The sequence below is a fragment of the Xenopus tropicalis genome, chromosome 2 (genome assembly GCF_000004195.4).
Source record: "Xenopus tropicalis strain Nigerian chromosome 2, UCB_Xtro_10.0, whole genome shotgun sequence".
Classification (NCBI taxonomy): domain Eukaryota; kingdom Metazoa; phylum Chordata; class Amphibia; order Anura; family Pipidae; genus Xenopus; species Xenopus tropicalis.
The window spans coordinates 89,407,319-89,463,166 of NC_030678.2; the positions used below are offsets into that span (position 1 = coordinate 89,407,319).

The following is a 55,848-nucleotide window of genomic DNA, read 5'->3' on the forward strand; positions in this document are numbered from 1 at the left end:
ACAGCATGGTATTTATATAAACTATATTAAGGTGGCCATGCACGGTAAGATCCACTCGCTTGGCAAGGTCACCAAGCGAGCGGATCTTCTCCCGATATCCCCCACCTACGGGTGGGGGATATCGGACGAATTCAGGCTAGTTCAGTCGAATTAGAACGGCAGTAGTAGGTGCAGTCGGTTCGGGGACCACATAAACGATTCGATGTGGTCCCCGATCCGACTAAATTTTTTCACCTGCCCGATCGATATCTGGCTGATTTCAGGCCAGATATCGGTCGGGCAGGCCCATCATTAGTGCCCATACACGGGCTGATTAGCTGCCGAATTGGTCTAAGGGACCGATATTGGCAGCTAGAATCAGCCTGTGTACAGTATGGCCACCTTTAGTGTTTCTGAAGCAAACACACCACTGTTACCAGTGCAGGGCAACACTATGTTATATTTTCATTACTTGAAAACACTTTCATTTAAACCGTAAAAGTCATCCCACTGCAAACCCTAGTTTTCTATAGAAAACTTAAAGGGATTTTGTTGTGGGAAAAAATATTGTCAGTTAATAGCATCCTACAAAAGAATCTTGCATTGAAATCCATTTTTCAAAGGAGTGAAGAATGTTTTTTTTTTTTAATATTTTTGACATGTTCTTACTTTCCCAGGTGCCATGTACACTGATAGACTTCAGTCTCTCTTTACTGCTGCACTGCCAGTGCTTTTCCTCCCCAGCAGCCTATTTACAGAAAAATGGGCCAGTAAGAAGATCACAGCTACCTGACAACAGCATTGCTAAAGCTGCTCCCATGGCCCAGCTAGTGGTTAATATGAGGGTAGTACTCAATAGTAAAAATCCAAGCCCAGATTATCCAAGTCATGAGTCCTCCAATTACATCAATCAGGAGAAACAATTATTTACTTTTTTATTGGATCAATAAACAAATTGTAAATGATAAAATGAATTATTTGCAATGTACGCTTGTAATTTAGTAATAAAAGCTATACCATAAAAACCATTACTTTAATTATACATGGGAAACAATTCAGCAATGAGAATTCTGCTGGCCAAAAAATGATTGTTTTTTGCTGGACTGCAGTATTCTTATTGGCGAATTCTCTTTAATCTAAGTAAAGTGTAGTTGAGCAGCACAGTACAGTAGTGTTCAGTGTCCCTGACATATTGGATAAATGGAAACAACCCTCATTTTGTAGGCAGTTATGAATAACATATGGTGCTGGTTTCACTTTGGGCTAAAAATGAATCCTATCTGTAAAAATGGCCCCTTTATTGGAGCTCCTTATAGATCTTATCAGTTCTCTGTGTTTCAAATGGTGGGTGTGTCTTCCCTGCCAGAAGCACAGTAGGAGGGGGATAGCCAATCACAGCCCTGCACTCGCACAAGCAACTACAGGCTTCAGTTCCCTATCAGGTCAGCCTAACTGCTGATTGGTTCCTATCCTACGGTGCAGTGTGTTGAGTGCCAGCAGCTCCCCTGCACATCCAGAGAATTCAGCCACCAGGAAGTGGAACTGATGGGTGGGACTAGTGGGATTTTGGGGGAATTTCTCAATAAATCAGTCTGAAACACAACTTTTTTAAGCACAATCCTTCTATATCTTAAGGAGTATAATTCACTGGTACATTCTTAATTTTTATATGATATGTCTCCTTTAAGAGAACAACCCTGATATTGCTGGAGCTTTAAACCTTGATAATACTGTATGTTAAAATATGCTGAGATTTGTAGTCTAGCAACAACTAAGTGTGGTTGAGAAACAATGTTTCAATCTCCTTTTCAAAGATATTTACATAGTTTAAAGGCAGATTTACAACCACTGTGAACAAATTGTCTACTGTTTCTATTCCCCCCCCCCCAATTTATTTTTTCTATTATATGTTACCCATGGACAAAACTGCAAAAAAACGTTTCTCCTTGTGAAAAAGTATGTTCTCAGCATAATTTCTAATAGATAACTATTACTGCAGAAATATGTTCAGCAACTTGGAACTGAAAATTTGATCTTAAAGGGTGCACATTGTGAACCCACAGATTGCCAGTCTGAGCCAAACGGGGACAAATTGAAATGACAGGAAACACTGGATGCACTATTATATGAAATCTGGATACAGTGTAAAAAGCTGCATAAAATAACAAGTTAAAAATGATGCTGTTTTTTTACATGGCGGAGCCTGGCAATGTGTGGTGAATTTTGACGCTGTTTTAAATACAGCATCACAGATAGGCCCCGGAGAGGGGCATTTACTAATGTTCACATTTTTTCATGATTCATGTTTTTTTATTTTATTTTGTTTATTGCCATTTATTATGCAACAATACTGTGACAAATCTTAAAAACGAAAATACGCCATCGAAAGAGCTCATGTAGAAGTTAATGACAGATGTCCTTTTTATAACTGGAAGGTGCTTTATGGTTTTAGGGGTTTTTTATGCTTTCATTTGTGTGTCAATACAAGTGAGTTGCAATTTTTACGGGTTTTTTTTCCCCTTGTCTTTTTTGATTTGTGCTTTTTCAAGTCAATCTTTTAATAAATAACTAGACATTTGTTTTTTTGGGGAAATAAGTTTAGCCGTGATTTAAAAAAAAAAAAAAAACCTCCACAAAAATCCAAATGTTGATAAATCTGCCCCTAAGGGTCATTTATGACCAAAAGTGCAGTTGCTGTACTTAAAATTTTCCTGAAAAACCCTTTCATTAAAGGTACTTGCGACACAATGTGCTCAAGCACAATTGCACCTATTGCCAAAGAGGAACCCTGGAGTTACTGCCACCTTCATGGTTCCCTCAGCACCGTAAATAGGTGCATCGCACTTACAACTAGAGAGTCAATCTTTCCAAGTCAACCGGAAGTCTTTCAGTGGATTTGCGAAGAAGCGCAACTGCAATATAAATGCACAGGCTGCAGTGCCCCCTTGCAACTGCGATAAGACTGGAATTTTATGTACATTTCTCCTTCATTCAACCTTATGTAAACAGACAGCTTAATTTACAGGAAATGCGTCAGTGCCAATAATGGCTGTCTTAGTCATGTCAATAAAAAGTTCACATCCATTTTAGTTTTCAAGTTGTTTATTCCAAACTATGTGGTCTTTATAGCATGTTGTTGTAACATTAGCATATTGTTGTTTTTTTTTTTTTTTTTACATGCAAGTAATTTAGCTCTTGCTTTAGGTTAGCTGCAGTTGTGAACATTTTTAAAAATCCCAATGCAATAAAATAGTTGTATGTAAGATATCTATCATAGTACAATGACTAAAAACTATTTTATTTACAAAGAACAATATATATAACATGCTTATGAGGTGCTGTGATAAAAGTCACAAAGTTTGTACCAGGTCTAGTAATTTATATTGTGTACTGGCCACCTGTTTAAGAGCAGGCATTTTATTGATTGCTATACTTTATTAGAAGTGATACAAATATTGTGATGTATTATTTTAGCCCATTTGTGTTCCCCTTTGAAACAGAAGGCAGTGTACAGTCAGGAAAGGAGATGATAGCAAAAGTAAAAACTGCAATGAAATGCAATATTTAGCTGTACTTATATAAACTACAGTTAGCAATTAGGGTTGGCCAAATGCTGCCCTCCTGTGGTAATAGACCCACACTGTCAGAAAAACAAGATGAAATACCTACATGAACCCGCCATAATACACTTGTTTGGGTAGTATACCATTAACATGCAATTTTGTGCGTTAATTTCCATCATAGTCAGGAGCCTTTTAACTCCCACTGCCACCCTGAGGTGGCCGAAGCTATGCTGACCCGATCTCTCGGTACTTAACTTTACAGCATCAGAGTGAGGAGAGGGAGAAACCTTAAATTCAGATTTATAAAAACTGAATTTTGCCTCTTTACGTTACCCCAAGGCTTTTTGCAACCCCTGGTAACCTGTGGGGCACTGCAGCCTGAGGCACATTTCAACTTGCCTTATGGCTGGAGCACCCCTGAGTGTAGTGGTAAGGTGATTTAAACCTGTTAAATAAATGTAAATCACCGTGGAACATGCTGGTGCTGTATAAATAAAAAGATGATGATGGCTAATTTCTGAATCAGTGCAGTCCTCCTTTTTCACTAACTGGGCTAAATATCTATTTAACCAAAAGTTTTGGAGCTTAGGAAAAAATATGCTATACAATCTATGAAGGTCTTGGACAGTTGTTGGACCCCTTAGTGGGTTCCATAAAGGCTCTTTAGACAGTGCTATCTATGGTGGTGGTTGTGGGGGGCTGGTTGCTGGATGTTCTCTTAAAGGGGTATTATATTATCGATACTATTACTTATCTTTTGCATTCAGCCCGTCTATTAATATTCCAAGTCTCTCATTCAAATTCCTGGTTGCTAGGGTAAACCGGACCCTAGCAATCAGATAGCTGTTGAAATGCCAAACCAGAGAGCTAGTGAAAAAAAGCTACATCATTCAGAAAGCATAAAAATTGTAAAGTTACACTTGTACATTGTCTCTACACTATTCTAAAAGTAAAAGGCGCTTTAGGCTGCCTCAAGTGATATTATCAGGCAAATCACCATGTCCATGAGTGGGAAAGGTGGGTTATTAGGAAGTGAAAGGAATATTACCTGCCCTCAAGCAAGGATTAAACCTGTGTAGCTTGGCCAGATATCCAACAATTTGTCTGGTTTTAGCCATACTACTGTTACTAAAACAACAAGTAATTGAACACTTGGTTAGATAACCCTTTACAAGAAAATGAATATGCTAGATATAACTTTAGGTTCTTTGTCAATATAGGCTTAGGATAAACTGAACTGGATTTCCCTAACCTTACAAAACTGATTCCTTGGGTTTTTAATCATGCACTAAACAATGAATCTGGCCAAAATCATACCCATTCAAAAATTAGTTGTACCAATGACTACATTTGCCCTGCCTTTTCCTGATGTGGACTTTCCACTCAAGCCATAAAGGGGTCACATATATTTATAGAAGGGAAAGGCTGGAAAAATAAATGTCTTTATACAAACATCTCTTACCTATGGGATATACAATACAACATTTGTTTACATTACAATTTACATGTTTACTGTTAGGTCACACAAATGGAACATTCCTCAACCTTGAGATTTACATCTTCCGGCAGCTGAAATATCTTGACGGAGAAATTAAAATTTGAGCTGAAATATTTTTCAGGCTCATAGCAAACAAAGCATTTGAAGATAAAGGCACAGAACTTCTAAAAACAAAAACTGCACTTCTAGAAAAAACTGCACCCAAATGCAGGCAGTATTCTTGTGGGTGCAGATCTGAAGGTATTCATCACAGCTTAGTCTTTTCCATCATGCTACAGTGTATACGAACATTGCAAGTGTGTGCAGCAATAATTATGCAAAACAGATAAAGAAATGTGCTTAGGGATGAAAACAAAGTAATATACTATATGCTGCCCATTTTACATTATTCATGTAACATACATACCGTCATACCATTACATTTAAAACAACATCCAGAAAACATTAAATACATGTGGCACTTCAATCTGAAATGAAGCCAGACAAATACTTCTGTGGTTTATAGAAGGATTCACATATGTAACAGCCAACCCATCTGATAACCACATCTAATTTATTGATGTGGATTAAAAACTACATATGGCTTAAGGGGTCTATTATATCTCAGTACAAAGATTGTCACACAAACAAAAAGCCATATTGTCTGAGGTTAGAATGACAAAACTGTATAGTACATTATAGTTAGCAATACTATGATAAAGATCTATAGATAAAAATCTGCAGATATAATTTTTTAAATACCTCAGACATGGGAAATGAATGCACATAGGAGTAATATTTTATTGTGAGTTTAGAACATACTATCTCTGCATAGTTACATTTGTCAGTTACTGCTCATTAGAGGCCTGCTTCACAGACTTTAGTGAAAAGCATCCCATTTGCACTGAACATTCTACAGTTCTAGTTCTACATTCTAGAGAGACATTTCAACTTATAGATAATACATAAAAGTATTTAGTGAAATGATATCCTGTTTCTAGTATAAGCTCTACTTTCTTATGTTATGCCTTGAGTAATGTCTGTTTGAGTTAAAATCACCACTATGTAAAAACAAGTATATCCTTAGAAATGGCGTACTTAGATTTCAGCCATTACTGAGCAATAAATTGACATTTTGTACAAAAGAATAACCACTCTGGCTCCAAGCAAATTACAATTCACGCTTTATAAAACAATATATATGAAAGTCTTCAGGTAGCTTTTTAGTAGATTTAGGAACTTTAAACTAAAGCCACCTTCAAGGCTCCTCAGTTAAAAAGTTGTTGCTTGGTAAATCAGGAAAGCAACCGATATTTGTAATATAATTTAGCCATGGGGAAACTGCTTCATTGAAGTCAATGGATATCTGAGCTTGCTTCAACTGGGCACACTGTATATGATAAATATACAATTAAAATAAAACACCCACTTAGAAACAGAGAATATGTCCTCTGTACTGGATTGTGGTTTTTATACTTTATTACCTTGTTGTTCACCCTCATAAAGCAAACATGCAAAAATACTAACACATCTTACATTAAACAGTGTAAAATAACTGTAGTTAAAAGTGTGCAATATACTAAGCCATCTGAGATTTCTGTTTCATGTCCATTCTATACATAACAGTGTCTTTCATATCACGCAGGTTAAAGTACAAGAAAAAAATGACTTAATTACCATTAATGTAACTGCACACTGTTTTATAAAATCATCCCCAGCACTGGGCCAAGCTGTATTGGTGCCCCAGGTCCCTCAGCTAACTGCATATAAAGAGATAAACCATTGAATAGCAAATCTGAAACATATCAAGTGATCTCAAGTGTTCAGTGCAAACTGGGCAACTTTTAAATGTCTAGTAAACACCAGTACAGATACACGTTACACTCGGGAATAGCACTCAATAGAAAAACACCCAAGACCAGCCATGACTCCTCCAGTTACATTTTAACAATATCCTAGCTGAAAACAGTAGAATTGTGTTGGCTCTTTACAAAAGCTCACAATCAGGCACTGAATGCACTGAGATGGCTGCCAACACAACAATATTATAGCTAAAAAAAATACCATTTTGTTGGTTCAAGAATAACATTTTAAATAGTAGAATGAATTATTTGCAATGTACACAGTGTATCGCACTAGTTCTCCATCACATTTAAAATTCAACTTTAGATTTGAAATTCCAAAGACAGAGGGGGTGGGAGCCATAACATAACTTTTAGGCTGCTGGCACACGGGGAGATTAGTTGACCGCAGGTGACTAATGTCCCCCGAATGCCTTCCCACTGGCAAGAATGTGAATCGCTGGTGGGATGGCATATGTGTTGCTTTGGTTTTCCAAAGTCATCCAAAGGTTCCTTGTGAGGCAATTTTGAAAAACCAAAGCGATGCGTATGCCATCCCAAAGGCATTTTGGGGAGGATTAGTCATCTGCAGTAGCAAAGATTTATTGCCGGTGACTAAACTCCCTGTGTGCCACCAGCCTTAATTGGCACAAGTAAACAAAATAGTACTTACAGACGAATGTCAGCACTAGGAATGCAGTGTGTACAGTAGTGCAAAACAGTTCTAAGCTAGAGGAAAAGTCAGCGTTCTCCTCTCTATATTTGTAACTCCCGTTGAATATCTATATTCAAACCCTTTGGTATAATATCTAGAAATGCCCCATTTAACAGGGAAATGTTTGGTGCTGCTGGGCACTCTACATTCTTAGGGCTCACAAAAACACAGTATTTTGTAAGTGCACTCTTATTTAGTTGTTTCAATTAAAACCTGTTTTACACTATGGGTTTCTGCCCCTCTTGTAATCTTTAATGGGATTATGAATGTGACAGAAACAGTACGATACAATGCAATTCTATACACTGCATAGTTTGTATGAAGCAAATTCAGCTATTATATGCCAACTGACTAAGGTGGACACATATAAACTGCATTGATTTGAGTGTATCCAGATTACCAATATTGGTGTAAAATAAGAGATGGGCCTTTATAAATTGCATGGATAGGACAATAGGATAGGTCATTTTAAAAAGTTAATACCTAGGGGCTGATTTACTAACCCACGAATCCGACCCGAATTGGAAAAGTTCCGACTTGAAAACGAATATTTTGCGACTTTTTCGTATGTTTTGTGATTTTTTCGGATTCTGTACGAATTTTTCGGATCCAATACGATTTTTGCGTAAAAACGCGAGTTTTTCGTATCCATTACGAAAGTTGCGTAAAAAGTTGCGTTTTAACGCTACGAAAAATACGCAACTTTTCGCGTAAGTTTTAACGCTACGCAAAATGCGCAACTTTTTACGCAACTTTCGTAATGGATAGGAAAACTCGCGTTTTTACGCAAAAATCGTATTGGATCCGAAAAATTCGTACAGAATCCGAAAAAATCGCAAAACATACGAAAAAATCGCAAAGTACCGATCATTACGAAAAAAACGCAATCGGACTCCATTCGACCCGTTCGTGGGTAAGTAAATCAGCCCCCTAATATACTAAACTACAAGGTTATTTTTTTCATTTTTGTGTTTTACAGCTTCATCCTTAGCTCAACAGTGCTGAGCCATACATTTATACGGATTTCTAAATCTTTGCGGTGTGAGTAACAAATCCTATAAGCTAGTCTGTCTGTTTTTATGAAAGTTGCCCAAATGACAAGTCTGGCAGGGAAACAGTATTTTACATTCAGATGATATGGTTATTTGTGCAGATTCTGATCATAAATCCCCTTGAAACAGTCAAGCAAAGGAGCAGGTCACAGTTTGGTTAAAACTGAAATTAACAGATTGTATGTGCCATCGAGTTATCTAGCTATAGCCTGTCATTAAATTGATGCATACTCAATACCAGCGTACCACTTACGTACTTAGGACTATGCCTTAAAAAATGTACCAGTGAAAATTACTGAATAAAATATACCTCTGTGGTACAACATGCTCTACTTCTATTCAAGCGCACAGGAGGCAATGGGAAGGAAGCAAACTTTTCATCAGGGCCACAAGTAGTTGCATTTTATAATGTTGTATGTGCCAAAGCTCATAAGCCTAGGCCATCAAGGAAAACCATAAAAAAGGCAGGTTAATACTTTTACAAACAGACATTATATGCATCTTTAGCTTATACAGACAAATAGTGTGTGCGCAATTGTGTGTTGACCCCAAAGTATACATAGCTTATCTTTTAACATAGGAACACATTTTTTAACGTTCAAAATGAAGGCTGTCATATGTGGACCAATGATTGGGCAGTTTGGCTCAGTAATCATTAACTACAAATATAAGCTTGTCTCTATGACAGTCTTGTGATCCCATCAGACTCAAGTCAGTCTTTCCAGAAATAAACTGCAGTCTGCCAGCATCTACCATCGGCATGAGGTGGGGGCACTTGCTAGTCTGGAGTTTACAAGGCCACACCTCCCTCCAACATCTGTTAAAGGAAAAGTAACACTAAAATTTTTAAAAGTAAAAAAGCTATTCTACCCTGCACCAATAACTGGCCTATCCTGCTAACCACTTAGTATTTTAAATGCTTTAATAGAAAATACCTGCTAAAACTTGGTTTCCTGTCAATTGAACTACAGCAATAAGGCGAAGGAAGGAGGTACATCCACTATGAGACGATCGATTGATCAAGCCTAGTCTTCACCGTAGTTCAATTGACAGGAAGCCAAGATTTAGCAGGTATTTTCTATTAAAGCATTTAAAATACTAAGTGGTTTGCAGGATAGGGCAGTTATTGGTGCAGGGTAGAATAGCTTTTTTACTTAAAAAAATTTAGTGTTACTTTTCCTTTAACAGATGTTGGAGGGAGGTGTGGCCTTGTAAACTCCAGACTAGCAAGTGCCCCCACCTCATGCCGATGGTATCTGCTAGCTAGAAAGAGGAACAGACTATTTGGCCATCCATATGTGAGTAAATCTTTTAACATGCGAGCTAACCAGTCAAATACCCTGAAAAATAGCTCATGTGTGAGCCACTGTTTCACATATTTTATCTAAATAAGCAAGTTAATTAAAATCTAAAGCTGACCTATGGAACATTTTACAGATAGTAACTGTTGCAACTATTACTGCTTCTACGGCATTCGGCCAGCAGTGGCAGACCATTCAAATCCTGTTTTGAGTGCTCTATCTTCCCAGTATCCAGATCTCCTGATATTACTGAAGATGTTTTTTCTCCTTTCAGTATATACAGTCTCAAGTAGTTAATGCAAGTAATCACCTTTTTAATGTTGGTAACAAACTGTTGCTAGGGAGAGGCATATACCGGCTACCATGCCAAGACTGCTGTAAATGTAACATATTATTCCACTCACTTTGAACACAAAACAATGGCATTTGTTTCCACTGAGAACACAAATCCATTCTAATCTAAAATATGAATTTAAGATTACATAAATGAAGAACTCATGAAAACAAACCCCTTTTTTAGGTTTTTGTGCCCTGTGGCTATTTTTTAACAAAATAGGTGACCTTTACAAGTTTTTACTAAATAACAATAAGTTAATGTACTTCTTGGTTGATCATTCATTTTTAACACTATCTGGATCACAAAGTGCAAACTTTTGCCTTAAAACTTCTGATATAAGATTGACTGGATCTTCTTCTTTGTGTAAACACTGATTTCTGTTTGACCTGGACAAAAAAATAAAAAAGGTTATAAAATGTATTTATAATTTAAAGCAGCTCTACAGATATGAAAATATACAATATACTGACCAACTTTATAGGCATATATAGAATATAATATATATGACAGAACTTTACCAATCTCTATTTAGTTTCATCTTGTGGATGTCCTTCAAAATTCCCATCATATCTGCAAAACTATTGGATTTTGATAGGCACAGCGAGTCTTCATCATCATCTGACATATTGCTTTCCACTTGCCGCTGCAGGCTTATGGTTGAATCAACTAGTGAAGCAGAGGAGTACTCGGACACATCCAATTCATCTTCTTCTGTGATGTCACTAATTACAAATGAAGTGGTGGATTGATAGGAAGGGCCATAGTCAGGAAGTGACGCTTCCAGATCCACATTTACAGGTATGGAATCTGATCCCAAGCAGGAGGAAGCTAGAAAGGCAAGAAATGAGAAAGACCCACTAGATAATAACTTCCATATATTTTCAGCAAAATCTGTTATTGAACAGGTGGGTATGAACAGTATACCCACTTTGGTCAACAAAAAGGCTGCCAGATAATCAAGTAATGTAAAATGCTACCTGTGAAAAGGAGAACAGGGAAAGGGGCTGTAGCATCTTTTTGTGCATCCCACTTGCCATGCTAAATTGTTTCTTCCACCTAAGATTAAGGCTAATAATTCTATTTTGGCCAGAAAATGCTCCCGTCCGCACTAGGAGGGCACACCAAGTGCAGATGGCCATGGCAACATTGGGAGTAAGCACATGAATAATGAGAAGTCCCAGCTCATTAATAAGGTGCATGCATGTGATGTCACACATGAACATAGTGAGTGGGCTAAGAAACGCATTTATTATACGCCAAACATGGCTGCCCACAGCATGTTCTAACTCAAATGGTACTGTTTACCCCAACCAAAGTGCAGGCCCTATTAGCCCACACTTCCAGTGGGATAAGCAATTTTACAATGACAAGTATTCTTTAACCATTGTCAGATAAGTTGCGAGCCAAGTTTTTTTCCATATGTAGGAAAACTATATAAATTCAGCAACCCTAACCTTTCTGAAATTACATTTCTGTAACAAGATAAAGGATGCCATATATCTCATAATAAAGAAAAAAAAATAGAAGCATTAAAGGAAAAGTAACACTAAAATTTTTTAAGTAAAAAATCTATTCTACCCTGCTCCAATAATTGCCCTATACTTCCGAGCAATTATTATTTTAAATGCTTTATTAGAAAATACCTTGTAAAACGTTGCATCCTGTCATGCAGAATCCACTATGCGACGATTGACATCTCCTCCTAGCCTGTCTCCTTCCTGTACAGAAAGAAGGCTAGGAGGAGATGTCAATCGTCGCATAGTGGATTCTGCATCTTCTGGATCACCGTATCGCAGTATTTGAAATGACTGGATGCAACGTTTTACATGGTATTTTTTAATAAAGCATTTAAAATAATTAATGCTGGGAAGGATAAGGCAATTATTGGAGCAGGGTAGAATAGATTTTTTACTTAAAAAAATTGTGTTACTTTTTTTGTGTTACTTTTCCTTTAAGTGAGGCAAAAAATTATTTGCACCTTTCTGTTATTGCATATTAGTCACAATGACTTATTTAAAATTTTCTAATATATTTTATTAGAAGATCTGAAATTAAATATGATTAAACACATTAACAAAGTTTTTACACAACTGTATTTAGGAACAAAGTTATCCAATACCCATATCACCTATGTGAAAAATTAACTGCCACTGAAACTTAAGTGGTTGCGCCACTTTAATTAGCAATAATTGCAACCAACATCTGCTGTTGTACTGGTGTATTCACACCCCACGGTCCTCTGGTCTGCTCATTGCCTAGAGGCGGGGGAACAAAAAGAAGCAATAGCAAGTGATCCACCTCTGTTCCAAGAAATGTTCCAGAATGTGGAATCTAAGACTTGCAGTCCCTTTATCCACAAACTGTAGATTCTATCTGTGCAACTTAATGTGTTAAACCACAGGGACAGCTAGAGAAGAATGATAACATAGAAATATGATATGGAAATACTACATGTGAGCAACAAATGCATGATCTGCTACAAAAGGAAAATTATGCAGGTTTGTTGTTTTAATTCAGATTCTATTAAAGGAAACTTCAAATGTATTCAGCTCTTATTTTATAGTCGTACCTGAATCGCCAGCAACAATTCTTGCTATCTGACTTCTCAGAATGCTAAGCTCCTCTTGTATGTCTGATGACCTATTTAAGGATAAGCCAGGTTTCTTTAAACAAAACATTTTTTCTTCTTTCATTTTCAGATTGGGGACAGAGGAATTTCTCTGCATCACTAAAAGTGGGCTCGGCCTCCATTTATGTTTCAGAGGTCTTGTGTCACTCCTAATGCAGAATAAAAAAAACTGATAAGCAACTCATTTTCACTGGACAGAACTGAATTAGAATGATAATAGTTTTTAAAGAAAATAGGTTTTTATTCTTACCTATTACTCTGCATGCACATTACCCCCCAATCCTCATCATACCTGACACTATATCATTGAGCTCATATTTGTATGTGGTTGGTGCAACCTTCTCTCTCTTCAATTACTTACCAAAGAAAATTTATGGAAGAAACTTTCATCAGTAAATGCAAGATGCAATACTTGACTATGGTTGAATTTTAAATGATTTTCTTTAACATGCTCTGTAAAACATGCTGGCCTAGGTTGTTCTTTCGACAGTGATTGAAGCAGCCAAGCACCTTTGCAACTATACAGAATTTGTTTGTTCAGCAACCCACCCTGCTACTGTTTCAGATGTATTCAGTAGAGATAATAAACATTCACCCCATCATGCTAAGGACTTAATCCATCATTTAGGGTTCCACTAGAATTTCAACCACCATAGTTTGGGAATCTCTGACCTATAGATTCTAAAGCAACAATTCCTGTTGTCAATATTTTCCTGGATTCAATATAACTTTGAAAAAAATAACTTTTGGAAAAAAAAACTCCTCTGCAACATGGCAGGATCTGTTGTAATGAAAATGCTATGTGAAGCAACCATTTCTCTGAAAAGTAGTTACTTCCCCTACGAAAAGCCCAATGTACTGTAAAGGGGGCAAACTTACGCCCAATTGGAGTGAAAGAAGGGGAGACTGCTTATTTACTACAAAGTATTTTGAATATACCTGAACTGTAAAGGATAACCACTGTGGCCATGTTTTCATATATCCCTAGTTGTTGCCCAAATTTAGTAAACTGTTGTTAGATTTCAACAGCACATTAAAACAATATTTTTGATTGGTTTCTGTACTAACTACAAGAACCTATGTGCATCAACACACTGTTTTCTACCAGGACACAACACATTATACATTATTTGACAAACCACATGTATGGTGAGACTTAAGAGAAGGGCATGCATAAAACCGGGCTGAGCTCTAATCGGGTCACCAAGTTTTCAGCATTACTTTTTTATATTCCACCAATATTTTATGACTTTACGTGAGAAATGTGATCGATGAACAGAACTGATAAATAACTACCTCACTCTTGCATATGTCTCATCATCATCTGCAGCAAGCCACTTAACATCTGCTAGTGTTGGGACCATTGGCGTATCATTTAAGTACAAATTAGAAGCAGGTGGTAAAGCCTAGAATAAAAAGAGGACATAGTAATTTAATTATAAATATATTTTTTTCATTTCATTTGGTTATCACATCAAGAACAATGTGAAAGTGCATTGGGAGTTTGCCAAAAAAATATCAGAGCAACCTAGGTCAACTCTAAAAAAATGTTTTATGGCCAAAGGAGACAAATATTTTGCAGATCTTCCACTTTACACACCTCAGCAACAAAAATATATAAATATGCCAACAGTGTAGTATGTTGGTGGTAGTATTAGCTGGGTCTGGGCATACCGGTAAAATAGGAGGATGAATGGATAGTATAAAATATAAGGGAAATACTGCAAAAGCAAAAGGTAGAAGCTGTTTATGTCTGCAAAAAAACAAACAAACAGCAATTGTTATCATCAAATTAGAAAGAATCCCCTAGAAAAAGCACTACCTCAAAGCAAGCTCTGGTACATGGCTTCAGTGGCAGGTGAGACCCAATTCTCCTCACTAGGCTACGTGAAGATCCACATGGCTTGTTCTCCCAAACTGGTACAATCTAGAAAAAAAATACAAATGATTATATATATATATATATATATATATATATATATATATATATATATATATATATATATTGTGACAAAAAGGCTAGTCTCAGTGAGACTTGTCTGTTGGATGGCAGGTATATAACACCCAGGCTGAGGTACTGGCTCCTTTAAATCTCCAGGGCAGGAGAGGCTAGGACCCTGAAGTATGGCTAGGGAATGCTGGAGCCAATTAGGGAACACCTGAATCATTTAAGGTGAGCCTGGGTGTGCAGCAGGAGTTCAGTTTGCTGAGAGACTTGAAGGTTAATCTTTGTCTGATTGGAGGTCACTCCCAGAGCAGGGCACAGAGCAGGAGGGCTGCCTGTGTTGGGGACTCCCAGAGGAGCTGGGGTGCCACCTGCCACTGTGAGGGAGCAGTGGGAGTCACGACCAGAGAGTTGAGTTTCTGAGAGAGACTGAGAGGGGCAGGCTGGACTGATGACAAGCTCCCCTGATTCCCGGGACTCCAGAAAAGCACTGCCGAGCGTGGGCAGTGAGGATTTGGGTATCCCGTGTGTTGAAACTACAGTCTGGCGAGACTTCTGTTTTCTTGAACTGTTTACTTGCAAATACCAAGTTGTGATATATACTGCTTTACTGTGGAAAATAAAGCACAGGCAGGAGCCTGACCATTTTGGTTGCAAACCAGAGTTGTCTGTCTCATCTGTGAAGCCCAGATTTCCATCCGCTACCGGCTGCTACCAGCTAAATCCCCACAATATACACACACAAAATTATATTATATTAATTATATTATATTTTGACCTGAGAACACAAGCACAACATGAAGCAGTTTTTAAATTAAAATGGAATTACAAGAAATTATATATTTTTTTTTATAAACTTTATTTTTGTAGATTTTTATATGTTTCCTTAATACAGTGCCTATTATTCCATACATGGAAGTTGGATGCTCTGCTTGGAGTAACACCGAGTCTCTGTGCTTCCAAAACTTGCCTCCAAGCCAAAAATTTTAAAATGCCCACCTATATTGAGGCCACTGGGAGCAACATCAAAGAGGGTGGTGAACAATATGTTGCTCATGAGCCACTGGTTGGGGATCACTGCCTTAAAGGAACAGTAACACCAAAAAAATTAAAGTGTTTTAAAGTCATTAAAATATAATGTACTGTTGCCCTGCACTGATAAAACGGGTTTGTTTGCTACAAAAACACTACTATTGTTAATATAAATAAGCTGCTGTCTAGCCATGGGGCCAGAAAAAGGCACAGGTAACACAGAAGATAACAGATAAGCTCTGCACAATATAATTGAATTTTATCTGTTACCTGCTAAGTAACCTGTGCCTTTTGTCCTTTGAATAGCTTCCCCAATGGCTATGCAAAAGCTGTGTTTATATAAACACACCAGTTGTACCAGTGCAGGGTACATTATATTGTAATTATTTTTATACACTTTTATTCGTTGGTGTTACTGTTCTTTAAATTAATTCCCTGGGAGCTATTACTGACTACAACCACATCTGTCAGAAGCAGTCTTTCTTAATGAGGATGTATTGCCTGGAAAATCAAGTCTTAGTCCTGCTATAAAAAAAAAAAAAATATTCAGATTCATTTTGAACTAGCTAATTTTACAGCAGAATATTCAATGCAGAGAAGAAAGTTTCAGCTTCACACATTATATACTAATTCTGAATATCATGCTGGAGTAAATATCATTCATAGTTCATTAGAACCACCAGGACAGATCTGACATACTAAAACAACAGTAGAGGCCAACAGTCAGGCAGTTACCACTCTAATGTATAGTATAATAATGCAGAATACACTGTGACCTGAAGCTGTGAACAAAAAGCTAAATAATTACAAAATCCCAACAAATAAAAAAGAAGACAAATTAAAAATTGTAAGTATGATGCAGATAGGGAAAGTCTGAAAGTTAATTTAAAAGGTGAACACAATGTTTTCTATATTTTTGTATACACTGGGATTTTTAGTTTCTTTATAAAAGTTGGTTTAACAAAGTTTATTTTAAAATAAGTGGCCCAGAGCAACAAAATTTGTAAACCTGGTCAATTGATCAATTGAAATTCACGGTACAATATTATCTTCACTAATCTTGTTCATCATACACATACGAATTTAATATAAATCTGTCGCCATACTGTCTATGAAACATAAGAACAATATAAAGAAGGAAAATTCCATGCAGAGGTTGACTTTCAAAAGCTACAAAATAGCATACATGGATCTTGCAGATCCATTAAGTATGCTTGGACGAGAATAGAGCTACCCCCTCATGCTGTGAAAAGATTGTAGTTGATTTGATATAAAAATACTGTAGTTGCAAAAGTTCTGCTCATTAGATTAGCAAAATATATCAAATTGTCCAACCAGATCAGTTGTTTTGCCTAGGAAATCCAGTTCTCTAAATACCAAAAGTAATTTCCCCAATATGGATAGTTGAGGTATAGGATCTATTATCCTGTATACAAACTGCTCCATGGGCCTTAGAATTATTTGCATAAAATAGAGTCTATGGGAGGTTTCCTGACACATGATCCAATATCTGTATTAGAGTGTTCTACTGTGTTAGCCATAGTTCAGGAAAAGAAACATTTTTTCTTTTTGGTAATGTAATACTGTTTATTGGCTGATAAATGTTAGTAAATGTATCTGCGTGTGGCAAAGTTGATTTGTGCTCTCAGCATTTGGTGTGACCCCTTTGTGCAGCAATAACTGCAACTAAACATTTGAGGAAACTATTGTTACCATAAAGTCCTGAGTCCTGCACATCAACATGCAGAAATTTTAGCCCATTCCTTGATTCAGAAGAGCTTCAGCTCTTGGATGGTGGTGGGTTTCCTCACATAAACCACTCGCTTTAGGTGTTTCCACAACATTTCACTTGGATTAAAGTCAGGACTTTGGCTTGACCATTCCAGAACATTCACTTCATTCTTTGGTAGAACGACTTGTGTGTTTAGGATCGTTGTTGCTGCATCACCCACTGTCTCTTAGTTTCAGTTCATGGACAGATATAGTATACTGTATAGTTCAGAATTCATTGTTCTATCAATTATGGTAAGCTGTCCAGGCCCAGATGCAACAAAACAGGCCCAAATCAAAACACTCCCACCACCATGTTTCATAGCTATGGGATAAGGTTCTTACACTGAAATGCAGTGTTTTTCATTCTCCAAATGCAACACTCCTCATTTAAACCATAGTGTTCTATTTTGGCTTCATCTGTCCACAAAACATTATTCCAGTATCCTTTTGGTTTATACACATGATCTTTAGTAAGCTGTAGACAGCCAGCAATATTTTTGGGGGTGACAAGCCTTCTGTTGCTTGGAGGTTCCTTGTAACCTCTTGGACTATTAAGATGCCTTGCAGTTGGAGTTATGTTTGATGGTATACTACATCGGGGTAGGGCAACAGTCTTGATTTTCCTCTATTTGTTCACAATCTTTTAATCTTTTAACCTTTTCCAGCTTTATGGGCATCAACAAACATTTTTTCTGAAGTCCTGAGACACCTCAGTTGTTCGAGCCAATGACACACATCCAGGCTTTGCTGGATCCCCATTCTTTAAATAAAACATGGTCTCTCACTCACACCTGATTGTCATCCTATTGACTGAAAAGACCAGACTCCGATTTCGCCTTCATATTGTATGCTAATCCCAAGGATTCACTTTTGCCTCACGCAGATATGTCACTGGATCATTTATTTTTCAATAAATGCATGACCAAATATTTGTATTTTTTGTTTAGTTTATTAAGTTTTCTTAATCTACTTTGAGGACTTGTTTGAAAATCAGATGATGTTTCAGGTCACATTCGTATAAAAATATAGAAAATGTTAAAGGGATCACAAACTTTCAAGAACCACTGTACTTCTCTAATGGTACTTTTTAACTTAACTGAAATATTTGGTAACAACTTTAGCTTTAGGCAAGACCAACAACCGCAGACACTTGGATTTCTTACTATTTAGTGTGATTATATATATATATATATATATATATATATTGGGAGCTGCTATCTTTCTACTTTCCCATTGTTCTGCAGATTGGCTGCTGGGAGGGGGTGATATCACTGCAACTTGCAGCTCAGCAGGAAAGTGTGACTGAACTTTATGACTGTAGCACCTGGGAAATAAAGAATATGGCTAGCCCCACATGAAATTTTAACATTAAATATGAAAATAGATCTGTGTTTTTAAAAAACAAATTGCAATACAGATTCTCCTGGAGAAGCTCTATTAACTGATGTGTTTAAAAAAAAAAAATCATGTTTTCCCTTGACAGTATTCCTTTAACCAGACATACAGCAAAACATCAGTTGTGTATAATATATAGGTATACTGACAGGTACCATAACCAACTACTCCCTGACACCGCCCATTACTGCAGCCAGGAACAGCCCATTCCTCTCACCTTCGTCCGCTTCCTCCGTCCACTTCTCCGCCCCTCGGGGCTCTCACAGGCCTCGGTTCCGTCCTTGCCAAATAGAACGCTCTCTGGTTCAGCACCTGCGCCTAATGAAGCCATAGAGAGGGGATACAAACAAATCCGCCACACCGGTTTTGCTCACAGGGCGGTATCCTACCGTAGGTACTACTCTGCAGCGCTCCGTTATACCGGCAGCTCAATAGTCCTTCCCCTAGGGTTGCAGTTAGTTCCTAGTGGCAATTCGTCCTCTTGTGACGTCACTCGCACATGACGCACGGCGTCACCTTCACGTGGTATATGTTAAACCTTAAAGCGGGAGCAGTCCCGGCGTCTTGTGTTACTGTTCCGTGGTCTCTCTGCGCTGTAAGAGATGCAGCGTTTGCACATATACACGGCTGTGGAGCGGGGACAGCCTGTGTGCTGGGAGTAGTGCGGGAGGTACAAAGAATTGTATGATTGGCCCTGGGAGCTGTGTGGAAGGAAGGGTAAATAGAGTTGAGTTAGGTAGGCAAGAGCTTTGGTATTCTATATACTGTTGGCGCTATGGCTGATATAATTAACTTGAGAGTTGGCGCTTTTAACAAATTCACAAATCATGTTTGCTAAATACCACTCCCATTTGACTAAATTTGGCAGGTTATTTGAAATTTGAACACATTTCTGGGGGTTTTGCTGAAAAAGGTGAAATTACCCTTTAAGCTGCAAGTCTCTGTTCCCCCAAGAGACCTGTTTAGCTTATTAGTTACAGTTGTATCTTAGTGCAGGGGGGCTCTTTACCTTTCTGGGCTCTCTGCTAAAAGCTACTTATTTAATTAAAAGTGAGAAACAATTTATCTAAGTTCAGGTGATGCTTGTTAAGATTTCTGGGCTCTCTGCCAAAAGCTACTTTTAATTAAATTTGTATCTTTTTTTAACCTTCAGTGCAGGAGATGAAAGGGAAATGTGGGACTTTTCAGTAAGAATCTGGGACTGCCGGTTGAGCTGTCAAAAGAGGGACTGTCCCGTGAAAATAGGGACAGTTGGGAGCTATGCCCATATCCCACTTCAAAGATTAAATACTCAGTGTCCAAAGTGCACCTCTATTGTGTAAGAAAATAGCTTTTATATTGCTGTACTGTATCTAGAACATAGCCAATTTAATACTTGTTTTTACTATATAATCATGGTAGGTAGCACCAACTCTAAATTATATACCCAGGATTAGGTGGAGGAAGGCTGCTCATGAAAAATTTGATGTTTTTCATTTCCTTTTTTATATTTGGCTTTTACACTATCTATAGGCGCGGATTTAGTTATTTGCACGCTATGGCTGAGCCACATTGTCATGAACTGTGGAGGCCCTCGCCAAAAGGTAATGACCTATAGCAAATGTCCGATGTCCAAACATCCGGTGCCCATTCAAGCATTTTTTTTTTTAACTGATCATGGTTTTTAATAGTTGAATGTTTTATCTTACCTTTGCAGGTACTCTTTCCCAGTCCCATGTCAATTTTATGTTGCATTATTGTAAAATGTAAGATGTAAAACCGCCTGTGGCTTTTACATGCATGTAGCATCCAGGCATATTTCTAAATGACCCTTAATTCGTTCTCTCCCGCACACCTTTGCAGTTTTATACAGTATTGGGGTTTTTTTTTTGTTTTTTTTTTTTAATATGGCTTTAAAATACCACATGATGCAGGATTCCTATTCAGGCAAATCCGTGTGCTTGACTGAATCTGATTCCTTGAAATCATCAGACTCTGTCATGAAAATGTTTAACCTCTTTAACCCTTCAGTGGCCTATGAAGGGCTGAAGATTCAGTTTGGTATTTGGCTGAATATTTTACTAAGGATTTGGGGTTCGGCCAAATCACAAACTATTGGATTCCATGTATGACTAAATGTGTATGCATAGTTCCAATACTGTCCATTAAGTTAATAGTGGAAATCAACATAGCTGCATAATATTGTGTGTGAATGCATGTGTGCATGAGAAGTGAAAGAATCAGTTGTTTTATGTGAAGTTGAAGCCCAATGTCTGTATGGCTAATGTAAAAGAACTGTAGTTATGCATGTTATACTACATTAACCTCTGTATCTTGCAGTACACAAATGTTGAACATGACAAATTAAACATTTCCCAAAATACAAGTTGCAACTTTAGAACTCATTCTTCAACTTTTTAAGAACTATTGGCCACTGAGGAGATGTATGCTCAAACTGGCAATACTAAACCCTAAAGTTATTTGAGTGTTTGGTAAGGAATCACATTCAAGATTATGTTCTGGAGAATGGCATTATACCGTATACACTCGAGTATAAGCTGATCCACCAAATTTTACCTAAGAAAACTGGAAAAACCTATTGACTCGAGTATAACCTAGGGTGGGAAATGCAACGGCTTCTGCTAAGTTTCAATAATCATAATAAATAACAATAAAATTAGGATCTATCAAATACAGCGGAAGTCTGCCCCAATGAGACAATCTGTAGTGACCAGATCACTTTGTGGATGGGTTAAGCAGCACTTCACTTCTAATATAACCAGGTCCATCTTCTGGAGACCATCAATGGGAATGCTGAGGGATTCAAAAGAGACTATGTTTATAATGCACAGTGAACATGATTATGCCCTCTAAGTAGGCCATGCAAATTAGCAAACCTAAATGAACCTTCACTATCGGCACCTGCATAGTGCAATAGGCAATATTTGATGTAATTCTATACAAATAGGTATTAGTTTATACAGAAAGCTATTTATTCAACATAATTTGTGATTTCATTATCTATGAAATCATTTGAAAGAATAATCTGTCTTTTAACTCTTTGCCCCAGGTTCTAAGAAATCAAAGCTCTGTATTTGAAATGGAGTAACTTAGCTAATAAAAGCTATTTCACATAACTTACTTTTTCAGTTTTTATACAAATAGTGCACTCATGTTATGAGATGTTTCGTAGATCCCAATGTTCAAATGTACACCATAGCTCTGCTAGGCTGACATGCAGGGAGTGTGTGACATGACTTCATCATGCTGGGGGCGGAGCAAGGAAGGAGCGGCACGCAGAAGAGCGCACGGCCGCAGGTACCTGAGGGGTCCAGGGTTGGCAGCGGCAATTAGGTAGCAGAGGGTGCTAACTGGAGGGACTCGAGTATAAGCTGAGGGTGACTTTTTCAGGACATTTAGCATCTATATTATTGTTTGATATTATGGCGAAGGGTGAGGCAATTTTCTCATGAAACTGTGTGCAACTCTGGGATCATTTGCATATCCCAAGACAGACTATACAAATGATCCCAGGTAGGATGAAAGCAATGACTGGAAATAAGCTGTGTTGCTTTTACCTAGCGACCCAGCCAAAGCATTGGTTTCTCTATAATAAAGTATTACTTTATAAGACCCGTTAGTGTAAATGTTTCTTTACCTGCACCCAGATAAAGCTGGTACTTTTTGTATTGGGAGTGCTCCTCCTGGTTGCTGAGGTGGATTATAAATACATACAAGGATGCGATCTGCCTGCAGCTATTAGATATCACCACAAGTGTTCAATGGGATTTAGATCTGGACTCACGGCTGGCCTCTTCATAACAGTCTAACACATTATTATCTTTAACCATTCCTGGGTCACTGTCCTGCTGGAAGACCCACAATTTGCATTTGAGACCCAGCTTTCTGACACTGGATTCCAAATTATATTGTGCCATGAAATGCCTTGGTAATTTCCTGATGTTATACACAGACCATTTTAATCAAATAATTTACAATTTTAAAACCGATTTCCTTTTTCTCTGTAGTAATAAAACAGTACCTTGTAATTGATCCCAACTAAGATATAAATAATCATTATTGGATGCAAAACAATCCTGTTGGGTTTAATATTTTATTGATTTTTTAGTAGACTTAAGGTATAGAGATCCAAATTACTGAAAGACCCCTTAACTGGAATACCCTTGGTCCTGGGCATTCTGGATAATGGGTTCTATACCTGTATATTACTTTGTCAACTTCAGGGACTTTCACCATACAACAACTTTTCATTCAAGAACAAAAAGGAGCACTAAACTCAGGTTTGTCCCTTTGAAAAAGCACAGCTGTTGCTCAAAACGTTGGAATTTTTGTAAATAAAACACTATTCTTTTTGAGAAGTTCCGGTGAGTGTAAAAAAAATATATATATATATATATATATATATTTATTAAAAGTCCAGGAATGATGCACACAGAAAACTCCAGGTACTGCCTGGGTGCATGGTTAACATAACATAATTAGTAAGCACAAACAAACCACACTCACAGGACTTGTGTGAAGCAAAAAAAATGGTGTTTAATTCAACATTTCAGCTTAGACTTCAGTGTGTCCTGAAGACAGCTTGAGTCTAAACCGAAACATTGAATTAAACACCATTTTTTGCTTCATACAAGTCCCGTGAGTGTGGTTTGTTTATGCTTACTAATTATGTTATGTTAACCATGCACCCAGGCAGTACTTGGAGTTTTCTGTGTGCATCATTCCTGGACTTTTAAAATTATATATAATTTTTTTTTGTGTTTTCTGAACACCAAAGGTGATTTTGAAACTGTTATTGCATCACTGAATTCCAATTCCAACTGAAGTTCTTGAAATTTGGAGTGCAGATTCTTTGATGTATTAAAGTCCATCAATGGATCTGCACTCCAAATTACACTAGTCTTATAACACTAATCTACAATTCAACGCAAAAGAATGGACCAAATAGCAAATCCAGGGTTTCCTTAGCGGGTTGTGGCATTAGCCACAACTGACTTGCACAAAGAATCAGATGCTAATGAAGTTACTGACTTTTCATTTGTAGATATGATGCCATTCCAGTACAAATGCAGGGAAAAAGATCATGCTGCCATTTGTGTGGGATTTAAAAAACTGATGCAAATGTAGATCCATATTGGTTCACTAGACTGAACAACTAAAAAGACTTGATTGTTGTTTACAATGACCCCCCAAAAAAATGGATTTGTGTCCAAATTTTGCACTTTGTACTGCATTTATAAATTACTCCTGCTTTTGTTTTAAAATCTGCACATCTGCATGTTTTGCCTTCAGTGACTACAGTTACATTATTAAAACAATGACAAAGTAAGCAGAATATAGTTCTTGCCTTTCATAAGCTACACATACATTTTTAAATGCTTAGAACAAAATGATCCTGCCTTGCATAAATTTGAGCAAATATGCTGGTTTTACTGTTTCAACTTTTGCAACCCAATTTATAGAAAATAAATTTATTAAACTCAGTCTGCATACATCACAACATTTTCACTTAGGCTAAATCAAAGCATTTTCAACATATAAAAAAAAATATTAGGTAAAAACAGACATGCTAAACCTACACTTAGTGCAGAAAATTTAGCCCATTCTATACAGCTTTGATGGATTGTTTTAAAGAAAGTTCAAATTATGGCAAACATTAAAAAAAAAATCCTATATTACAGCAAACAAAAATATATTTGGAATGCACCATCATAACAGGTGAAAGTTCGCAATTTATTGAAACACAACTCAAAAAAATATATAAGAGGTCATACTGTACAATATATTACAGAAAGCACACAAGTGCATATTTCATTCAAGTATGAAAAACTTGTATTATTCAAATCCCAGGACAATCATGCACATGTATTTCCAAAGGAAGCCCAATTATATTGATGTCCTAGCACCAAATAAAATGTTTTCATCTGGGAAGATAAACAAATGTATATTTGTGAACACAGATAAAATACATTCAGGAAATGATACATCTAATTGCACAAAATTGCTATAATACAAGTCTTTTTTTCACCAATAATCCTTCTGTGCATTTCAGATGGATTCCTCAAATTAATACTGGCACACTTTTTGGTTTAGTTCTCATGAAATCCCCACACACAGTTCATCAGTTTTTTTACTTGAGAACAAGTCTATGAGGGGGATATTAAATTTTGATCGCTCCAGAACAACAACGGGTCGTTGGTAATGGAGTTGTTTTAAAGCAAGATCTCCACGTTCTGTTAATGCTTTGTCCAATATGGTCCTTAGAGTTTGTAAGGTAGGTATTGATGTTGCAGTCTGTACATTACTGGACAACAAAGGCTGGAATCCTGGTAGATCATCATGTCCTAAGCGCTTGCCTTGGGATAAGCATACCTTATGGTGATTTCTACTAGTTTCTCTAAAAGAGAGTTTTTTAGTTTGGAAAGAATTCTGCAATTTGCAGTGCTGTTGCGGTTTCCATTCTGTATCCTCTAACTTATCATCATCATCCGAATCCCTAGTTTCTTGTAAAAATTTCAGAAATGATGATTCAAATCCATTTGGCTTAAAGCTTGCCTTTAAATTTGATGTTAACTGTATTTCACTGTCCACATTTTGGGATTTTAATGAGTCTGCATCCACAGAATTGTGTGGTCCATTGTTACCCACGTCACATGTTTGAAAATTAGCAAAAGAGGGCATTACCTTAGCACCAGAACTGATGCATTCTTTAAGAGATGAATGTATACCAGATTGCCTTAAACAACCATGCAACATTTTAGCTTGATTTAGAGAGTCTCTCTCATCTGAACTAGACAAGTCTGACTTATTAATCTGAACCCCCTCTTCTCCATCACTTTGATCAAATTTACTGTGGATATCACCATGTAAATGTAATTTAGGTATTTTATGTTCTTTAATTGAATCGTGCCTCTCTGGACTATGAGCTTCAGTTGAAAAGTTTTGTTCTGTTTTACAGTGTGGGAAGTTCTTGACACAGTATACAAGTCCTGCAGTATTATCGGTAACATAATTCGCTGACAGGTTATGTGTTAGCTTGTAATGCCGAATTATACTACTTTCTAATTTTACAACTGAAGAACAACCATGGATCATGCATGGGAACTGAGTGATATCAACATTCTGCGCACACATTTGTAAGGCTTCTTCTCTTGATTTTAATTCAGCCGACTCCCTTTTGTCTTCCTTTTTTCTCACTCTCCGTTTTTTTCTATTATACATCAAATTACTTCCGTGCCTTGATGCAATATATTTTCCCTGCATTTCATCTTGTTCCAGTTTTAGTCTTCTTTTTCTCCGTCCTTCATACAGTCTATATCTCCTGTGACGGGATAAAATGTGTCGAGTGTAGCTTGCGTGATCTGAAAAAACTGCAGTGCAGCCTTCTGCATCGCAATAAATTTCAGACTCATCAGTTTCTGTTTCATCACTGGATTTCTCTTCATCCGTTTGGGGTTTAGAGCTGTTCTCTGCATATGTGTCATCAAGTTCTTTTTCTTCATTTTCATGGTTGTGAAATTCTGTGTAGTGCTTGGAAAGTGCTTTTGCACAAATGAAACTTTTTCTACATGCCTTATATTTACAAGTATATATTCGTCTACATTTGCCATACTCCCTTCTAGTATCGACTTTATCTCTTTCTAGACATAAAGATTCTTTGTTATATTGATGGACCAGTTGGTAGTGACGAACTAAGCTTTTCTGGGATGTAAAAGAGGCATTACAGGTATTATGGATACAGTGAAATGGTTTGTGGTATTTATTCAATATATAACACAATTTTCCTTGGGCCACAACACGTCTTCTACCTCTCCCTTCCCCACCTTTAAAATTGTCTGAATGACTTCCAGATGTGCCATTTTCATTTCCAGCATCTGTTTCATCAGACAACGAATCAGTGAAGGTTTCATTATTAAAATCTTGGATGAGAGATTTACTGTCATGAGTCGATGTGTTGGCTTCATTTGCTTGGAACTGAATATAATTGTTATGCCTCTCATTAATATGAGTTTGAATATTTTCCAGCTTTCTTCTGCCTCTTCGGCAGGTGGCTCTCTCTTTTGATAGGTGATGTACTTTTTTGTAATGAATTCGAAGGAGCGTTCTCCTTGAAAATGCTGTTTGGCAGATATGGCATTGAAATGGAGTATATTTATTTTGAAATATTTGCAACTTAAGAGTTCTTTCCCTTGTGTAATGATGTTTTTTTACATAATGCACTAAAAGAGCATCTTTCGTGGCAAAAGCAAATTTGCATCCTTTAAGTTCACAAAGGTATGGTTTACTAGCTAGCTGAGTGAGATATTGACTGTGCACTTTTTCTTGTTTCAGTGGAAGAGAGTTTTTAGGAACAGCACAATCAATAGATGAGCTGGCATTTGCTTCAGAATCTTGGGCACCAGAGGTGGTTATACATGAATTAGAGTTCTTTAAGTTTAAATGCTTCAGACTTGTCAGAAGTTCATTTATGGTGTTCTCACATGTTGATCTATGGCATACAGAGGATAAATGTGTCTCACCACAATCTTCTGCAGAACCTGTTTTGTCTGAGCTTGGTACACACTTGTTTACACAGTTTAACTGTTCGGTATTAGGCAATAAAGGAGTTTTTGGTGTGTCCTCTCCAGCAGACTCATTGTGTTTTTTGTCTGTGATATTAACTGTATTATGCCCAGCTAAGCTCTGTGAAAACTGAAGAGGGTTAATCCTTTGGAGACTGACTTTAACTGTATTTGCTATTTTGCAAGTGCAGTGCAAGCCTCCTGCATTTTTTAAACAGTCTGTTAATGTGTGTAAATGTTCACATGGATTATGAGATGAAGCATTGAAATGTATTTGTTTACAACTAACATCTCCAGGCTCTGTTGGAATCTTCTTTTCAGGTACTATATTTGTATCCTGGAGCATGGGGCTATTGCCACAAAGTTTGTCCAAATTACTGAGTGTGTAAGCTTGATTATTAAGGGAAGAAAGGTGTTGGTTTTCTTGCTTGCAGGTTATTTCATTAATTACATCTTTACCATTATTAGAACTTATTGTGTGCGTTACAATGTGTTCTAGGTGCTCAGTTCTAGAATAATAGAACTTTTTGCAACCTGAAAAACTGCATACATATGAAGCATCTCTAAAATGTTGAGCTTCATGGTGATAAAGGAGACCCAGGTCACCAAAAACTAAGCTGCAGCCTTCTAATTCACACTTGTATTGGGGGTCAGGGTGTGACTGTTTGTGAATGAGAAGTTCATTAATAGTATTAAATCTTGCACTGCAGTCTATTGAAGCACATAAGAAAGGCTGTGATGCTAAATGAATTCTCATGTGCTGCTTTAAATGGAAACCAGTAATAAAATGTCTTCTGCAAAAGGCACATTTCTCTCTCAAGTTTTTCATATCCAAATAGTGTTTTGCATTATCATCACTATTGTGATGCTCAGCTTTAAGATGTATGCTTAAGTACTTAAATTGCTTGAACACTCTAGAACAACCAGTGCCTGGGCATGGGTAAACATCTCTGTCTTGAAGTTGTTTATCTTGTATTGTTTTAAATGAAATGTAACCCATAGTATCACATGCATCTTCAGCAGACTCCATATCGGGTTTCAGTTCCTGCATTTTGTCCTTCCTTGGTCGATGTCGCATGGGCATTTTCATATGGTCCATTACATGAGGTACAAAAATATCCTTCTTCTTGAACTTCTTAATACAAACAGGACAAGTGTATATGCCATCAGCAAAGTGCATCTTAGAATGATGGAGAATTCTGGCCTCAATTACTTCTCTGTTGCAGATTAAGCAGTAAAATTTATATTGAAGCCACCTTTTATACCTTTCAGATGATCCAACTGGCTTTTTCACTTTGGTAGTTTCAAGTTCATTAGGAACATATTCTGGAGATGCTTGTGCTTTTTCAATGTAGTCCTCATAGCTACCTAATGAAGGGTTTAAAACATCTGCCTCATTAACTAAAGGATTATCAAAATTCTCTTCCTCCTGATCAGATTCTTCTTTCCCTAGAAGTTTTAGACAATGCCGCTTTAATGTTTTCCAGTCCCAGAACTCAGGATCAAACATCCAGTGACTCTTTAAAGCGAGCAAAAGTTCACAGCGTAGGGAGTTTGAAATAACACTTGATTCTTCATCATTTTTTTGATCAGGCTGCTGAAATAGCTCCTCCAATATATTTAGACTATCAAAAGTTGGCTCAAATAAAAATTCTGTGAGTTGGCAGGCTCGTCTCACCTCCAAATCTTGTGGTAAGAGGCAAGCTATTGTTTTGCAAACAGAAGTCTTTGTTGCATCAGTGTCATTTGAAGGAATCTGAAGGGCTCTTATGCATAACACTATTGAAACCGGAACACCGTCATCTCCAGCCTAGAAGAGAATCAAAATCTAGTTTACAATCAGACATTTATAGCAAACATTAGTTGTTCATTAATAACAAACATCAGATGCTTCTAAAACTAACAGTACAACTTATTCCTGGAAAATAAAAATTTGTCCATGTGAGGAGTTTTTGGGGATTTGTCTCAGGCTGCCTAAAAAGCCTGATGCTCAAGCGCACCTTGTGACATTACCCTAAGGCTGCATTTATAGGCACATTCTTTGCTGCAGTCCCAAGACTGAACAGTAGGGCAAATGGTCTATTCCTTAAACAAAAATATATTAAATTAACTTTATGAACAATTCCTCTAGCTGATAACTCACAGTGATATCACGGTCTAACAAAATGGAAGCCAAAAGTAAATGTTAAATAGAATTTAAATCTGAGGTTAACCACGGCCGACAAATCTCCCTGTGGGAAATTAGCCTTACATGACTGATAAAAATGCTCTAATTCATAGAGTTTGGCATGGGCTGATAAATGGTGACAGAAAATAAGGAGGACTTTGAAAGAGAAGTTATATATGTAGTGTTAACAGCAGGGCACATCAATGCTTAATAAAAGATGCAGATCCTCCCTAAAAGGATGCTGGATTTAATGTGTAAAACTGCTCTTCGAGCTGCTTCCAGCTCTACTTCAGCTCTCTTACTGTACATCAGCCAAGGCGGCATTAGCATATATGATTTTCAGTTTAGTATATTGAAAGATTATCTAGTTCACAAGTTATGTAGTCATGCTTGCTATTTCATTCTGATGTGCCTTTTAAAATTTTTCAAAATCCTTTTATCTGGCCATAATTATAAGATGATCAGTACAGTCTTAACTTAGCACAGTTGATTTATAAACACAGGTGCTAAATTGTAGTTGCTAGTACCTGCTATGTAAAGGTGGGCATACATGGGCAGATATCTGTTTATGTTGTCTGTTTATGAGCACACACAATGGACCTACCCAATCGTTATCTGGCCTAAAATTGGGCAGATCTCCGTGAGGAAGATTTGATTTTCCATCAGATCAGGGACCACATCTATTTGTTAATGCGGTCCTCAATCCGATGACACCTATACCTGTCGTCATAATTTCATCGTTTGGCCCGGCACCTATACCTGTCGTCATAATTTCATAGTTTGGCCCCAAAGCCAAATCTAATTAGCCTGATATCACCCACCGTTTGTTTGGCGACCTCTCCTAAATGAGCAGATCTTACTGTGTATGGCTACCTTTACACCTATGCTGTTAAATCAACTCCAAGATCTCATAAAACATTTTACATACCTCTGCATGCACAACTCTGATAAGGAAAAAAAGATGTTGTTGTGTTTTAGCAATGACTCCAAACTGCCTGCATCTTTCAAGAAATGTGTTTAAACATGGATCGATCCTTCTCTGCAGCTTGCTCCAAAATAGAGTCAACTCCCTGCAAAACAATGTAGTCTGTTCTAAAAATGTAATAACCATTCATTGCATCTCTTTCAACTCTTTGAATTTTTTTTTCTTTTTCAAACATGTTAAAGGACATGTAAAGCTTACATTTACCTACAATGTATATCAGTTGGACACGTCTCCCCCATCCAAATGGCATCATTTGTACTGCATATATCCCCTTCTCTTGCCAGCACTGTCACATTTTCCTAAAGCAAATAGCAGCTTTCACCCGGTGGCCATTTTTCCTCTGATACATAATCAGTTACATTTAAATCTGCAAACAGCATACACACACACACACACACACACACACACACACACACACCCTTATTCAGCATACATTTCATCAAGAATACAGGCTGACACAGGCAGAACTGTCTCTGATAAAAGTTCTGCTTTGTTTGAGCTGAGCTAAGAGAGGAGGTTAGGAGAAACCAGCAATGCCATCTCTTCACTGGCTGCTAGACTGGGGGGGCGTGTTTAGTAATCTGAGCTTAGAACAACTGAGCATGCCCACAAACCAACAGCCAAAGCAAATTCCTGAGGGAGGGGGCCAAGTGGATTAGAGGAGGAGAAGGAAATCTAAGTGATAAGGGGGACACTGCAGCCTTACTATTAACCTTTGGACAACCAGTGTGGCAGATATTGAAAGATTTCAAAGAAGCTGTTCAGTGATTAAATTTTTGTGAGTGGGGTTTACATGTCCTTTAATGTTTTACAGTTTAACTAAATATCAATGTTCCCTCTAAGCTTTGCCCTTCAGCACATGTTATGACATTGGCACACATACAGTCTTGGAGTGCACAGAAAATCCTGAATGCACACAATATAATTTAGTATTGCATAGACTTTTACACTTCTACTATGCACTTTTAAAAGTTTCTGTGCACAAAGATTATTTTTTGCACGTAAGGACTACAAGTAATTGTCTTAAATTCTACTGCTAAAATTAAAAAAAGGTGCCGAGTCAGAAATGAGGCACCCTATTTCAGGGCAATACCAAATCACTTTGGTCACCTCAGGACACACTGTCTATGAAAAGTACCAACCCCACCGCCCTTGAGAGTTTGTTTTATTGTCAAAACACATGAAATCACAGTCGATGAAATTTTGTCACAAAAATTTGTCACAAATCACTTTGGTGAGATCTTTTCTGTTGATCAGTTAAAAAAAAAAAAAAGATCCACTGTAATTGAGAATTCTATGCAAACTTCCATGGGGTGGAGACTTATGGGCACTGAAACTAAAGATTAGGCACCCATAGAAATGGAGTGAGAAGCTTTTATTTACTGATAAAATTAGTAATTTTAATAAAATAAAAAAAACTGATAAAAACTGAAACACACCTACCAGGAGCAAGAAGTGATTTCATTCTGCAGTTGCTGGGTGAGATAAGTAGTGCAGAGAATAAATGCTGTATTATCTTGTCCTTCAGATTCCAGATTACATATTGTATCTAATATTTCCTTTCCATCCATCTTTGAAATCTGAAAATAAAATTAATAAAATCAGCTTACTAAAGATACTAACAATTTTAATGCTATCCTAATGATAAACGTTATTTTAAAAAATGTATTTAGTTTGTGTGCATAGTATAATGATGTGGAAATACCGCAGATATCGAGGATAGTATATTTGTACAGGTATGGGATCCATTATCCAGAAACTTGCTATCCACAAGCACAATCATGAGAAAGCGTTCTCCCATAGACCCTATATATACAATATGTAATCAAATAGTACCTTGTATTTGCCCCCAACTAATAATTAACTCTTATTGGAGGCAAAACAATGCTATTGGGTTTATTGAATGTTTCAATTATTTCTTAGTAGAGGTTAAGGTATGGAGATCCAAATTCGAAAAGGACTCATATCCCGAAAACTCCAGGTCCCGAGCATTCTGGGTAATAGGTCCCACACCTGTACTGAGTAAGCTCACATGTCTGACATACATAAAAGGGATTTTTCACATTTAAATTAACTTTTAGTATGATGTAGACAATGATTTTCTGAAACATATTGCAATTGTTTTTCATTTTTTATGGTGTTTCAGTTATTTAGGAGTTGTACACTATCAGTCATTATCATTATCAGGGTCTTGTTTACCTTAGCAACAAGGCAGAGGATTGAATGGGAGGCTGGAATAGAAATAGGAGAGGGAATACATAAAATGATAGAAATAAAACGTAAATAAGAATAAAAATTGTTAGCTCACAGAGAAATTGTTTTTTGGCTGCGGGGGTCAGTGACCCCCTATTTGAAAGCTGGAAATAAGATGAAGGCCATAATTCAAAAACTATAAAAAAAAAAAAAAAACACCAATTGCAAAGTTGCTAGGAATAGGACATTCCATAACATACTAAAAGTTAACTTAAATCTGATCCACCCCTGTAATAAATGAACGCTTTGTAAAGCAGATGAGCGTGGTCTGTCATTTTTCCCTAAAAAATATGGCCACTGGAGGGTGTTTCTATAGACTTAAGGATAAGGCTACATATCAGAGCAATCCTGTCTGTTTCCACTCATATGAAATATAAATATGCAGATAATGGGTCTCCCTGAGCTGAATGTCCTAAGCCAGTATGCTTTAGTGACACAAACATTAAGTAAATGCTTGTGTGTACACAGCTTATAGGCTCAAAATTAATATTTGCTAACATCATTGTGGAATCTCTAATAGTGGCACGTGGTTACAACAGCTACATTACAATGAAGTAAGCAATAGTAGGTTATTTCAACTGTATGGTGACATTCTACCCTTATGTCACTGGATCTAGACAAAAAAATAATCTAATATAACAATTCAAAGTATATCCCTGTTTCAAGTACAGGTATGGGATTTGTTATCTGGAAACCCATTATCCAGAACAAATTAAATTAAGGGAAGGCCATCTCTCTGAGGATTCTGGATAACTGGTCCCATACCTTCTGATACACAGTGACAGATTGGGCCCCTAGCACCCGCTAAAGAACTTTACATCTAAATGTTGTAAGAGTGGGGTCATTTAAGCGGTTAACTCACTTTCCCTTAAAGGGCCAGCATACTCCATTTTTAACATTAGTTCAGTTAATAGGGCTGGTGCCGAACACACTTTTTGCCTGTTGTTTTAATTAAGAGAGCAAAATCTAAAATTGAAAATAATGTCACATTCTACTTCCTGTGCAAACGAGCACATTTCAAACATATCACTAGTCCCCTAAAAAGTCCTTGTATAAACAAACCCCGTCCCTTTCTCCAACTGTTACTCATTGTTCATTTGTTAGGCGCTGACATAAGGTGCAACTTATTATATACTGAGCTTCACCGTGGACTGGTGGTTTGGACTGTGCTCATATGGACAGGAATGTAGAATTAATTTTTAAGATTTGAACATTAAATTAATTTAGACAAAAAGTATGCTCGTATGAACACATGCTGATCAACTGTCACAGATAAGGAGACACCCAGGCATGTAAAAGGAAGCAACCAAATGATTTTGCAACTACAGGTATGGGATCAGTTATCTGGAAACCCATTATCCAGAAAGGCTAACTAAGATATAATGAACCCGTATTGGAGGCAAAACAATCCTATTGGGTTTAATAAATGTTTAAATTTTTTTTAGCAGCCATAAGGTGGCCACACACGTGGCGATTTCCAATCTTTCGTGCGACCATCCGTTGCACGAAAGATCGTACAATCGGCCACTAAGCGTTCTGGGCTGAAACGGCAGATAAGGAGGTAGAAACAATAGGATTTCTACCTCCTTCTGCCGATTCAGCCCTGAAGGCAGATTTTGATCAGGCGCCTTCTATGGCGCCCTATCAAAATCTTTTAACTTGGCCGATCGGTGAGTCGACCGATATCAGCAGCCTCCTGCGATATCGGTCGACTCGCCATACACGCCCCGAATATCGTACGAAACGAGGTTTCATACGATATTATCGGTGTGTGTATGGCCAGCTTTAAGGTATGGAGATTCAAATTATGGAAACATCTCTTATCCGGAAACCCTCAGGTTCTGAGCATTCTGGATAATAGTTCCAATACCTGTACTAATTTGGTTGTTTTCAATAACATTAAAGTACACATTGAACTTTAACAATTAGTTGGTTGATGCTCTTTATGGTCCATACCAAATTATTTATAAAGCACCAGAGATCTTGCCATTTTTTAATAATCAAGGCTTACAGAATAAAAATATGGCCAAAGGGCCAAAGGGCTTACACTCATACACATGATACTTCCCATTTATATCAGAAGGGTAGCGGATGCAATTGTAATTGCTGCTACAAATAGCAACTATCAAATCTCACGCAGGCTGTTTTTTTGTTTTTTGCCACGTTTTATGTTTTAAGCTTTTTTCAAATGCTGCACACTTATTGTAAAACATCTTCAGTTTCACCTTACCTCTTTAAAAGCATCCTCGTTAGGTAACATAGTACACAGGCATGTGATAAATGACTGACGAAAAAAAAAATCATTCAGCAATTCAGCTGTGTCTGAACAAATCTTCGATAAGATCATTGCTTGCTGTATGCAGTTTGATTTCATTAAGTGCTTAATTCGCATCTGTAGAAAACAGGACCCCTCTTGTGAAATCCATTTCTGGACTGGTATAAAAAGAAAACTTTATTTTCAACTAAAAGCAAAAAATTTTTATTTTGCATTATACAATCACATATGCAGATATTCCCTAAACAATATGTAAAGTGTTTGTTTGTTTTTAATAGTACAGGGTGAATATTAAGGAGTTGTACACATTTTAAAAAATAAAAGGGAGAAAAAACAGGAAAAGTGTGGACCACACACTACAACTGAATGCAGAAATGCAGTCGACAAGATTTAGATCTGTGAGAAAACATAATACATCTGGAACTTGTAAACATGGGAGGGTGATTATTGAGACATATATGTATGGTTGAATATGAGGGAGAATTTAAGTGTTTTTTTGTGGATGGATAATTGTGCATGAGGTTTAAAAAATGGGAGGCTGTATACATGCACCAATACAATTAGGCTAAGCCTCTAAGAAACTACTAATGCAGGGGTAGGGAACCTATGGCTCGGGAGCCAGATGTGGCTATTTTGATGGCTGCATCCGGCTCGCTGCCACATCTTTAAGAAAAAATATAAGGGGGGCGTGGCCTGCGCTCGGTGGATAGAAGACGTGTTCTAAGCCTTAGAACATGTCTTCTATCCGCCGAGCGCAGGCCACACCCTCCTCTGCATCGCATCTGGCATACTTGGGACCCACCCTACCTTGCCCCGCAGCATCCGCGGGCAAACATATTGTATGGCTCTCACGGAATTACATTTTAAAATATGTGGTGTTTATGGCTCTCTCAGCCAAAAAGGTTCCCGACCCCTGTACTAATGTGTTAAATTGGAATTTGCTTGATTGCAATAAGAAATCTGCTTAAGTCAGCAATTACTGGGGGGGTGCCTAACATTTTGGAACCTCTCAGTGACTAACTTTCCTTCTCCTTTAAAAGCAATATTTTTAAGCTTAATGGTGATACCATTACTTATGCACTTATGCTAAAAATATTAAGACGCTACTAAAAAGTCTCCTCTCCCCAGTCCCAGACTGTACAGCAGTACAAGAATTTATTTTTGTTACAGCCACTTTTCGGTTTTCCTGTCTTTTGGCAGACAAGAAAAGGACAGCTGTTTAAACTTTGTACTTTTTATTTCTAAATTACGCAATTTACATAACAAATCATTCACTCTACCTTTTAAAATTGTATTCTTGAGCTTTCAGAAGGAGCCAGCGCTACACATTAGAACAGCTTTCAGATAACCTAAAGCTGGCCATACACGGGCTGATTCAAGCTGCCGATATCGGTCCATTAGACCGATTTGGCAGCTTATCGGTCCATGTAAGGGCACTAACGACACCTCGCCTGAAATTGTGCAGGTTTAAAAATTTAGTCGGATCAGTTGATGCGGTCCCCGAACCGATGGACACCTATACCAGTCGTTCTAATTAGATTGTTTGGCCCCAGGGATGGGGATATCGGGAGAAGATCACCAAGCGAGCGGATCTTAGCGTGTACGGCCACCTTAAGTCCCAAGCCACACTTGTATAACTTACTATTGAGTGCTATTCTGATATCTACTGGGAGATGCTATCTTACTGCCTTCCCATTGTTCTGCTGATCGGCTGCTGGGAGGGGGGTGATATCACTCTAACTTGCAGCCCAGCAGTAAAGTGTAACTGAAGTTTATCAGAGCACAGGTCACACGGCTGTGGCAACCTGGGAAATGAAGAATATGGCTAGCCTCATGTGAAATTTCAAAATTAAGAGAGAAGCTCTATTAACTGATGTGTTAATAGACATGTTTTCCCATGACAGTATTCCTTTAAGAATGTGGATTTTTGTGGAAGTATAATGTGCTAGAAAGGCTGAAGAGACAGTGTAAAATGGAGTATGAGAAAGTAAATTATTTAGTGCTAGAATGCAAAAGTTAGATCGAATGTAGACTTGTCAATTCAGGATGGCAAAAATAAGGGACATATATATTAAGGTTAATAGGCACATTACACTAAAATGCACCATGTATATTTGATTAACCACAAATACAATTCAGGCATGGGACCTGTAATCCAGAATGCTCAGGACTCGGAGTCTTCCGGAAAATGGGCCTATCAGTATTTGGATTTCCGTACCTTAAGTCTACTAAGAAAACAGTTAAGCAATAAATAGCCCCAACAGTATTGTTTAGCCTCCAATAAGAATTCATTGTGTCTTATTAAGGGATCAAGTACAAGGTACTGTTTTAATATTACAGAGAAAAAGGAAATCAATTTTAAAACATTGAATTATTTGATTAAAATTTTTATTAATTATTATTATTATTATTGATTTATGGGAGATGGCTAGAAATGCCATATTTTATATACTAAATGCACTGCACTAGCCAACCGTTTCAGAATATCTATAGTAGTAATGATATAGGTCTTTACAGTTGCCACAGGAGCTCCCCATTTTGGATTCTGTTAAAACTGTCTGGGACAGTGCACATGCTCAGTGTGCTCTGAGCAGCTGTTGAGAAGCTAAATGACAAAATAAGGCTGACCTGTCATATAAACTGATGTTACGTGGCTGAATATTAAATTCTGATGCTAATTGTGCTGGTTTCATAGCTGCCATGTAATGTGAATGAATTACTAATCAGCCTTAAATTGTGACATTTATATCCTATATATACAGAATATTGTGAGTCGGCCCATAAGCTCAGGTAACTGACAGCAGCACAGAACATGTGCAGTGAATCAGAAGAAAAGAACATGGGGAGCTACTGGGGGCATCTTCAGAGATACAGATCTTCCCTGCTAAAGGGCTGTGGTTGCCTTGGATTGGTACAGAAGCCCAAAACAATAATGTACAATATTTCTAGCCTAGGTCTTTAGTTAGGTTCTCCTTTAAGTAAAAATTAAAATAATGAGACTTACCTTCTTCAGGCTCAACAGGTTGTTGAGACAATATTTTAACTAGAACATGGTTTTTCCAAGCTCCTCCATTCTGGACCATATCAATCAATAACTGTAAATTGTTATTTCCAAATTCCACTAGTATGTTATGTGAATCCTGTTAGATAATAAATACATGTATTTTATTAAAAAAAAACAAAAAAACAAGTTAAGCTAAATAACTCACAGAATGCTTTACATTGCTCAATACCATACCATGAGGTTTTTTATCCACAGTTACATAGTTGATTACCTAGCAGACTCTAGTTTGACAACATGGAACCACACACACACACAATTGACATGACAAGGGAGTGAAGGTTTAATTTTTGCTTCAAATTAAACTTGAGTTGACAGAATGCTTTCTTTGTTTTAAAAATTCTTGTTTAAATTATTTTTATTATGTATATATTTATCTGTTGAAAAGAGTATGGGAAATTACAGAAGTAATTATTTTAGCAGAATTGTTAAGAAGGGCATTGTAAATGCAAGCGGACCACAGGCATCCTTTGCATATACTGGAGTTTTGTCAGATTATCCAACCCATGGATGGCCAATCACGTGTGGTTGGTTTTAGAAGCACAATTAAAAATGTAACTGGAAAATTGTCTAGAAATTCAATATTTTAAAATGGTTTCAGATGTCAAATCCCATAGAAGGCAACATGCAATGTAGGAAAAAAAAAAAAAAAAAGGTTAAAAGGTGAAGCAAAGTTGTTAAAATCCACCTCCCTCTGTGATTCCAGTTGCTTACTCAGACCACCATTGGAGCTTTTCTTACAAAAATGCACCAGCCTGGGGTATTTTCTCCACCATACTTTCCCAATGCCCCATTCTCCTTTACGCTTGCGGACACACAGTACAGAAATCAGCAAAAAAGTTTGTAAAATGTATGTGCACACTGAGGGTGGAGTAAAAGATGCTGGTGCATGAGAGGCGTATGGCAGTGCTAATAAGTACCCTGTCCATCACTCCTCTTCTTCCAAAAAGGCACTGGCTCAGTGTGGTGTTAATCATAGCTCACGAGCAACATGTTGCTCACCAGCCCCTTGGATGTTGCTCCCAGTGGTCTCAAAGTAGGTGCTAATCTTTGAATTCCCTGCTTGGAAGCAAGTTTTGGTTGCATAAAAACCAGGTGTACTGCCAAAGAGCCTCCTGTAGGCTGTCAAATAGTCAATTCCAACCCATAAATGACACCCCATGAATTTTTTTTTATACTTGCGTTGCTCCCCAACTTTTTACACTTAAATGTAGATTACAGGTAAAAATGCAGAAACCTTTTTCAGCCTTTAGGTAACCTGCTTTTTAGAAGGGTATGGGTGATCTGGGGTACATCTTACTGTATATATTTGGGGCTAAAATTCCCACTGCCTTTCACTATATTTAAATAAGGTCACCCAATGAATTTCAGATCACTGAATAGAACCCATTACTTGGGTTTAATCTCCCGTTTTCCCACTCACTAAAATACAGAAGGGTTTTTTTCCCCAGCAGTGCTATTAATCCACAGCAGAGCAGTAACAGCAGCATAGAAACATGGAGTTTCTATCAGTTGAGAGAGCTGAATCCTTCAGCAGGTGTCTGGGAGCTGTTATCTTCTTACCTGCCCGTTGTTCGGTTGATAGGCTGCTGGGGAGGAAAGGGAAGGGGTGACATCAGTCCAACTTGCAGTGCTGAAGTAAAGAGTGACTGAAGTTCTTTAAAGCACATGTCATATGGTTGGGGGCACTTGGAAAAGAAAATTAAATATAGAAAAAATCTGTTTCTCTTTTAAAAAATTGATTTCACTGCAGGATTCTACTGGAGGAGCACTATTAACTGATGCATTTTGAAAAAAGAAAAAAAAAATGTTTTCCTATGACCAAAACCATTTAATTTATATTAAGAAAGTAGATTGCTTGAAATGTGACCTTTTGTTCTAAAAGGGAATACTTCACAAATACATAAAATCTCTGCCACACTGCTTTTACAGTAAGCATGTAACAATAGAGTAATTCCAAAATCTAATAAAGCATTTGACAGAGTAAAAAAAACAGTCTAAAAACAAAGATTAAAAGGCATTTACCATAATAGATTTCTTTAATTGCAATCCATAATTGCATGAGAGATCATCTTCGGTCATTGAAAGTATTACTTCAAAACAGCTTCTAAGTTGGGAGATATGGAAAAGATTAAAACTGATACATCCAGAGAAACTATAAACTGTATTCATTCTTGCTATGTAAAATGGTTTCTGCCTACCCTGCAACCCTCACTTATCAGCATAAAAAGCAGGTTATACAACAAAGTTTTTAGCAGCTGAAGTGAGATTTAAGTTTAATGCAACACAAAAATCTTGTTGATGACTTTACAAAAAAAAATAAAAAATCATGAAGTTCAGTGTAATCTGTCTTCAAAACTGTTTAACATTATACATTTTTATTGGTTCACCCCTTTTAAACAGTTCACACATCTGTTGTCAATCTATTTCATTTATGTAAAAATGTATAAAGAATACTTACAACAAAAGCCTTCCGAGTAGAAGCAAAACATCTTCACATTCAGTAGTGAGGTAAGGGCGAGCAGTAGCAAAGCTCTGCAAAGCAGTTCCATAAACACCTGCACAATGACTTAAGTTTTCTGAAGCTGTATTTTCTTCAGTATGCTGCATTAGTATCTAAAAAATATAAAACAAAACAACCAGTACAAAAATAAGTTTGGAGGAATGCTTATCTATTGCTTATCAAAGTTTGTAATTACTCTGCGTTATAATCAAGAATCAGCGGACAAAAAAAAGTTGGCTTGTCAGAAAGGGCTTATTTACATTCTGCTGTCACATTAACTTCTGATAAACAGCTAAAAGTGACACTGGAATATTCTTAACAAAAATGGGCTCATGTTATAACTGCAAATACAGCAATGTTTGCGTCCTAAAGAAACGCTCTCTTTCAATCCTACCAGCCTAACAATACATTTTTATAACATGCCTCTAATGGACCCCGTGTTTCTTCATCCCGTGGGCTAAAAAATAGCACACTGTTTAGGTAGGGTGGAGAACAACGGTTGACAGAACACCTGCTTTCTTAGAACCTACTGTGAAAGTTTAAATGCCAACTCCATCACAGAGATGAAGTGCACACAGCTTCAACTGTTTATCGTGATGTACTTTTGAAGGGGAAAGGACTGCAAAGGTAAATAAAGCTGATTTTGAATTTGCCTTTCTCAAAAAGCTTATTAACAATTCTATTTAATTCTTTTAGGAGTTTAAGCACTTTTACCTCTCCCAAATGTGGGCCAGTCCAATCGAACCTCATTAGATAAATGAAAGACCGTGAGTCCTTTCTAAATAATGCAGAAGTGCCGTATCCCTCACCTCCAACCTGCCTGACAATCCATCGCCGATCTGGAGAAAGGGTCACACCCACCACTTGGAAAAAGGTATACAGCCCTGCTCTAAAGCCTACAAAATATTACAATAAAAATGCTTACAATATGCATAAATCTCAGTTGTTTTATTGCAGCAAAGTTGCTGAACTAGAAATCAGAGACCAACTGACGCAATCATCTGAAGGGCCACTGTCATACTATGAACAAGGTTTCTCAAAAAAAAATTTTTTTGATATATAATTGATTTTTTTGTAATAAACTTGGCGGTGCTGGTCTTTTTTTAGATATTTAAACCATTTACCTTGCACCCGAGACAAAGGCTTAAGCAGAGTGCCACCCTTGGTTCGATATCTATATCTCAAGAAGAAACGTCGGCACTCACGACTTTAGGAGTTAGTCTGCCTGGGTGCAGTCCTTCATAGTAACCTCCATGTAGACTTAGGGGCACATGTACTAATCCATGAATCCAAATGGGAAAAATTCGGATTGGAAACGAAAATTTTGCGACTTTTTCGTATTTTTTTCGTCGCCGCTACAACTTTTTCGTAGCCGTTTAAGACTTGCGCGAATTGTCGCAACTTTTTGTAGCTGTTAAGATATGTTTTTTTTTTAATTAATTTACAAACCCGATGTTTCAAGTCACTGACAACATACAGCGGCTTGCAAAAGTATTCGGCCCCCTTGAACTTTTCCACATTTTGGCACATTACAGCCACAAACATGAATCAATTTTATTGGAATTCCACGTGAAAGACCAATACAAAGTGGTGTACATGTGAGAAGTGGAATGAAAATCATACATGATTCTAAACATTTTTTACAAATAAATAACTGCAAAGTGGGGTGTGCGTAATTATTCAGCCCTGAGTCAATACTTTGTAGAACCACCTTTTGCTGCAATTACAGCTGCCAGTCTTTTAGGGTATGTCTCTACCAGCTTTGCACATCTAGAGACTGAAATCCTTGCCCATTCTTCTTTGCAAAACAGCTCCAGCTCAGTCAGATTAGATGGACAGTGTTTGTGAACAGCAGTTTTCAGATCTTGCCACAGATTCTCGATTGGATTTAGATCTGGACTGTGACTGGGCCATTCTAACACATGGATATGTTTTGTTTTAAACCATTCCATTGTTGCCCTGGCTTTATGTTTAGGGTCGTTGTCCTGCTGGAAGGTGAACCTCCGCCCCAGTCTCAAGTCTTTTGCAGACTCCAAGAGGTTTTCTTCCAAGATTGCCCTGTATTTGGCTCCATCCATCTTCCCATCAACCCTGATCAGCTTCCCTGTCCCTGCTGAAGAGAAGCCCCCCCAGAGCATGATGCTGCCACCACCATATGTGACAGTGGGGATGGTGTGTTCAGAGTCATGTGCAGTGTTAGTTTTCCGCCACACATAGCGTTTTGCATTTTGGCCAAAAAGTTCCATTTTGGTCTCATCTGACCAGAGCACCTTCTTCCACACGTTTGCTGTGTCCCCCACATGGCTTGTGGCAAACTGCAAACGGGACTTCTTATGGTTTTCTGTTAACAATGGCTTTCTTCTTGCCACTCTTCCATAAAGGCCAACTTTGTGCAGTGCACGACTAATAGTTGTCCTATGGACAGATTCCCCCACCTGAGCTGTAGATCTCTGCAGCTCGTCCAGAGTCACCATGGGCCTCTTGGCTGCATTTCTGATCAGCGCTCTCCTTGTTCGGCCTGTGAGTTTAGGTGGACGACCTTGTCTTGGTAGGTTTACAGTTGTGCCATACTCCTTCCATTTCTGAATGATCGCTTGAACAGTGCTCCGTGGGATGTTCAAGGCTTTGGAAATCTTTTTGTAGCCTAAGCCTGCTTTAAATTTCTCAATAACTTTATCCCTGACCTGTCTGGTGTGTTCTTTGGACTTCATGGTGTTGTTGCTCCCAATATTCTCTTAGACAACCTCTGAGGCCGTCACAGAGCAGCTGTATTTGTACTGACATTAGATTACACACAGGTGCACTCTATTTAGTCATTAGCACTCATCAGGCAATGGCTATGGGCAACTGACTGCACTCAGACCAAAGGGGGCTGAATAATTACGCACACCCCACTTTGCAGTTATTTATTTGTAAAAAATGTTTGGAATCATGTATGATTTTCGTTCCACTTCTCACATGTACACCACTTTGTATTGGTCTTTCACGTGGAATTCCAATAAAATTTGATTCATGTTTGTGGCTGTAATGTGACAAAATGTGGAAAAGTTCAAGGGGGCCGAATACTTTTGCAAGCCACTGTATATATTTACTGTTCAATGACTACTTTTTTTTTTTTCTAGACAGTTCTCTGTTGACAGGAAGACACAGCTTTCACTTAATGCAAAGCATGGGTCACAGCCTCTGTAATTTATAAGTCCCACCTCACTGTACAAGAAGTGTCAGACTTATGGTGTTCTTAAAGAGGCTCTAAACCCTTGGATGGATGTAACCGTACTCTTGCTCTTCTACTTCTCTTCTACTTTTTTTTTATTTTACATTTTTTTACTTTTTAAATTATTAGCAGTTTTAACATTTCTAATTTAGAACAGCAGCACCACCTACTGTTTAATCTGGCTGACCAGCCAGTCATCAGAAAACTAGTTCACTGAGCAGAGAAGAGAGTCTTTTGACATCAGAAGACTCTCCTCTGTTCAGTTACTTAATTTCTGAGTCGGGGTATCCAGCCTACTGACCGAACAGGAGTTTCATTAAATTAGCAGTGCAACAATTAATATAATTTTTATAATATATGATAATCAGAAACAATAATGTACAATGCAAAAAAAAACAAACATTCTGGGAAATGTTTAGTTTGTTTTAGATCTCCTTTAAAGATATAACTGCATACTCTAGGGACATTTGTGCATGTGGAATCTAGTACAAGTATGGGATTCCTTATCTGGAAACCCATTGTCCAGAAAGTTCTGAATTACGGAAAGGTCATCTCCCATAGACTCCATTATAAGCAAATAATTCTAATTCATAAATTTCTTTTCCTTTTGCTCTGTAATAATAAAACAGTACCTTGTACTTGATCCTAACTAAGATATAATTAATCCTTATTGGAAACAAAAATATCCCATTGGGTTTATTCAATATTTAAATGATTTTTAGCAGACTTAAAGGAACAGTAACACCAAAAAATGAAAGTGTATAAAAGTAACTAAAATATAATGTGCTGCTGCCCTGCACTGGTAAAAGTTGTGTGTTTACTTCACAAAGTCTACTATAATTTATATAAATAAGCTGCTATGTAGCTATGGAGGCAGCCATTCAAAGGAGAAAAGGCACAGGCACATAGCAGATAACAGATAAAACACTATTGTATTCTACAGAGCTTATCTGTTATCTGCTATGTAACCTGTGCCCTTTCTCCTTTTTTCCAGCTTCATTGGCTGCCCCCATGGCTACACAGCAGCTTATTATATAAATTATAGTAGTGATACTGTAGCAAACACACTAGTTTTACCAGTGCAAGGCAACAGTGCATTATATTTTTATTACTTTAAAGCTCTTTCATTTTTTGGTGTTACTGTTCCTTTAAGATATGGAGATCCAAATTATGGAAAGATCCCTGATCCCTTAAGTCAGATTTTACAGTGCATCATTTTTATTGTGCTCACTGGGAATTGTTTTTATGATATGTCTGATTCTTACAGCTGTAAACATAATTTCAAGGAAAAGAGGGGGATTAGGTGCTCAACCCAAGCAGCAGCTTTACCATAAAGCGTCGACAATTTAATAAAAGGTCATATAACACACACAGCTTGCACAATGAAGAATGAGTTGTGAAGTTACGAGTTGTTGTATAAAATTTCACTGCCATCAGCTTCTTTTTCCTACTCTGAAAAGAAGCCCCCTTTGATGTGCCAGCTGTCAGTGCTGCTCCACCCTTACAGTTGTGCAACATGTGACCTTGACTCCTTTACAGACAGCTGAAGTGACTAACAGTAGTTATCTAATTGCAACTTAGTTTCTTAAAAATTGAGAGGATAAGTCTAATCATGAGCAATGGGCATCTGAGAAATCACATAAAAATAATTACCAAGAAAACACACTGGCCCGCAATATTCCACATAATAGTTCCTATAGCTGTTATTAGCATATGCCTTAATTGGTTGCATATCCTTCTTCAAGCAACTTGCCATTTTATGTTATATGTACATTTTGTAAATGCAATGGATATTAAAACCGGTTTTGCACTGTCCCTTTCACTGCTGGTTCTGACTATTAAAACAACTCAGCAAAAATGCAAAACTCCAAGCTACCCCAGGGGAAGGAAAAGCTTTCTGCAGACCCACAAGTTAATATCCAGGCTCTATCGCAGTCTACTGGCGGGACCAAGCCAAAGAGTAGAAGGATTTAATTTCCAAGAGACAATTTTTAGTTAGGTATGAAAAAATGAAAATACAGGTATAGGACCCATTATCCAGAATGCTCAGGACCAAAGGTATTCCGTATAAGGGGTTTTTCCATAATTTGGATCTCCATACCTTAAGTATACTAAAAAAAAAAAAAAATCAATAAAACATTAATTAAACCCAATAGGCTTGTTTTGCATCCAATAAGGATTAATTATATCTTAGTTGGGATCAAGTACAAGATACTGTTTTATTATTACAGGGAAAAAGGAAATCAGTTTTAAAATTCTGAATTATTTGATTAAAATGGAGTCTATCGGAGACAGGCTTTCCATAATTCTGAGCTTTCTGGGTAATGGGTTTCCGGATAAGGGATCCCATACCTGTAATTTAGAAGTGGACATGCCACTAAATAGAAAACACGGCAACACAACCCATTACAAATAACCTTACCAGCTTTTTGCCAAACATGGCAATTTATTTCACAAAAGAATAACATGTCAACACAAAAGTCATATAGAGTACTATATCAACCACATCCCCCTCTTTTGGACACAAAGACAAATTAATCCCACATATTCGTAGGGTACCAAAATATAAATACAGTAGAACCCCCATTTTACGTTTTTCAGGGGACCATGAAAAAAAGATGTAAAATCAGGGAAAATGTAAAATCAGGGAAATGTGTTAAGGACACATAAATGTCAATGATTTAAAGGAAATAAGTACAGGAATAAATTTTTATTTTCAACACAGTTCCTTTACTGAGTTATTTCACAGGTTTTAGCAGAAGTACTGAAACAACTTTTTACAGTACTGTAAAACATTTTGCATTTAATGCATGTGTTTGCTAAAAGTTTGAATATCACTATAAATTAATAAGATGCGGAAAAGAATACTGTACAGCACTGAAACAAAAATCTGTACTCTTTTAAAAATCTGCACCTTGTACAGCTGTTCCCCATACTTGTGCAACTCTCGCGCAGTATGAAATATGAGGCGATAGTGGTGACGCTGACCTTCCTAAGATGGCGCCTGTGATCGCAAGACATGGGGGAAACTTTAATTCCTAAAGTAAGCTGTATTTTTACCTTAAAACTAAGCGATTTGCTAGGGAGAGGCATGATAAAAACAGTGTAAAATGCGGGAAATTCATATGTAAAATCCGGGAATAGAGCCCATAGGAATACATTAAAATTGGTGGGACCACAAAAAAACGGTGTAAAAAGCGGGAAAACTTAAAATCCGGGGATGTAAATTGGGGGTTCTACTGTAGTGCTATATAATTTTCATGATCAGCACGTCCCACGTCTGGCTGTCTGCTGTTTATGTGCTGTAACAGCTAGTAAGATACCCTCTAAAACAATTTATTGCCTAATAAAAGAAAACATAATTCTAAGCAATTTTCCATATAAATTTATTAAAAATTATTAGTGCTTTAAAAGTTATTTGTAAATGTAATTGCTATAGAAAGCAGCATTTGCTGAGCGCCTGGTTGTTACTTTTTAAACAATGTTGCAAGTGCCAAGCTCCTCCAGCAAGGCAGGTCTGTCAGTCTACTGGCGTTTGTTTCAAACGCCAGAGCCACCAGGGCAGAGAATAGAAAGGACAGGCAGACACTGCTTTTAATAGCAGTTATTTATACAAATAACTAAAAAACCATTACAAATATATAATGAATGTACATTGGAAAGTAGCTTAGAATTAAGTTTTCTTTTATTAGGCAAAAAAATATTTTTGGGGTTGACATGTCCTTTAAACAGTGCTGTAAAATGAAGAACCAATCAGACTGGTTACATAGCTGCTGGGGGCTTTAGAATTGAGTAATCCAATTAAGTAGCCTATATGAATAATTTACTAGTCTAATGTGCACATATGAAGGCAATAGGCGAACTGATATAGTTAGTTCACTCATTCTTAGCCAATCTGGCATTAAAATGATCGATCTCCAAGCACAAATTTACAAGGTCTGCTCACAATTCAAGTTTACTTAATTCGACAACAGTTGTTTCAACCTGTATATTTAGTTATTGGCAAAGCTGCTTGAAAGGATCCCCCTTCCATACACTTATCTGCACTTTCAAAATGTAACTTTACAAATGTCTTTTTTTCAAACAATCACTTTTCGGACCATGCCATCAATACGCATTATCTGATGCTCAAACTAGTGGCTGACACTGTTAAGGCAACTATCTATACGAAGTACAAAAAGAACGTTCGTGAGCTTATGTGATATGTTGGATTTGGTCCTTTTAGTCATGCCTCATGCATTTCTGTTGCTTTCCACATAAGGAGATGCAAGTTTAGAATTTAAAATGCATCACATTTGTTTTTAAGATTTATTATCTATATTAAGGTTTATGGCACATAAAACTTTATGGGGACATGAGAAACACAATGCCCAAGGGTGAGGTCAGTAACAGAATATCAGCATCTCTGAAAAGCTCACTTCGGCAGATACACTAACCCTAAACTATTTTTCCCCAACCCTTACCTCCACCAAACAAAAAAAAAAATCAAAAAAACTTTTCACCTGGATAAAACAACCATCACCTATGAATTCTGAGCAAAAAGAGAGGTGCAGAGATGTCACCTTCCTTCATACCATCAGAGGAACAACAATCCTAGCATGGTACATTAAATAACATATTTGGTTCACATGTCCTAATTTTCTTTTGTATTATGTTATATTGTTCCTATTGATATTTTAGATGCATGAGAACATCAAGGTCAGGGCAATGTACATAGTGTCAAAAATAAATAGTATTTCACGCTCTTGCACCCTGCCCTGAGTCAAGAATAGCCACAGGTTTTTGCAAAATGAAAAAATCCGTGTCTGCCACACAAATAAAGTATTGCCTGCATCCCCCCCTCCAACACACTTTGAGGCCGATTTATCAAAATTCGAATTTATGTGTTTTTTCACGATTTGAGAAAAATAAACAGTGAAAAAACACAAATGTGACTATACTTGAGTATATTCTTAAGAACCATGAATAGTCCGTATTTATTAAAGAAAAAAATCTGAGAAAAGTCGCCAGAAAAAACTTGGTAAAAGTTGGTGAGAATCAATATAAGTCAGAGAATCAGCTTTGCGTTGTTATTAAAACATTTGAGTTTTTTAGCCTCATTGAAAATGAATGGAACTTCTTGCCAGTGTGTGACTTTTTTTTCCAATACATATGTGGGAATATTGTTGCGCTTTTTCTTAACTAAGCTAGCATTCAAAAAGAAAAGTTGCACGAGTTTTCGCAGTTATTTTTTTTACATCCGTATTTTTTTTTCACAGACTCAAATTTTGATAAATCTGACCTTTATCTTGTGAGTCATCCTATTTAAGTTAGGAAGCAACAGCAAGGGCAGGCTACTTTAGCATTTTAGTAAATATCTCTCTTGCATAACAGTGAATGATACTATCAACAATTAGATTGTGTACCAGTTAAAACTAATTTCCAGAAAACCATGACTGTCTAAGTCATTTATTAAAAGATCCAAATTGAAAAAGCACAAATGAAAAAGATGCGGAAAGCACCAAAAACGTGATTTTTTGTATCGTCATACAAAAGCCAGTATTAAAAAACACGAAAACCTCCAAAGCAGTGATCCCCAACCAGTGGCTTGTGAGCAATATGTTGCTCTCAGTGCCCCCAAACCAGGTAGTTATTTCTGAATTCCTGACGTGGTGGAAAGTTTTAGTTGAAAAAAAAAAAACAAGATTAACTACCAAATAAAACCTCCAATAAGCTGATTGTGTGCATAGAGGCTACCCAATAGCCAATCTTAGCCCTTATGCCCTGAAGCTAGCCATACACGCACCGATAATATTGTACGGAACCTCATTTCGTACCATATTCGGTGCGTGTATGGCAAGTCGGTGAGTCGACCGATTTCCCAGGATGCTGCTGATATCGGTCGACTCGCCGATAGGCCAGGTTAAAAGATTTTGATCGGGCGCCATAGAAGGCGCCTGATCAAAGTCTGCCGTCAAGGCTGAATCGGCAGAAGGAGGTAGAAATCCTATTGTTTCTACCTCCTTATCTGCCGTTTCAGTCCTGAGCGGTCAGTGGCAGATTGTACGATCTAAAATCGCCACGTGTATGGCCACCTTTAGACCTTCATGAACTTTTATGATGCTTGTGTTGCTCTCTTCTTACATTTAACGGTGGCTCTTGAGTAAGAAAGTTTGGGGACACCTGCTCTAAAACCACAAAGCAAAGAAAGATCTTCCAGTTGGTAAAGGGGACACCTGCCACTGACTTCTACATGATTTTGTCAGGTTTTAGACGGCTTATTTTTAGATCCAAATGTCGCAGTTTGGTCCCACAATAAATCACAAAATTGGGTTCTGGCATAAAACAAAATTAAGCATTAGTAAATGTCCCCTTAATTTGATATAAACATGTTTATGCATCCCATAAAAACTACCAAGATGAACAAACCTGGTCTTTAAAGGGGTTGTTTCACCTTTAAATTAACCTTTAGTATGATATACACATCGATATTCCGAGACTAATTTAAATAGGGAAGGGACTGAATAGAAAGATAAGGAAAGTAACAATAAAATTGTTGCCTAGCAGAGCAAATGTTTTTTGGCTGCTGGGGTTAGTGAGCCCATTTCAAAGCTGGACAGATGTAAAAGAGAGGCAAATAATTCAAAAATGATAAATAATGAAGACCAATTGCAAAGTTGCTTGGTATAGGACATTCCACAACATACTAAAAGTTAAATAAAAGGTGAACCACCCCTTTAGTACAAAAACTGTTACTGTTAAAGGACATGTTAAAATTCTTCTCGCAAGCTACTAATGCAAATATTCAAAATAAAAATAGCGGTTCCTGTATATACCACATCCCTTTACAATGCTATTCCTGTATACTGCCAGATAACTTCTCTTATATAAGTTAATGAACATTTGTCAACTGAACATACAGTCTTCCACAAGGATCCCATTACTACTGCTACCCTCTAAGCATAAAATTATTTCAACGTAGAAGTCCCAAATTTAAGAATACCGCAATAGTCCTCTGCCAACAAAATACCACAAGACCATTAATGGTATTAAGCATGAAAAAAATTGTGTATACTGTATTAATAGAGTTCAAGCAGTTAATAATGGAAAACATAGATCGCCCTTACATGCTACTAGGGAGAGAAAATGCTTACACTCAGTGTTTATATCAGACAACTTTTGCTTTCACTTTCTACACACAATGCAGTTGCATTGCACTACAGTTCTGTAATGCTCACTCTCTTTACCAGTTCCTATAATTAATATTTTACTTAATTAGAACGTTCTTATTAAAGATTACGATGCTCCCACTCATCAATCAGTACATCAGTTGTTGTAAACTATAGGGCCTACAACTGTTCTGGTTTTAAGCTTGCAAAAGTATTGCTGCCACATAACATTCCCCAAATTATGTTTGTTGCATAGGGCCAGAAAATATAAATATCAAAGATTTTCAAGAATAAATTAAAAAATACATCATAAATGTTTTGAAGTCCTGGGAGCAGAAGCAGAAGACTGACAGGAAGGAAAACTGGCTTCTGTAACATTTTTTTTCAAAGTCAGAAGCAGAAGTGCAAAGAACGTCAACACAATCTGCTTTGAAGAGAAATGAAATAGCACAGTGAAAGCAATGGAAAGGTTTAATGAATATATATATATATTGAAAGGTCTGATGTGCTTTGATCACTTCATTCGAGTGTAGATGTTTAATTGCCTCTTGGCATAGTTATGCCCAGCCAGGGGGTAATTAAAATCCAATTCAGTTTGCCAATAAAGAGTTTCACTTTAACCCCTACTTCAAGAAACTGTTGAAACAGGGAGAATGTTATGCAGACAGGTTGCTAAACTGACACCTGATCGTTTCTATAAATACACACGTACACATTTATATTTTATTTTTACCACAGCACTATAAGATGTATGACACAGATGCATGGACCCCCTGAAACCACCCCGCAGCCTCCCCAGGGCCCCAGTTCCAGCCAATGAAATATCTCTGCAGTGCATTCTGGCACTTAAATGTTAGAACTGACTGCAGCACCAAGAACGCAGTTACCCGACGCTATGTATTGTGGGAGCGGTCAGAGGCCCTCACTTGCCCCCTGCCGCCGCCATTCCTGCCAAGGCAGTTAGAATAACCATGAGCCCCACTGATGCGTGCAAGGCAAGCACATATTATGTATAGTGCAAACCTCACTAGCGCAGCACCCAATGCGAATGAATCGCGGTAGTGGATTAGGCTATACAGAGCATTAACCCTCCCACATACCCGCCCCCATCTCTCACTGTCAGAGACCAAAATAAAACCATTGCGCTAAGACCCAAACAAGCCCTGGCGAAAGCCAGTCCGTGAATTTGCTGGGTACGGCTAGTCCGGCACTACAGCCGCCGAGCGGATACATTTGCAGCTCATGTGAAGCTGCGGTGCGTGCAGTTGTTTCCCTTTTCTACCCAACTCAGCCATCACTCACCTCGCAGAAGCGACTGCAGTACACAGAAGAGGAGGGTGCAGACACATCGTCCTCTTTCAGCGTGTCCTCTAGCTCCCTCAGGTCTTCTGCCAAGCGGTGGGTTCGAGCCATGGAAAGCGATAAAGGCGGTGTGTCTTTGCTGGCTAGCCCCGTTCGGGACTCTCCCTTCCCGTCCGCCATCTTCCCTCGCCTTTGCCGCGCGTAGGCAACACACACACACAGCTCGCACAGCGCACTCACTCGCAGCGTCACGTGTTTCGGCGTCTACTAGCAACGTCATCACTAGGGAGACCCGCGGGCGCGTAAGCAACTCCGGTCCGCCTAAGGTCAAGTCTCCTCCCTGAATGCCAACTAGAAACACCCTCTAGTCGCGGCCATTTTGATTGTTGACAAACTTTACTCTAGTCCAGGGGTCTCCCACCTTTTTTACCCATCAGCAACATTTAAATGTAGAAAAATGTTAGGGACCAACCCAAGCATGAAAACATTTCCTAGGGAATGGCCAACAAGGGCTGTGATTGGTTATTGGATGGCCCAATGATGACTGGCAGACTACAGGAGGCTCTGCTTGACAGTACTCATGGTCTTTATGCTTTCAAATCTTATCTTTAAGTCAGAAATTCAAAAATGGGAGCAACATTCATGGGGTTGGTGAGCAACACATTGCACTTGAGACACTGGTTGGGTATCCCTGCCTTAGTCTAAGTAAAAATATTAAAAATCAGTGTAGTGTTGTGATTTTAAATGTGAAATATTTAAACATATTTTAGTATGAAGGCTGAATGTTATGGATTTGCTAAATAACCCTTTTTTAACTAATTATATTTAAAAACAAACAGAAGCTGTAAGTCTTTGTGATTCTGCCTTGCAAAATATAGGCAAATAAAAGCATTACCTACAGCATTAGTTATGAAGACCAAACCAAACAAATTTGGTTTGTAATGTTTTGTAACCAGGCCATTCAGAGTTGCTTCCTGTCCAGCTTTGAATTGGAATGCCAAGTTTCTAGGCTTGTAAAAACAGAATATTCCATATAATTGTGGTGAGCAGGCACAATGTCACCACACCATCCCCAAATATTACAGGGCCACTACCCAATATCACGGTTCTGCCCCTGACTTGGTTGTTCACCCCTTTTGTCCAGGTTTTGTTATCTCCATTCCTACCCAAATTAGCCTCTATCGATACCCTAGCCACCGAATCCAATTTGCTCCACAGTCTGTCACCTTACTTGATAAATTATTTTATGACCCATTTGTTTTAATTAATATAAAGTGTTGCGTAACTTACTGTTGTTATATTTAACTAATGGAAGATTCGCTACCTAACCTCCTATAGCTAATGCTATTCAAAAACAGAAGCAAACGTTTTAAAGCTATGTGGTTCTGTCTGACAAAATGATAGCAGATTGGGGTTTCTATTTAATTATTGTTGTAATCTTTTATTTTTATAGCACTGAAAAGAGTATATATATTATATATAGTATGATATTATTATAATTATTATTATATGTTTATATAGTGCCAATATATTCCACAGCTCTCTACAGACATCATTCACATCAGTCCTTGTCCAGAGAAGATAACAATGTAAGGCTAATGCCACACGAGGTGTAGGGTGGATATTTTTGGCAAGCGTAAAAGCACTTGCTGAAAATTCCGCCCTACGCCTCCTACACCTCCTACATGTGCCTGCACCGGAATGAATGAGATACGCTCGGGTGCAGGCACATGTAGCCGATATACCCATGAAAATGCGAGATAATGCGAAGTCTCGCGTTTTCATGCATATATCGGCTACATGTGCCTGCTTTTACGCTTGCCGAAAATATCCACCCTACGCCTCAAGTGGCATTAGCCTAAAGTAGGCATGCACAGGCCAATCACAGTATCTGACCAATCGCACATGGGCTAAACAAACAGATACCATTTACAAGAGGCCATACAATTAATGCCTGCTGTGCTTTTGATCCATTTATTTGGGCTGTCAGCCAAAAGAATTGAAATAACAGGAATTTAACTTTCTAAGGGCCGTGACAGATGGGAAAATAATCTCCCCGAAATGCCATCCCACCGGCTAGAATGTAAATCGCCAGTGGGATGGCATACATGGCACAGCGATTTGCCGAAATCACAGAAGTTGCCTTGAGAGGAAACTTCGGCGCCACGCTGCCATCCCACCAGCGATTTACATTCTAGCCGGTGGGATGGCATTTGGGGGTCAGTACAACGTGACCCTATTGCATCTGAGGATCAAATTACTTTTCAATGCATTTTAAGGCTGATGTCAGATGAGGCGTAGGGCGGATATTTTCGGCAAGCGCTTTTCCGCTTGCCAAAAATATCTGCCCTACGCCTCGTCTTGCATTAGCCTAATGGCAGGGGTAAAATAGGATTTGGGTGCAAATTAATAACAAAGGTGACTGTGCCATTACTGCAGGTGACAGAGAGTTAAATCAGGGTAGGTCTCAAACAATGCAGGTATTGACATGTGTGGTTTGCTTTCATTCACCCCTCTAACACATGAAAGCCTTTTTTGCCCTAGATGGCCCTAGATCTTTCCCAAGTCTGTCAGGTGAGCTTTCTAGGTACTTGAGGACCCACCTACTATCACCTGTTTTTCACACTTGTATAGGACTGCTGTTACCTGGCAACCAGACATCTTTACATCCTGATGACACAAGGATACTGTTAGGCCACTCACCCGCAGCGTGTGTGACAGATCTGGGTGAAACGCACAAAGCCAGATGGAATGCATTTGCGATGATGTCGACACGTGCAAGTCATTTTATGCACTTGCGTTTGACGCAAGTTATGTTTTTGCTGCCAAATGCGAACACTTTAAATAGCCAAAACACTTAGGCAACAGTGCTCGGTTATCAAGCTCTTTTGTGCCTAGCGTCCTCTTATCCTGTTGACCTGCTAATATGAACTTCTTGCCTGACCCTCACCTGTGAACCTTTGCTGCCTGCCACGACCTGGACTCATTTGACTATTCTTCTGCCTACTCCTTTGGTACTATGCAATTTGACTTTCCAGCCTCTCTCCACTGCTGTGCTTCCTGTCTCACCCTTGGGTAAGCCGCCAGCTAGTGTGAGGTGCTTGTGGGTGGTGATCTCATCTGACCTGCTCGGCGTGACAGATACCATGGGTGATCTGAAAATCTTTTCTTCTAGAGGTGGGGGGGGGGGAGATGTTTGAGGTTCAATTATATATCCTCCCTGTGTGTATATGATCACTTTTTAAGGGTTGTTAAAATAGGGAATTTGTCTAACTTTTTTGCATCTCCCTGCCTTTTGTTTAAAATAGTTAATGACAAGTTGCATCAAGTATATCAATTT

The 55,848-nt window shown here is 37.8% G+C and overlaps 2 protein-coding genes across 4 annotated transcripts; both read right to left on the reverse strand.

Annotated features, from left to right (window-relative positions):
- Positions 1-10,225: 10,225 nt before the first annotated feature.
- Positions 10,226-19,483, reverse strand: mtfr1l (mitochondrial fission regulator 1-like). Its single transcript, NM_001128643.1, is given in 6 exon segments — positions 10,226-10,651; positions 10,784-11,093; positions 12,835-13,043; positions 14,191-14,300; positions 14,717-14,821; positions 19,257-19,483. Coding segments are annotated over 6 exon segments (960 nt in total). The 5' UTR covers positions 19,371-19,483; the 3' UTR covers positions 10,226-10,539.
- Positions 19,484-24,494: 5,011 nt separating this feature from the next.
- On the reverse strand, positions 24,495-52,912 carry rlf (rearranged L-myc fusion). 3 transcript variants are annotated; one of them, XM_031895630.1, is made up of 9 exons: positions 52,509-52,912; positions 41,559-41,740; positions 40,803-40,957; positions 40,367-40,448; positions 38,285-38,420; positions 35,236-35,438; positions 32,196-32,332; positions 30,696-30,837; positions 24,495-29,410 (listed from the first exon to the last, which is right to left on the reverse strand). In XM_031895630.1, the coding sequence occupies exons 1-9, from the start codon at positions 52,786-52,788 to the stop codon at positions 25,136-25,138; spliced, it is 5,592 nt and encodes a 1,863-aa protein (XP_031751490.1). In that variant the 5' UTR covers positions 52,789-52,912; the 3' UTR covers positions 24,495-25,135.
- Positions 52,913-55,848: the final 2,936 nt, after the last annotated feature.

What these genes read in the sequence shown, in the direction of transcription:
- rlf (XM_031895630.1), bottom strand. Translation starts at nt 52,788, where the DNA reads ATGACGTTGCTAGTAGACGCCGAAACACGTGACGCTGCGAGTGAGTGC. An exon ending in ACTGCAGTCGCTTCTGCGAG is followed by an intron (nt 41,741 to 52,508) that starts GTGAGTGATGGC and finishes AATATTTTGTAG; the next exon opens with GCTTTAGAGCAGGGCTGTAT. An exon ending in GAAATCACTTCTTGCTCCTG is followed by an intron (nt 30,838 to 32,195) that starts GTAGGTGTGTTT and finishes ATTGTTTTGCAG; the next exon opens with GGAGTTGACTCTATTTTGGA.